The sequence below is a fragment of the Aquarana catesbeiana genome, linkage group LG06 (genome assembly GCF_042186555.1).
Source record: "Aquarana catesbeiana isolate 2022-GZ linkage group LG06, ASM4218655v1, whole genome shotgun sequence".
In the NCBI taxonomy this organism is placed as follows: domain Eukaryota; kingdom Metazoa; phylum Chordata; class Amphibia; order Anura; family Ranidae; genus Aquarana; species Aquarana catesbeiana.
The window spans coordinates 13,019,225-13,091,313 of record NC_133329.1 but is presented as its reverse complement, the minus strand read 5'-3'; the positions used below and the strand labels follow the sequence as shown (position 1 = coordinate 13,091,313).

The following is a 72,089-nucleotide window of genomic DNA, read 5'->3' as shown; positions in this document are numbered from 1 at the left end:
ACGCCACGCCAACTTAAGGCAGGAATGGTGGTTTGCGACAATGGCACCAACCTCCTCTCTGCCCTCCGACAGGGACAAATGACCCATGTGCCCTGTTTGGCTCACGTCCTTAACTTGGTGGTGCAGCGGTTCTTGGGCAGGTACCCGGGCTTACAGGATGTCCTGAGGCAGGCCAGGAAAGTCTGTGTGCATTTCCGCCGGTCATATAATGCCAGTGCTCGGCTGACGGACCTCCAAAAGGAGTTTAACCTGCCCAAGAACCGCCTAATCTGTGACATGCCCACCAGGTGGAACTCAACGTTCGCCATGCTGCAGCGGCTGCACACGCAGCAGAGGGCCATCAATGAGTACCTGTGCGACTATGGCACCAGGACAGGGTCAGGGGAACTTGTTTTTTTTTCCCCACGCCAGAGGGCCATGATCAGGGATGCATGCACTGTCCTGTCACCATTCGAGGAGGCCACGAGGATGGTGAGCAGTGACAGTGCATGCATCTGTGACACTGTCCCCCTTGTCCACCTGTTGGAGCACACGCTGCATGGAATAATGGACAGGGCACTTGAGGCAGAACAGAGGCAGGAAGAGGAGGACTTCCTTAGCTCTCAAGGCCCCCTTTATCCAGACAGTGTTCCTGCGTGCCCGCCGATCACACAGGAAGAGGACGAGGAGGAGGAGGAGGAAGATTGTGTCAGTATGGAGGTGGAGCCTGGCACTCAGCATCAGCAGCAGTCTTTAAGGGATCAGTCCCAAGAAACACATGGACTTGTACGTGGCTGGGAGGAGGTGGCTGCAGACTAGGGATGAGCCGAACACCCCCCGGTTCGGTTCGCACCAGAACCCGCGAACGGACCGAAAGTTCGCACGAACGTTAGAACCCCATTGACGTCTATGGGACTCGAACGTTCGAAATCAAAAGTGCTCATTTTAAAGGCTAATTTGCATGGTATTGTCCTAAAAAGGGTTTGAGGACCCGGGTCCTACCCCAGGGGACATGTATCAATGCAAAAAAAACTTTTAAAAACGGCCGTTTTTTCGGGAGCAGTGATTTTAATGATGCTTAAAGTAAAAAAAAAAAAAGTGAAATATTCCTTTAAATATCGTACCTGGGGGGTGTCTATAGTATGCCTGTAAAGTGACGCGTGTTTCCCATATTTAGAACAGTCCCTGCACCAAATGTCATTTTTAAAGGAAAAAATCTCATTTAAAACTGCTTGCGGGTTTAATGTCATGTCGGGTCATGGCAATATGGATGAAAATCAGTGAGACAAACGGCATGGGTACCCCCCAGTCCATTACCAGGCCCTTTGGGTCTTGTATGGATATTAAGGGGAACCCCGCACCCAAATTAAAATAAGGAAAGGTGTGGGGCCACCAGGCCCTATATACTCTGAACAGCAGTATACAGGCGGTGCAAACAAGACAGGGACTGTAGGTTTGTTGTTAAGTAGAATCTGTTTGTAATTTTGAACATTTTTAACGTGTTTAGCTCCAGCCAAAAAATCTTTTCTAAGCTTTTTGGAAAACATAGGGAACCCCTGTGACATTTGTTTTGCTGTCTTTCCTCCTCTTCAGAAGATTTCACCTCACTTTTTTGTCCCAATGAAAAATGTTTTTTGAAAATTTGGGTTTTTTTGTGGAACAAGGATTGGAAAGCATCAGTGGAAAGGAGAAATTGTTTTCCCATATTAACTCTTACAGGAGAGAATTTCCCTTCCTAGGGGTAGATTTCATCTCACTTCCTGTTGTCTCCTTCCGTTTGCAAGTAGGAGTCGTTTGTAAGTTAGATGTTTGAAAGTAGGGTCCTGCCCTATATACTCAGCAGAAATTTGGGCCTTAGGTGTTGCTGTGGCCACAACACTGTAAGCGCTCACAGGGCCCTGCTGTGAAATATTAGATCAAGAATTGTAATTACATGCCCCTGTTGAACAGGAGCTGAAAAATTAGGCCTTAGGCACTGGTGCTGGTGCCACAACACTGCAACCCCTCACAGACACTCTAGTTGGAACGCAGGAACGAGCCCTGCTGCAAATTATTGCTTCAAAAACTGTAATTACACGCCCCTGTTAGACAGGGGCAGAAAAATTGGGCCTTAGGCACTGGTGCTGGTGCCACAACACTGCAACCCCTCACAGACACTCTAGTTGGAACGCAGGAACGAGCCCTGCTGCAAAGTATTGCATCAAAAATTGTAATTACACGCCCCTGTTAGACAGGGGCAGAAAAATTGGGCCTTAGGCACTGGTGCTGGTGCCACAACACTGCAACCCCTCACAGACACTCTAGTTGGAACGCAGGAACGAGCCCTGCTGCAAAGTATTGCATCAAAAATTGTAATTACACGCCCCTGTTAGACAGGGGCAGAAAAATTGGGCCCTAGGCACTGGTGCTGGTGCCACAACACTGCAACCCCTCACAGACACTCTAGTTGGAATGCAGGAACGAGCCCTGCTGCAAAGTATTACATCAAAAATTGTAATTACACGCCCCTGTTAAACAGGGGCTGAAAAATTGTGCCTTAGGCACTGGTGGTGGCGCCCAGAACCAAAAATGTTCTTACAAGCTATCAGCGTGATGATTGAGGAGGAAGAGGATAATTACTCAGGGATAGTCACTCAGCATCAGCATAGGCAGTCTTTGAAGGGATCTGAGATTTCCAAAAAAATTATTCGGTTACATCAGCATCAGGTGCTTGGTAGCTGGTGGTGATCCAAGACTCATTCATTTTTATGAAGGTCAGCCGATCGACCGAGTCGGTGGACAGACGCACCCTGTGATCGGTTACCACGCCTCCAGCAGCACTGAATGTGCGTTCCGAAAGAACGCTGGATGCAGGACAGGCCAGTAGCTCAATTGCATACTGTGCAAGCTCTGGCCAGTGATCCATCCTCAAGACCCAGTAACCCAGAGGATTTTCGGTGGGAAAGGTGTCCAAGTCTGATCTTGCCCCTAGGTATTCCTGCACCATGTAAAACAGACGCTGGCGATGGTTGCTGGAACCGATCATACCTTGGGGCTGCGGACCAAAAAATTGTCTGAACGCATCGGTCAGACGGCCACCTTCTCCACCGCTCCTTCTTTGACTGACCGAAGCCTCAGCAACACGTTGTCCAGAAACAGGAGTTTGTAACCTCCCAGTCTCTGGGAACGCGTTGCACAGACCTTTCTGCAAGGCCTCCCGAAGATGTTTCATCCTCTGCTCCCTCTGCGATGGCAAGATAAGGTCCGCAACCTTACCCTTGTAACGTGGATCAAGGAGGGTTGCCAGCCAGTATTGGTCCTTCTCCTTGATACCACGAATACGAGGATCCTTACGCAGGCTTTGCAGGATCAGGGAGGCCATGCAGCGTAGGTTTGCTGAGGCATTCGGTCCGGAGTCCTCTGGGTCACTAAGAACGACATGGTCCGCAGCCACCTCCTCCCAGCCACGTACAAGTCCATGTGTTTCTTGGGACTGATCCCTTAAAGACTGCTGCTGATGCTGAGTGCCAGGCTCCACCTCCATACTGACACAATCTTCCTCCTCCTCCTCTTCCTCCTCGTCCTCTTCCTGTGTGATCGGCGGGCACGCAGGAACACTGTCTGGATAAAGGGGGCCTTGAGAGCTAAGGAAGTCCTCCTCTTCCTGCCTCTGTTCTGCCTCAAGTGCCCTGTCCATTATTCCACGCAGCGTGTGCTCCAACAGGTGGACAAGGGGGACAGTGTCACTGATGCATGCACTGTCACTGCTCACCATCCTCGTGGCCTCCTCGAATGGTGACAGGACAGTGCATGCATCCCTGATCATGGCCCACTGGCGTGGGGAAAAAAAACCAAGCTCCCCTGACCCTGTCCTGGTGCCATAGTCGCACAGGTACTCATTGATGGCCCTCTGCTGCGTGTGCAGCCACTGCAGCATGGCCAACGTTGAGTTCCACCTGGTGGGCATGTCACAGATTAGGCGGTTCTTGGGCAGGTTAAACTCCTTTTGGAGGTCCGTCAGCCGAGCACTGGCATTATATGACCGGCGGAAATGCACACAGACTTTCCTGGCCTGCCTCAGGACATCCTGTAAGCCCGGGTACCTGCCCAAGAACCGCTGCACCACCAAGTTAAGGACGTGAGCCAAACAGGGCACATGGGTCATTTGTCCCTGTCGGAGGGCAGAGAGGAGGTTGGTGCCATTGTCGCAAACCACCATTCCTGCCTTAAGTTGGCGTGGCGTCAACCACCTCTGAACCTGCCCCTGCAGAGCTGACAGAACCTCTGCCCCAGTGTGGCTCCTGTCCCCCAAGCACACCAGCTCAAGCACCGCATGGCATCTTTTGGCCTGCGTACTTGCGTAGCCCCTTGAACGCCTACGGAGCACCGCTGGTTCCGAGGAAGAGGCCATGGAGGAAGAAGAAGAGGAGGGGGTGGAGGAGAGAGGTGTGTCACAATCAGCATTTTGGAGGCGTGGTGGCGGAACAACCTCCAACACTACTGCACCTTGTCCTGCATCCTTCCCAGCTGCCAGCAGAGTCACCCAATGCGCTGTGAAACTTAGGTAACGTCCCTGTCCATGCCTGCTGGACCATGAGTCAGCGGTAATATGCACCTTACCGCTGACCGCCCTGTCCAGCGAGGCATGGACATTGCCTTCCACATGCCGGTAGAGAGCCGGAATCGCCTTCCGTGAGAAAAAGTGGCGTTTGGGTACCTGCCACTGAGGAACCGCACATTCCACAAACTCACGGAAGGGGGCAGAGTCTACCAACTGAAAAGGCAGCAGTTGAAGTGCTAGCAATTTTGCCAAGCTAGCATTCAACCGCTGGGCATGTGGATGGCTGGGAGCAAACTTCTTTCGGCGGTGCAGCAGCTGGGGCAGGGAAATTTGCCTGGTACAATCTGACGTCGGTGTACCAAAAGCAGATTGCCCACAAGTACTTGGCTGTGACACACCTAATTCTACACCTTCATTCCTCTCACTGCAGGTCTCAGAGAGGACTGAAGGTCTAGTGGGGTTGGAAATCTCAGCTGATGAGGAGCAAGGAGAGATCCTCTTTGTTCTTTGGTGTGGGTCTTTTAGATACGCTTGCCAACGAACTGCATGGCAGGTCAACATATGTCTGGTCAAGCATGTGGTACCCAAGCGGGAGATGTTTTGGCCACGCGAGATACGCTTGAGACATATGTTGCAAATAGCAGCGGTGCGATCTGATGCACTCGTCTCAAAAAAGGCCCACACCAAAGAACTTTTTGAATAACGCGCAGAGACTGCAGCGCCCTGCACATGTGGAGCTTTGGGGTGTGATGCAGTCAATGTGCTGCCCTTAGGCTGGCCCCTGGAGGGCATCCTGCCTCGTTGGTGATGTGCTGCCGCCTCCTCCTCCTCCTCCTCCTCCTCCTCTCTCCTATCAGGCACCCACGTTGAGTCAGTGACCTCATCATCCCCTCCCTCCTCATCACTGGAGCAAACCTGGCAGTATGCTGCAGCAGGGGGAGCATGACTGCCAGATTGCTGTCCTTCTTGGGCACCCCCTCTGTCCGCGCTCATGTTATTGCCTTCATCGAGCTCAGTATCGTCATCAGAGCCTTCCAAACGCTGGGCATCCTCCTGGAGCATGTACCCAACACTGTGGTCAAACAGTTCGAGGGAATCCTCATGAGGACACGGTGGAGCTAGGGAAGGAGTCACTGATGACATTGAGCTGAGGGAAGAGGCCGCTGCTTTGCCAGACAAAGCACCCTGGGCATGGGTGAGAGAGGATGAGGAGGATGAGGACGGCTTGGTCATCCACTCGACCAAGTCTTCCGCATGTTGCGGCTCAACACGGCCAGCTGCCGAAAAAAAGGCCAAGCGTGTCCCATGGCCACGTACTGATGAGGATGCACCGTCTCCACGACCAGCACTAGACACAGAGCCTGCTTGCCCTCTCTTATTGGCTTGTGACTGTCTGCCTCTCCTTCTTGGCCTTCCAGACATACTAATGGCCTGTAGCTGCACTAAGCTGGGATAGAACACCTGTAATTTTCTTCAAGTAGCTTTATATACTGTAACCAGACAAGCCTGCCTGTCAGTAGGAAGATAACAGGAATGGATCTAGCTGAACACTGTGAGCAGGACGCACTGTACTAAATGTAAATAGTCTAGCTGCCTGACCGTGGTACTAATAGGATCAAATAGAACACCTGTAATTTTCTTCAGGTAGTTTTATATACTGTAACCAGACAAGCCTGCCTGTCAGTAGGAAGATAACAGGAACGGATCTAGCTGAACACTGTGAGCAGGACGCACTGTACTAAATGTAAATAGTCTAGCTGCCTGACCGTGGTACTAATAGGATCAAATAGAACACCTGTAATTTTCTTCAGGTAGCTTTATATACTGTAACCAGACAAGCCTGCCTGTCAGTAGGAAGATAACAGGAACGGATCTAGCTGAACACTGTGAGCAGGACGCACTGTACTAAATGTAAATAGTCTAGCTGCCTGACCGTGGTACTAATAGGATCAAATAGAACACCTGTAATTTTCTTCAGGTAGCTTTATATACTGTAACCAGACAAGCCTGCCTGTCAGTAGGAATTTAACAGGAACGGATCTAGCTGAACACTGTGAGCAGGACGCACTGCACTAAATGTAAATAGTCTAGAAGATAACAGGAACGGATCTAGCTGAACACTGTGAGCAGGACGCACTGCACTAAATGTAAATGGCAGGAACGGCTCTAGCTGAACACTGTGCGCAGGACGCACTGCACTAAATGTAAATAGCAGGAACGGATCTAGCTGAACACTGTGAGCAGGACGCACTGCACTAAATGTAAATAGCAGGAACGGATCTAGCTGAACACTGTGAGCAGGACGCACTGCACTAAATGTAAATAGCAGGAACGGATCTAGCTGAACACTGTGAGCAGGACGCACTGCACTAAATGTAAATAGCAGGAACGGATCTAGCTGAACACTGTGAGCAGGACGCACTGCACTAAATGTAAATTGCAGGAACAGATCTAGCTGAACACTGTGAGCAGGACGCACTGCACTAAATGTAAATAGTCTAGAAGATAACAGGAACGGATCTAGCTGAACACTGTGAGCAGGACGCACTGCACTAAATGTAAATAGTCTAGATAGAAGATAACAGGAACGGATCTAGCTAAACTGAATACAGTGTATATATATATATATGCAACACCTGGGATGCATATATATACACAATACACTGTAAGTGCAGCTAACTGACTGACTGTTCTGCCTAATCTATCTAACTCAAATCAAATGACACTGTCTCTCTCTCTCTCTATCTCTCAGCACACCGGAACACACACTACACAGGGCCGCTGTGCAGGCGGCCTTATATAGTGTGGGGTGTGTACTAAATCCCCTGAGCCATAATTGGCCAAAGCCACCCTGGCTTTGGCCAATTACAGCTCTCTCTACTAACGGCGCTGTGATTGGCCAAGCATGCGGGTCATAGTGCATGCTTGGCCAATCATCAGCCAGCAATGCACTGCGATGCCGCAGTGAATTATGGGCCGTGACGCGCCACACGAATTTAGCACGAACGGCCCATAACATTCGCAATTCGGCGAACGATCGAACAGCCGATGTTCGAGTCGAACATGGGTTCGACTCGAACACGAAGCTCATCCCTACTGCAGACGTTGTCGTCCTTAGTGACCCAGAGGACTCCGGACCGAATTCCTCAGCAAACCTACGCTGCATGGCCTCCCTTATCCTGCAAAGCCTGCGTAAGGATCCTCGTATTCGTGGTATCAAGGAGAAGGACCAATACTGGCTGGCAACCCTCCTTGATCCACGTTACAAGGGTAAGGTTGCGGACCTTATCTTGCCATCGCAGAGGGAGCAGAGGATGAAACATCTTCGGGAGGCCTTGCAGAAAGGTCTGTGCAACGCGTTCCCAGAGACTGGGAGGTTACAAACTCCTGTTTCTGGACAACGTGTTGCTGAGGCTTCGGTCAGTCAAAGAAGGAGCGGTGGAGAAGGTGGCCGTCTGACCGATGCGTTCAGACAATTTTTTGGTCCGCAGCCCCAAGGTATGATCGGTTCCAGCAACCATCGCCAGCGTCTGTTTTACATGGTGCAGGAATACCTAGGGGCAAGATCAGACTTGGACACCTTTCCCACCGAAAATCCTCTGGGTTACTGGGTCTTGAGGATGGATCACTGGCCAGAGCTTGCACAGTATGCAATTGAGCTACTGGCCTGTCCTGCATCCAGCGTTCTTTCGGAACGCACATTCAGTGCTGCTGGAGGCGTGGTAACCGATCACAGGGTGCGTCTGTCCACCGACTCGGTCGATCGACTGACCTTCATAAAAATGAATCAGTCTTGGATCACCACCAGCTACCAAGCACCTGATGCTGATGTAACCGAATAATTTTTTTTGAAATCTCAGATCCCTTCAAAGACTGCCTATGCTGATGCTGAGTGACTATCCCTGAGTAATTATCCTCTTCCTCCTCAATCATTACGCTGATAGCTTGTAAGAACATTTTTGGTTCTGGGCGCCACCACCAGTGCCTAAGGCACAATTTTTCAGCCCCTGTTTAACAGGGGCGTGTAATTACAATTTTTGATGTAATACTTTGCAGCAGGGCTCGTTCCTGCATTCCAACTAGAGTGTCTGTGAGGGGTTGCAGTGTTGTGGCACCAGCACCAGTGCCTAAGGCCCAATTTTTCTGCCCCTGTCTAACAGGGGCATGTAATTACAATTTTTGATGCAATACTTTGCAGCAGGGCTCGTTCCTGTGTTCCAACTAGAGTGTCTGTGAGGGGTTGCAGTGTTGTGGCACCAGCACTAGTGCCTAAGGCCTAATTTTTCAGCTCCTGTTCAACAGGGGCATGTAATTACAATTCTTGATCTAATATTTCACAGTAGGGCCCTGTGAGGGCTTACAGTGTTGTGGCCACAGCAACACCTAAGGCCCAAATTTCTGCTGAGTATATAGGGCAGGACCCTACTTTCAAACATCTAACTTACAAACGACTCCTACTTGCAAATGGAAGGAGACAACAGGAAGTGAGATGAAATCTACCCCTAGGAAGGGAAATTCTCTCCTGTAAGAGTTAATATGGGAAAAACATTTCTCCTTTCCACTGATGCTTTCCAATCCTTGTTCCACAAAAAAACCCAAATTTTCAAAAAACATTTTTCATTGGGACAAAAAGTGAGGTGAAATCTTCTGAAGAGGAGGAAAGACAGCAAAACAAATGTCACAGGGGTGATAACCCTTCCCTATGTTTTCCAAAAAGCTTAAAAAAGATTTTTTGGCTGGAGCTAAACACGTTAAAAATGTACCCGTTCAAAATTACAAAGAGATTCTACTTAACAACAAACCTACAGTCCCTGTCTTGTTTGCACCGCCTGTATACTGCTGTTCAGAGTATATAGGGCCTTTCCTTATTTTAATTTGGGTGCGGGGTTCCCCTTAATATCCATACAAGACCCAAAGGGCCTGGTAATGGACTGGGGGGTACCCATGCCGTTTGTCTCACTGATTTTCATCCATATTGCCAGGAGTCAGGACCCGACATTACATTAAACCCGCAAGCAGTTTTAAATGAGATTTTTTCCTTTAAAAATTACATTTGGTGCAGGGACTGTTCTAAACACGGGAAACACACGTCACTTTACAGGCATACTATAGACACCCCCCAGGTACGATATTTAAAGGAATATTTCACTTTTTTTTTTTTACTTTAAGCATCATTAAAATCACTGCTCCCGAAAAAACGGCCGTTTTTAAAAGTTTTTTTTGCATTGATACATGTCCCCTGGGGTAGGACCCGGGTCCCCAAACCCTTTTTAGGACAATACCATGCAAATTAGCCTTTAAAATGAGCACTTTCGATTTCGAACGTTCGAGTCCCATAGACGTCAATGGGGTTCTAACGTTCGTGCGAACTTTCGGTCCGTTCGCAGGTTCTGGTGCGAACCGAACCGGGGGGTGTTCGGCTCATCCCTAGTTGTGATAAATTTGGGTCACATACGTGTCAGCATCAAATATATAGTGGTGTTGACATTTACTTGAGTGCCAATATTTCCCAGCCAAGTGCATGGACCCTATTCCTGTACACACAGAGAAGGGTTCATGGAAGTTGAGGGAGGAAGTCGGACAAAGGTTCTTTTAGATTTATTTCTCTTCCCTCAAATTCCCATGAACATAGAAACAGGTTATTTCCCAAAGTGTCAAGTGGAACCTTCTCTAGACATTGGTGACATTCTGATGAGTAGGAGCCCAAAGAGGCTAACCACAAATAATGATAGAAGGTCACCTGTAGATGAATACTGGCAGTAAAAGGTCATTGGAGTTAAGTTTGGCTTCAGTTATTGCGTTGAATCTCTCTTTGAAAGAATGTTGCCAAACCACGTCTTCATCCAGAGGCTGCAAGTTTCCTGCAAATATATGGAAAATGATCACACATTCTAAATGTTTTTAGACTGACAAGGAAATACTCAACTAGGGTCATACAGGATCATATTTATCAATCTGTATAAAGTGTAACCTGTGTTACCCCTGAGCCAAAGATCACTTCCAAATGTTTGTGCTCTGACTCCCATATTTCAGTGAAGGTTTGTATCTAATGTGTGGCTCTACAACAAACACATTGGCTCTCACTGCTGTCAATCAAAGCCTGTGAGGAGAGAGCGGGGTGGCGCGGTGAGCCATGCTCTGTGTGTCTTATAGAAACACAGACCGGGTGGCTCAGGAGCGAGCATGCACAAGTGCCCCCATTGCAAGCCGCTTGCTAAGGGGGCACTGAGCAGGGGGGAGGAGCCTGGAACACCGGATGGGGACCCCAGTAGAGGAGGCTGCTTTGTGCAAAACCATTGCACAGAGCAGGTAAGTATTACATGTTTGTTATTAAAAATATGAATCAGCTGTTAATTTAATGCTAAATGCCGGTTAGGAACCAAAATGGTAAACCGACACATAAGATAAATAGACGGCGCTCAGAAACAATAAGAGTATACCTTGCAGTATACAATGGTGGTGGTAACCTCTATTAATAAACTAATCACCTAAGTGTAGCACACTCATTTAACAGTGAACCAAATAGCATAAAGCCTGTGAAAATAAAATATAAGTATATATGTGACTATATAAATATACAAAAACATATGTGCAAATGTTTCAATCCATGCTACAAAAATCAACACTCCATATAAAGTCCAAAAACTATAAGACAGCCTCCAAACAAGAGGCAAGTGATAAATAAATTGGTGACGAATAAAAAATCAGGTGTCCCACACAAATGATTTCTCAGTGATTGTTGTCCACTGATGAGTGACTCCGTGCGTCTTCCACCTCACCACCGTGCTAGTGAACCACACTCTCCAGACATACACTCACCGATATGGAATGCCAGCATTCTCATGCAAGGCAAAACACGCTTTCTTTACCACACTCCAGGGTAAATAATATATACGATGTTCACGGTGATGGTATTCAATGGATCCACATAAAAGAAAATAAATGCTCCAATAGTGTAAATCAGCAATCACAATTTATTAAAATCACTGCAATCCTCACACATAGCACTCACATTGTGTAAAAGTATAGAACAGCAGAAATCGTGCAATCAACAGCAAGCTTCAACTCTGTGGATAAAACCATATAACCAATGGCCACGGCGGACCCGAGGTGTGCAGCTGCTGGGTAATACTCTCACCCCTCCCTCGGAAAGCCTCCGTTCCTCCGTGCGCTCGTAATCCTATCTTCCTGTGTGGCCGACAGCGTACACGTCACAACTCACAGCCACTCCTCCGACATGTTTCGTCATAGGTAGACTTATTCATGGGATTGGCTGTGTTCGCTGCCACTCAACCCTTATATCTGCTCCTAAATACACGCCCATTAGGTCGCGTACTGCGCATGCGCACACCTCGCGTCCCCGTGCAATGGATTCAATGATATCTAGTGAAGCAGACATAAGTTGGAATCGGGCACATAAATAACCTCTATAATAAACTACACAGTATAACGGAATCTTAGCAATCTTCCCAAATGATATACTTATGTAGGTAAGCCGCAATTAAATGGATATGTTAAGATACTGTTTCAATCATAACCAGCAATTACAGCGATCTTCCACAAGGCTGAGCAGCTGCATAACTAAGGAAATGATTCATACAGCAAACTCATTACAGAGTACAGAAGCTGAGAGCAAATACTACACAGCATACAGCCCACTCATTTCCTGGTCATAATTAAAACAAATATAAGCTAGTATAAGCCTAATTCATCCTGTATACCACATTTAAAATATACTCGGGATACATAAAAATACTGAACTAAAGCTCATTAAATTATCTATAAAAAAATAGCTCCTCCAATTAAAATATAAACTATATGATCTAATGTTGAATTACAATAAAGTAAATACATGTAAAAATTAGAAAATTTTAAATAAATTCTAAAAAAAAAAAATATATATCTATATTATATTAATAATATATAAGGGTTCCAATCTATTAAATCTAAAACTGATCGAGAATTCCATAAAATTGTGTATGACCCCTCAGGTAAGTGATATGCAAAGGTCCGTAACCTACCCTCTGTAGGTGTTTACTACACGGTATTTAGAAGGGTAATACCAAGAACACACATATACCAAATATATGATATAGAATGTATATATGAAAGAAGCAAATTCCCCTCTCTTCCCTCCTCTTTGGAACTAATACCTTTCCAAAATCTAATAGGGTATAACTACAGTGGTGCATTCTGCGACAAAAATTCCCACTACTCCCCAACTTCCCTCTAAGTTGGGTTGCAGTGCACTCATAAGTGGGGATCATTTCCTTAGTTATGCAGCGGCTAAGCCTTGTGGAAGATTGCTGTAATTGCTGGTTATGATTGAAACAGTATCTTAACATAAAAAAAAACTGTGTAGAAAACTCCTGCACTGTCAATGGGATCCTATACTAAGGGGACACTGCTGCAACACACAAGACTGCTCCAAAACAGACAAAACAATAGTAGACTAAGAGGGTGGTGGCTGCGCTGTGATAGAAAGGGGGGGGGGGGGGGCTAAACTAGATCAATAAATATCAAATGACCTGAAAATGTGAATAAATAATGTAAAAGCGTACTCACAAATGCAAATATATAAATAGAATGTACGCACAAACAAATATCACTAGATGATGTATAAAAAATTTCTGTGATCAAACCAAAATGAAAATAAAATTAAAATAAAGATAAACAAGGCTGGAAATGTATACCAGCAAAGAATGTGCAGGGGTATGTGAATCTGCTAAAAAAGGAGCATAAATCCGAAATCTATCATAATATCATGAAAAAGTTCTCCAATGAAATTACTAAAACCATGTGTATATAAATATAATAATCGACTGATGATATAGGTACACACGTGAATAATAATTGACAATGTGAATAAAGAGTAAGTATAAGTGTCCATAAAAATAGTCCCAGTGATTGGTGTTATTGACCCGGCGAAAAAATACAATAGAAAAAATAAAAATAAAATTCACAAGATGACGACAGTCCCACCACCAAATGTGACAATCCTGGATATAGATAAGATGATGATGAACCAGGGGGAAGGAAAAAACAGTGTGCTGACAGGTGGGGGCACCTTCGTGTTCCCAGGCCCCTTACCTTACAACTGTAAGGTATACAGCATATGCAGAGGAGGCCCCGCAAACGGGGAAGTCCAACGGTACAGCAAGTGGCGTTGACCGGTGATGCCGTATATCATATGTAGAAAACAAAGAACGAATGGTATATAGTATGATACCGTTTGATGTAAAGATACAGGTGGGGGAGAGGGGGGAGGGGGGGTTGCACTCACTTTTAGACAATGAGCGCACGCCTCAACCCACGAGCGCCAAGCTCGTATAATCCCAGGCTCTGGATCTTCTAAGGGACTCTCCCTGCTTCCAGTTTCACCACCCGTTGTGCAGAGTTGTTTAGTGCGGTATATAAAAAACAGAAACCGCACATAGCATAATCCCGTATGTCATGTAATTTATTGAAACACTCATAAAAGTTCATGCACTTACATTTAAAAACAGCTGGGGGGTAAAACATCCACAAGCGCCAAGCTCGTCACATCCAGCTAGTGTGTGGCAGCGTACCGTGCTCCTGACGCGTATCGTCTTCTCCTTCTTCACTTATACATTGCTGTTTGGCTTTGGGACATGAACATCCCTTTCCACACCTTAACATCTTAACATATCCATTTAATTGCGGCTTACCTACATAAGTATATCATTTGGGAAGATTGCTAAGATTCCGTTATACTGTGTAGTTTATTATAGAGGTTATTTATGTGCCCGATTCCAACTTATGTCTGCTTCACTAGATATCATTGAATCCATTGCACGGGGACGCGAGGTGTGCGCATGCGCAGTACGCGACCTAATGGGCGTGTATTTAGGAGCAGATATAAGGGTTGAGTGGCAGCGAACACAGCCAATCCCATGAATAAGTCTACCTATGACGAAACATGTCGGGGGCGTGGCTGTGAGTTGTGACGTGTACGCTGTCGGCCACACAGGAAGATAGGATTACGAGCGCACGGAGGAACGGAGGCTTTCCGAGGGAGGGGTGAGAGTATTACCCAGCAGCTGCACACCTCGGGTCCGCCGTGGCCATTGGTTATATGGTTTTATCCACAGAGTTGAAGCTTGCTGTTGATTGCACGATTTCTGCTGTTCTATACTTTTATACAATGTGAGTGCTATGTGTGAGGATTGCAGTGATTTTAATAAATTGTGATTGCTGATTTACACTATTGGAGCATTTATTTTCTTTTATGTGGATCCATTGAATACCATCACCGTGAACATCGTATATATTATTTACCCTGGAGTGTGGTAAAGAAAGCGTGTTTTGCCTTGCATGAGAATGCTGGCATTCCATATCGGTGAGTGTATGTCTGGAGAGTGTGGTTCACTAGCACGGTGGTGAGGTGGAAGACGCACGGAGTCACTCATCAGTGGACAACAATCACTGAGAAATCATTTGTGTGGGACACCTGATTTTTTATTCGTCACCAATTTATTTATCACTTGCAGCTTGTTTGGAGGCTGTCTTATAGTTTTTGGACTTTATATGGAGTGTTGATTTTTGTAGCATGGATTGAAACATTTGCACATATGTTTTTGTATATTTATATAGTCACATATATACTTATATTTTATTTTCACAGGCTTTATGCTATTTGGTTCACTGTTAAATGAGTGTGCTACACTTAGGTGATTAGTTTATTAATAGAGGTTACCACCACGATTGTATACTGCAAGGTATACTCTTATTGTTTCTGAGCGCCGTCTATTTATCCTACGTGTCGGTTTACCATTTTGGTTCCTAACCGGCATTTAGGATTAAATTAACAGCTGATTCATATTTTGATTTAAAGGGGGCAGCTCGACATTTTCTGTTGTTCACCAGTTTATTATTATAAACTTACTATTATTTTAGTATTGGTTTGCATTTATCAAGCATTCTTGAGGTTCAATTCGGGTGTCAGTAGCGCGGTGGAAGTGTTCTTGGTGCAGAGGGCGTTAGCATATAGGATACCTATTTTTACTGTTATTAAAAATAACCAAAAAAAAACCTCCCAAAAAAAACCCTTTTATATCACTTTAATTCTTAACAACGTGCTTCTAGAAGTGAAAAGTGAAAACATACATAAGGTGTGTGGGGAATAATAGGCCTGATCTTTATCCTGTCCCTACCCCTTATTCTGACACCAAACTAACCCAACTCAACCATACCATCACCATACCCCCCAAACCCAAACAATTGGCCTTAACCCATAACCTAACCCAGTGTTTCTCAACTCCAGTCCTCAAGGCGCCCCAACAGGTCATGTTTTCAGGCCTTCCATTATTTTGCACATATGATTTGATCACTTTCACTGCCTTAGTAATTACCACAGCCGTTTTATCTGAGGGAAATCCTGAAAACATGACCTGTTGGGGCGCCTTGAGGACTGGAGTTGAGAAACACTGACCTAACCCTTAAAATATGCCCTTGCATTAAACCAACCCCAACCCTATCTTCAACCACTTAGTTACCGGGCACTTAAACCCAGGGCCAGATTAAGAGCAACATGGGCCTGGCGCTAAGGATTTTGGTGGGCCTTTTTATGAAAATAAATAAAATGAAAACGCAAACAATTTTTTGTTGAATTAAATTAAAGAGGAGGGGGGGGGGGTGATAGAGAGATAGGGGGCTGAAAAAAGAGGGGATGAGAGGGAGGGGAAAAGAGAGAGAAAGGGGGTGAATGAGAGAGAGAGGAGGTGAGAAAAAGGGGAATAGAGAGAACAGGGTGAAAGAGAGAGAAGGTGATAGGAAAGATGGGGTTGAAGGGGGCGAGAGAGAGAGAATGGGGGATGAAGGGGGTAAGAGAGAGAACAGGGTGAAAGAGAGAGAAGGGGGGGTGAGTCTGTGGGGGCACAGCATAGTACATTACACGGGGGGGGGGATAGCACTGTACATTACAAGGTAGGCACAGTACATTACATAGTTGGCACTACACATTACATGGTGGATACAGCACATTACACTGTTGGCACTGCCCAATACAGCACATTACAAGGTGGGCACAGTACATTATATAGTGGGCACAGCACATTACATGGCAGGCACAGCACATTACACTGTTGGCACTGCCCAATACAGCACATTACAAGGTAGGCACAGTACATTATATGGTGGGCACAGCACATGACATGGTTGGTACTGCACAGCACATGCACACGGTGGGCACAGGACCTTATATGGTGGGCACAGGACCTTATATGGTGGGCACAGCACATGACATGGCGGGCACAGCTGAGCATGTTACATGGTGGGCACTGCACGTTACAAGTGGGCACTGCACAGCACATTATATGGTGGGCACAGCATATTATATGGTGGGTACTGCACATGGCATGGTGGGCACTGCACAGCACATGATATGGTGGGCACTGCATGGCACAGCACATTACATTGTGAGCACAGCACATTAATTGGTGGACACCGCACATGACATGGTGAGCCCTGCATAGCGCATTCCATTGTGGGTACTGCACGGCACAAGCCATGGTGGACAATGTACAGCACATTACATGGTAAGCACTGCATGGCGCAGCACATGACATGGTGGGCACTGCTGAACAGCCCAACACATTGCACAGTGGGCACAACACATGACAGGGTGGGCACAGCACATGACATGGTGGGCACTGCAATGCACAGCACATTACATGGTGGGCACAGCACATTACATGGGGGGCACTGCAATGCACAGCAAATGACATAGTTGGCACAGCACATTACATGGGGGGCATTGCAATGCACAGCACATGACATGGTGGGCACTGCAATGTACAGCACATTACATGGTGGGCACAGCACATTACATGGGGGCACTGCAATGCACATGACATGGTGGGCACAGCACATTACATGGTGGGCACTGCAATGTACAGCACATGACATGGTGGGCACAGCACATTACATGGGGGCACTGCAATGTACAGCACATGACATGGTGGGCACAGCACATTACATGGGGGCACTGCAATGTACAGCACATGACATGGTGGGCACAGCACATTACATGGGGGCACTGCAATGCACATGACATGGTGGGCACAGCACATTACATGGGGGCCACTACAATGCACATGACATGACATGCTGGGCACAGCACATTACATGGGGGCACTGCAATGCACATGACATGGTGGGCACTGGGCACATTACATGGGGGGAAGCAGCAGTCTTTCCCCTAGCACAATAAAACACCTCCCTAACAAATGTACTAACCTTATTTCAACAACAGTATGGGAGATGTCCTTCCTCCCGGGCTCCTGCTGGTTAGGAGAACATCAGCGCCCCTCCCCCAGACACTGAGGATCTGTGTGAGTGGAACAGATCCTGTGATAGGAGTCAGGCATCGGTAGAGACAGGACTCAGCTGCACTGACTCTTGTCTCCTCAATGTGTGCACAGAGGGCTCCTCTTCCTTCAGGAAGGCACACAGATATTCATAAGCCACTGCCATGGGCCTATATTGAGGGAGGGGCCTGGAGCTGCAGCTCCACCAGCCCCTATGTTAATCCGGCCCTGCTTAAACCCCCTTCCTGCCCAGACCAATTTTCAGCATTCGGCACTGTTGCACTTTGAGTGACAATTGCGCGGTCATGCTGCACTGTACCCAGATGACATTTTTTTTCACACAAATTGAGCTTTCTTTTGGTGGTATTTAATCACTACTGGGGTTTTTATTTTTTGCTAAACAAACAAAAAAAGGCAGATTGGCATTGATAGGTGGCACTAAGGGGCACTGATGAAGCGGCACTGGTGGGCACTGATGAGGCAGCACTGATAGGTGGCACTGGTGATCACTGATAAGTGGCACTGATGGGCACTGGTAGGTGACACTGATAGGCCAGCACTGATAGGTGGCACTGATAATGAGGCACTGATTGGCAGCACTGGTGGGCATTGATAGGTGGCACTGGTGGGCACTGGTAGGTGGCAGTGGTGGGCACTGCATAGCAGCAGTTGGTCTGGAGTATACGGGACCGATGTCCGGTTTACTCCAGACGGTAAGTTTTTTTTCCTCATTTCTCATGCTGAAAAAAAAGCAGATTACCGTCTTCTGTCTACATCACGTGATCGGCTGTCATTGACTGACAGCTGATTACATGGTAAGGGGCCGGGACTCGCTGATCACAGAGCGTGCGGCCCACAGGGGACACGCAGGCAGGTCATGCATGGGAGGACGTACATGGATGCCCTCCCGGCAATTTAGGCCCGTGCTGTAGCCGTCTTTCGACTATAGACCCTAAACCTTATGCCCCGTACACACGGTCGGATTTTCCGATGGAAAATGTCCGATCGGAGCGTGTTGTCGGAAATTCCGATCGTGTGTGGGCGCCATCGGACATTTTCCATCGGATTTTCCGACACACAAAGTTGGAGAGCAGGAGATAAAATATTCCGACAACAAAATCCGATCGCGTCAATTCCGACCGTGTGTGGCCTGTTCCGACGCACAAAGTGCCACGCATGCTCAGAAGAAATTCCGAGACGGGACAGCTCGTTCTGGTAAACTTAGCGTTCGCAATGGATACAGCACTTTTGTCACGCTGCAATGTTAAAAATGGTTTAATACAGCGCACTCTCTTCTTCTTTATAATGTGACAAGAATTAAGTAGTTTTGCTGCTCATATTCACACACACTTCTCACAAACTTATTTCGTTACTATTTATCGTGATTCCCTCAATATATTTTGATTTCTCACATCTGACAACATATTTTTGTTTATTTTTTATATTTTTTTTGGCTTTAATGTAGATTCTTTTTTTGTGTTTGTATTTTTTTGAAGGGGTTTTTTTTTTTTTTGGATTTTGATTTGTACTCCCTAAAATGTATGTGTGTGTTTTTTGTGACAAGTTCCCACAACACCATTGATATGTTGTTCTATTTAATCTGTAGGAGATTGTTTGGTGTTGTTGTCCCTTGTTAATTTCACATTTTATGTTAGAAATGTACCTGAATCGTCACCAACAAACTGTCCTTTTTGGATGAAAACACACACAGGAGAGTAGAATTTACCTAAAAAATTTTATTAAGGGCTCACAACTAAACAAAGAGGGAGGCAACGCTGGAGAAACTGCAGAAGTGGGCGAAGCCTTGGACCCCCAGGGCAGACATCAACTTTTTTTAATCAAAATTGGTGGCCTGAGGAGTCCTTATCTAAGGGAGGGCAGTCTGGTCCAGAAGTCCCAGAGATCCGGAAAGCAGCAGATGACATCTGTGTCCCCAGGCTGTGGTCATACGAGAGACTGCATCTTCTGTCAGACCAGACTGAACCCAGGGCAATCACTCTTTGGTCTTCCTTCCACGCCTCCTTCCACGCGGTGGCTCTGGTGGTGGAGTTGTGGCAGCAGGAGGAGGGGGAGGATGGTCCAACTCAATGACGTCGGTCTTGGGTGTTAGTTCCCCACTCACCCCCTTACGTAGGACTTTATAAATAAGGTCCTCACAGAGCCTGCGTTGACCCTCCTGCATGCCCTGCAATTTGGTGGCAGCCATGCAGGCAAAGGCCTCTTCAGGAGTTGATAAGGCTCTGAGGGATGCCGAAGCCTCCTGGATCAGCCTGTACGCTGAATCCTGCACGTGACTCGGAGTGGCCTTCCTGGCTCGTTTATATGGCAGGCGGAGGGGAGGGACCTGAGACTCAGTCAGGCTGCGACTGGTCCCAGGCTTCTCTTGGCTAACACTTAGCCCCGCCTCCTCCTGGCTGCCACTAATCCCCTCCTCCTCCTGACTGCCACATTCCACAACCTCCTCCTGGCTGAGGTCTTCCTGTGTATGAAAAAGGGACATAGTTTTAGTATTTTTTCAATCAATCACACACAATTTTCACCTCCTGACTGCTGCAAATTGAATGTTAACAAATATAACAGACTATCCTTCTGAGCCCAGCATTTTTCATTCTTGTCCCAATTTTGGGTGCCCACTACTGTCTATTGATATGTAAAACACTTTTTTTAATCAGCAATTAGTGATCAATAATAACATCTAGTAAACATAATTTATTTATTGCCCAGAAATCTGTAGAAGAATGCTATACCTGACTCCAGCTGGGCTCCTCCACTTCTTCCTGGCTGGAAGGCCCAGGTTGGACATCGGAAGCCTCAGCTGGTATGGAAGGAAGAGTAGAGAGGGATTCCCTGACTTCCCAGAAATCGCAGTCTCTCATAGTACCACAGCCTGGGGACATAAACGTCATCTGCTGCAGCTCCGGATCTCTGGGAATCTGTGACCTTCTTGCGCTCCCTAAGATAAGTGCTCCTCAGGCCACCAATTTTAGCTTTTAAATAAGGGATGGTTGCTGTGGGGACCACCGGCTTCACCAACTCCAGCAGTTTCTCCAGCGCTGCCTGCCTCTTCTGTTTGTGGTTATAGTGGGGGTGTCTCACTTGCCACAGACAGGGCAGATCTCTGTACTTGTCAATAAACAGGGGCAGGAAATTGTGGTCGTTGAACCCATCCATTTTCTCTGCAAGACACAACACAAGACAAACCCTAATGTCAGGCCAAACTCCCCTAATCTTGTTACAATATAGGCTTCCATTTCGAAGCAGTATAGGCCCAAGTTTAGATCCTACCTTCGTTAGCACGATCAGCGTCTCCGATGCTCCTTCCTCCGCTCACAGATCGTACGTAAGACGCGCGCGTTACGATTTATACACACTGCGCATGCGTATAACTCCGCCCGCCCCTGACGTTCTTTCTAGTCTATTCCCCGCCCCTTTTCGTTCGGCGCAGTGGAGGAAGAGCACATGGCGGATAGACAGCAGGATCGTGCTAATTGTAGCAACGAGGAGGAGGAGGAGGAGGAAAGGCCGGAGCCTGAATCGTCCCGATCCAGAAGGAGATTAAAGGACTCAAATATGTCCTTTGGGGAGATGTTGGAGATGGTGGACATCCTGAAGAAGGCCGACTATGATGGAAAGTATGGGCCTTACCCCAACCCCAATGTCAGAAAGGCCAAGATCATGGCGAAAGTGGTCAGGAGTCTGCACCGGAAATTCGGGGTACGACGATCGAAAGATCAGCTCAGGAAGCGGTGGTCAGACCTCAAATTACGAGAACATGAGCAGTACAGAAAGATCCGGAGAGTGCTGAAAAAAAGTAAGTAGTTGTGCTGTGTTCATATTCTTTATGTTTATTACGTTCGTGCTGCTCCATGTGCTTTTAGGAACTGTTGTACAGTTTAAAATGGCAACTTTCATGTTCATGGGCACATTATTCGTTCGGATCACACATTTTTATTTTGGACTATAAAATACCATTGTTTAGCCCATATGCATTTGGCCACCATTTTGACGCCCTATACTTGTCTTCAAAGAATTGGGTTGTGTAGATGGCTTTGTTACTAGAATGAAATGCAAACTAGATTGTGTGTAAGGAGAGGACACTCAGCAGCAGTTTTCACATCTGGACACTGGAGCACTAGTGTGGGACAAAAGAACACCATTTTTATTAGGGGGGCCACACAGGTGCTCCAGTGTATACTATAGGGGGGTCTCCATCTGTGAAGCTTGTACCAAACAGGTAAAGTATTGCAGGTTGACAAAGGGCACTAAAAAAGCTACATCTTGGAACTCGGCTAAGATAGACAATTGTACCCCACTTCCAAGCAATGTTTCATCTTTATAGTTCTGCCATCAAATATCTGTGTGCTAATTATACCATTTTTGTTTTACATAGGGGAGAAAAGACTCGGAGGACACCCCTCATCCGAGGAGACCAGAGCCCCCCCCCTCTGGAAGAAGGGGAAATCCCCCCAACACAAGATGAGCAGGAGGATGAAGACGTGGTGGAACTAGTCACCACAACAGGTGAGTGTCTGCAACCACAGGCTCAGATAAGAGATGGATGGCGGCATTTTTTTTAGACCTAATTTATTTTGGGTTTCCTTTCTTTTTAGGTGATCGTGAGGTTGTGGATGAAGATCCTTTCACATCCGAAAGTGCCCAGATCGTGATTGGGGAGATCATGGGGCGTAATTTACAATTGGAAAACATCAAGCAAAACATCAATGATGTTATTCCAAAATATAAAAACATCATTGATGTTTTGGGGCGAGTTTAAAACCCCTCCAAATCACTTTCTTCTTTTGTGTGCTACAATGTGCGAAATGTTTTTGTGATTTTTCCCAAAGCCAAATTTGGAGGATGCACACAGTGTGTCAACATGTGCTATCTGCCATCACGGGAGATCAATGGACGCGTTTTGGGGGTGCAACCCCTTCCTCAATAATAAAGTAGCGGTGAGGAAGGGCTTTCTCCCCCAAAACACATCCCTTGATCCCCCGTGATGGCAGATAGCACATGTTGACATTGTGAAATTTGTGTGCATCTTCCAAATTTGGCTTTTCCAGGGGTGATTTCCCCCCATCTGAACACAATATCAAACACAGTTCCTAAATACTCATGTCTGATATTGCCTTCCAGTTCTACCAAATGTGAACTTTGTAAGATCAAGATTTGTGTCTTTCTTGTGGGTTTTACACAGGCCTGTTTTCTATAAAATGCACATTTTGATTTTGGATAATGACACCACAAAAATTGTTATACAACAAACATGTTGGTTTGTTTGAAAAACCTTTGGTAAATGCACATGTGATTGTGCTGGTATTAAAAAGATTGTTAATCACGAATGTGTGGATTATTGTCTCAACGCTACAACACTTTTTGGGTGATGTAATTGTTGTTTGATGAGAAAATGGGGGTTATTTCCTAAGGGGAAATCCACTTTGCACTACAAGTGCTGTTTCAGTGCAGTTGCAAGTGCACTTGTAGTGAAAAGTGTCTTTGCATTTAGTAAATAACAGCCAACAGTGCTTTGTATAAGGTTACACAATCACGACATTTTCTGCACTCCACACATTTCTGTCAGGGTCAGCTAAAACAAACACAAGCAGTAAATGTCCACAAAGAAGAGCCTGGGGGGAGATGCCTGTCGAGAACTTGAGGTCCTGCAGGCTTCTCCCTGTCACCAAATACCGCAAGGTAGCGACCAGCCTCTGCTCCGGAGTGATGGCTTGCCTCATGCAGGTATCCTGCCTGCTGATATAGGGGGTCAGCGAAGCCAACAAACGGTGAAATACGGGGCCCGTCATCCTGAGAAAGTTCCTGAAATCATCAGGATTATTCTCACGGATCTCACGGAGCAAAGGCATATGAGAGAACTGGTCACGCTGAAGCAACCAATTCTTGGTCCATTAACTCCTCCCCACCCTGTTCATGGACTGGACTTGTGTCAAGGTCAGGACCCCAACACCAAGCCCCCACACAGCACGAACTCTACGAGGAGTACGCATACGAAACATGGCTAGAAAACGGTCGGCTGCTCAGAACGAAGTAACAGAACTCACTGAAGAACAGCAAGGCCTGTGAAGAGCGACCTGAAAAACAGCAACGAGCGGACAAGATTACATAGTTACATAGTAGTAAGACAAAGACAATTCCATAGCTCAACTCACCAACCAGTCTGCTGACCAACCAAATTAGCCTGTCTAACCGTATGTTAAAAGCAGGGGTTTAGTTAGCACACATTTGCAAACGCATGTGAAAGCTGCAAGGCCTCGTCAAGGCACCCTGTATACTTGCAGTCCTAACACTACTAAATTTATAAGTGTCTCCATAGTGGAAGCACATGCATTGAATGGATAGGTGTAGGCAGGTGAGCCTGGAGGCGGCCCAAGCCCCCTTAAAGGGACAGGAGCACACTGGACACCCAGCAAGAGCACAATGGCAGCAAAGGTGTCCAGTGTGTCCCTGACCCAAATTTACGTACAGTAACAAAACACTGGCCACCGCCCACACCCATAACTGGCCTTCACAGTAAGGAGCACATGGAGGGCATATACATGTAAGACAAAGACAATTCCATAGCTCAACTCACCAACCAGTCTGCTGACCAACCAAATTAGCCTGTCTAACCGTATGTTAAAAGCAGGGGTTTAGTTAGAACACATTTGCAAACGCATGTGAAAGCTGCAAGGCCTCGTCAAGGCACCCTGTATACTTGCAGTCCTAACACTACTAAATTTATAAGTGTCTCCACAGTGGAAGCACATGCATTGAATGGATAGGTGTAGGCAGGTGAGCCTGGAGGCCGCCCAAGCCCCCTTAAAGGGACAGGAGCACACTGGACACCCAGCAAGAGCACAATGGCAGCAAAGGTGTCCAGTGTGTCCCTGACCCAAATTTACGTACAGTAACAAAACACTGGCCACCGCCCACACCCATAACTGGCCTTCACAGTAAGGAGCACATGGAGGGCATATACATGTAAGACAAAGACAATTCCATAGCTCAACTCACCAACCAGTCTGCTGACCAACCAAATTAGCCTGTCTAACCGTATGTTAAAAGCAGGGGTTTAGTTAGCACACATTTGCAAACGCATGTGAAAGCTGCAAGGCCTCGTCAAGGCACCCTGTATACTTGCAGTCCTAACACTACTAAATTTATAAGTGTCTCCACAGTGGAAGCACATGCATTGAATGGATAGGTGTAGGCAGGTGAGCCTGGAGGCGGCCCAAGCCCCCTTAAAGGGACAGGAGCACACTGGACATAGTTACATAGTAGGTGAGGTTGAAAAAAGACACAAGTCCATCAAGTCCAACCTATGTGTGTGATTATGTGTCAGTATTGCATTGTATATCCCTGTATGTTGTGGTCATTCAGGTGCTTATCTAATAGTTTCTTGAAGCTATCAATGCCCCCCGCTGAGACCACCGCCTGTGGAAGGGAATTCCACATCCTTGCCGCTCTTACAGTAAAGAACCCTCTACGTAGTTTAAGATTAAACCTCTTTTCTTCTAATTTTAATGAGTGGCCACGAGTCTTGGTAAACTCTCTTCTGCGAAAAAGTTTTATCCCTATTGAGGGGTCACCAGTCCGGTATTTGTAAATTGAAATCATATCCCCTCTCAAGCGTCTCTTCTCCAGAGAGAATAAGTTCAGTGCTCGCAACCTTTCCTCATAACTAAGATCCTCCAGACCCTTTATTAGCTTTGTTGCCCTTCTTTGTACTCGCTCCATTTCCAGTACATCCTTCCTGAGGACTGGTGCCCAGAACTGGACCGCATACTCTAGGTGCGGCCGGACCATAGTCTTGTAGAGCGGGAGAATTATCGTTTTATCTCTGGAGTTGATCCCCCTTTTAATGCCAATATTCTGTTTGCTTTGTTAGCAGCAGCTTGGCATTGCCTGCCATTGCTGAGCCTATCATCCACTAGGACCCCCAGGTCCTTTTCCATCCTAGATTCCCCCAGAGGTTCTCCCCCCAGTGTATAGATTGCTTTCATATTTTTGCCACCCAAATGCATTATTTTACATTTTTCTACATTGAACCTCATTTGCCATGTAGTCGCCCACCCCATTAATTTGTTCAGGTCTTTTTGCAAGGTTTCCACGTCCTGCGGAGAAGTTATTGCCCTGCTTAGCTTAGTATCATCTGCAAATACAGAGATTGAACTGTTTATCCCATTCTCCAGATCGTTTATGAACAAATTAAATAGGATTGGTCCCAGCACAGAACCCTGGGGCACCCCACTACCCACCCCTGACCATTCTGAGTACTCCCCATTTATCACCACCCTCTGAACATGCCCTTGTAGCCAGTTTTCAATCCATGTACTCACCCTATGGTCCATGCCAACAGACCTTATTTTGTACAGTAAACGTTTATGGGGAACTGTGTCAAATGCTTTTGCAAAATCCAGATACACCACGTCTACGGGCCTTCCCTTATCTAGATGGCAACTCACCTCCTCATAGAAGGTTAATAGATTGGTTTGGCAAGAACGATTCTTCATGAATCCATGCTGATTACTGCTAATGATATCGTTCGTATTACTAAAATCCTGTATATAGTCCCTTATCATCCCCTCCAAGAGTTTACATACTATCGATGTTAGGCTAACTGGTCTGTAATTCCCAGGGATGTATTTTGGGCCCTTTTTAAATATAGGTGCTACATTGGCTTTTCTCCAATCAGCTGGTACCATTCCAGTCAGTAGACTATCTGTAAAAATTAGGAACAACGGTCTGGCAATCACTTGACTGAGTTCCCTAAGTACCCTCGGATGCAAGCCATCTGGTCCCGGTGATTTATTAATGTTAAGTTTCTCAAGTCTAATTTTAATTCCGTCCTCTGTTAACCATGGAGGTGCTTCCTGTGTTGTGTCATGAGGATAAACACTGCAGTTTTGGTTACTGAAGCCCCCCGATTCACTCGTGAAGACTGAGGAGAAGAATAAATTCAATACCTTTGCCATCTCCCCATCCTTTGTAACCAGATGTCCTTCCTCATTCTTTATGGGGCCAATATGGTCTGTCCTCCCTTTTTTACTGTTTACATACTTAAAGAATTTCTTGGGATTTTTTTTGCTCTCCTCCGCTATGTGTCTTTCATGTTCTATCTTAGCTGTCCTAATTGCACCTTTACATATCCTGTTGCATTCTTTATAAAGTCTGAATGCTGAGGATGATCCCTCAACCTTGTATTTTTTGAAGGCCTTCTCCTTTGCTTTTATATGCATTTTTACATTGGAGTTAAGCCATCCAGGACTTTTGTTCGCTCTTTTAAATTTATTACCCAATGGGATACATTGGCTAATGCCCTTATTTAATATGCTCTTAAAGCAAACCCATCTCTCCTCCGTATTCTTTGTTTCTAATATTTTATCCCAGTTTATGCCTTTTAGCAAGGTTTGTAGTTTAGGGAAGTTGGCTCTTTTGAAATTCAGTGTCTTTGTATTCCCTTCATGTCTCCTATTTGTGTGATTTATACTGAAACTAATTGACCTGTGATCACTGTTACCTAAATTGCCCCGTATTTCCACATCTGTGATCAGGTCTGTATTGTTGGTAATCAGTAGATCTAGTAATGTTTTATTTCTAGTTGGTGCGTCTACCATCTGACCCATAAAATTGTCCTGCAAGACATTAAGGAACTGGCGAGCCTTAAATGAATGTGCGGTTCCCTCCGCCCAGTCTATGTCTGGATAATTAAAATCCCCCATTATGATAACACTTCCCATCCTTGCTGCTAATCCAATTTGTGATAGGAGATCCGTCTCCACTTCCTCCCTCAGGTTTGGGGGCCTATAGCATACTCCCAGTATTATTTTCCCCTTAGCTTTATCCCTTTGGAGCTCTACCCATAAGGATTCCACCTCCTCTCTAGCTCCCTCAGTGATGTCATCTCTCACATTCACTTGTACAATATTCTTGATATATAGGCATACCCCTCCCCCTTTTTTACCCTCTCTATCCTTGCGGTATAGGGTATACCCTTGAATGTTTGCCAGCCAATCATGAGAGCTGTTGAACCAGGTCTCTGAAATTCCCACAAAATCCAAATCCTCCTCGTACAACAGTATCTCTAGTTCACCCATCTTGTCCGCCATGCTCCTGGCATTGGTGAACATGCCACATAGTTTAGACCGGTCGCATATTGTCCTCGTATTGGGTGTTTCGAGATTGCAACTAGGACTTGCTACTATACTCACCTTGTGTTTTTGTGCTTTGGTTAACCTACCACTAATGCCCCCAATACTACCCTCTGGAATATCTTCCGCGCTGGCTATCTCACAGAAAGATCACACAGAAAACTCCGATACGAACTGACTGCACGCACTGAAGAGCAAATACAAACCCACAAGCACAAACTGAACGTCAGAAAACGATCTGAAACCACGAGTCTGAAAAAGCGCGAATCGTCTCTCACCAAACTTTTACTAACACGAGATTAGCAAAAGGAGCCCAAAGGGTGCCGCGCTTGGTTCTGAACCGGCCTTTTCTAGTCTCGTCGTACGTGGTGTACGTGACCACGTGGTTGTCGATCGGAAATTCCGACAACTTTGTGCGACCGTGTGTAGGCAAAACAAGTTTGAGCCAACATCCGTCGGAAAAAATCCTAGGATTTTGTTGTCGGAATGTCCGAACAAAGTCCGACCGTGTGTACGGGGCATATTAGGGCGTACACACGGTCGGACTTTGTTCGGACATTCCGACAACAAAATCCTAGGATTTTTTCCGACGGATGTTGGCTCAAACTTGTCTTGCATACACACGGTCGCACAAAGTTGTCGGAAAATTCGATCGTTCTAAACGCGGTGACGTAAAACACGTACGTCGGGACTATAAACGGGGCAGTGGCCAATAGCTTTCATCTCTTTATTTATTCTGAGCATGCATGGCACTTTCTCCGTCGGATTTGTGTACACACGATCGGAATTTCCAACAACGGATTTTGTTGTCGGAAAATTTTATCTCCTGCTCTCCAACTTTGTGTGTCGGAAAATCCGATGAAAAATGTCCGATGGAGCCCACACACGGTCGGAATTTCCGACAACACGCTCCGATCGGACATTTTCCATCGGAAAATCTGACCGTGTGTACGGGGCATTACTGTGAAGAAACTTTTCTGTATATACATCTCCATATACGGAAAGGTTTCTTCACAGTAAGAGCTGTGAAAATGTGGAATAGACTCCCTCCAGAGGTGGTTCTGGACAGCTCAGTAGATTGCTTTAAGAAAGGTCTGGATTCTTTTCTAGGTGTACATAATATAACTGGGTACTGACATTTATAGGTAAAGTTGATCCACCCACATATGAACCACCCACACATGAACCACCCACACATGAACCAACCACACATGAACCACCCACACATGAACCACCCACACATGAAATGTGCACCAAGCCTGGGAGCCAGTGTCTTAACCACTTCCGGACTGCTCACCATTGTTATCCGTCGGTACTTTGAAGAGGAATATCATTGTTATGGTAGCAGCTAGGTGCCATAACCCCGGTATCCTCTTCTTCAGCGGGCGGTCCTCTTCAAGATAAAAGTGGTCTCTGCAGCGGATTCACCGCAAGATCACTTTTATCGGTGCTGGGAGAGGGCCCCCCCCTCCCGCTGCGTTCCGGTGCCCTCCGCTGCTTACGACAGCCGTCGGCAGCGGCGGAGGCGAACAGATGTTGTCCCTTGTGTAACATGGAGATGAGTGAGGAGAAGATGGCCCCCACCCGTCTCCATATCATTGCAGGGCGGAAGCGACGTCAAAACGTCACTTCCACCCATAGCTCTTAAAGGGTCATTTTTTTTTTTTTGTATTTTTTTTAAATGACATTTTTTTTTTAATAGCATTTTAGTGTAAATATGAGATGTGAAGTCTTTTTGACCCCAGAGCTCATATTTAAGAGGTCCTGTCATGCTTTTTTTCTATTACAAGGGATGTTTACATTCCTTGTAATAGGAAAAAAAGTGATACAATTTCTTTTTTAAAAGAACAGTGTAAAAATAAAAAATAAAAGGTAAAATAAATAAGAAAAAAAGAAACTAAGTTTTAAATGCGCACCGTCCCGCCGAGCTCGCAGGCAGTAGTGCCCGCATATGAAAATGGTGTTCAAACCACACATGTGAGATATCGCCGCGATCGGTAGAGCGAGAGCAATAATTATAGTCCTAACTGAAAACATGCAACCTGTGGAATTTTTAAAACGTCGCCTATGGAGGTTTGTAAGGGTAAAAGTTTGCCTTCCACGAGCGGGCGCAATATTGAAGCGTGTTGGGTATCAATTTACTCGGCGCAACATTATCTTTCACAATATAAAAAAATTGGGCTAACTTTACTGATGTCTTATTTTTTAATTTAAAAAAGTGTATTTTTTCCAAAAGAAAAGTGCGCTTGTAAGACCGCTGCGCAAATACGGTGTGACAGAAAGTATTGCAACGACCGCCATTTTATTCTCTAGGGTGTTAGGAAAAAAAATGTATAATGTTTGGAGGTTCTAAGTAATTTTCTAGCAAAAAAAAAATGTTTTTAACTTGTAAACAACAAATCTCAGAAAGAGGCTCGGTCCTTAAGTGGTTAAAGAAACCCAAGATGGCCACCAGAGTCCCATGGGGTAGCATGGGTAGCTTCCCTGGTGTCTCAGGAAACCATAAAGCAGTGATGGCGAACCTTGGAACCCCAGATGTTTTGGAACAACATTTCCCATGATGCTCATGCACTCTGCAGTGTAGCCGAGCATCATGGGAAATGTAGTTCCGAAACATCTGGGGTGCCAAGGTTCGCCATCACTGCCATAAAGAAACCATTGTCACCTTGATTTCCTCTCTCTCTGCCTCTTCGGTGAAAAAAGTAAAGCGCACCTGCCTACATGTCTGATCTAAAAAAACAAATTTTCTTACAATTATTTTGCTTGCACCCAGATAAGACAGATGAGAACATGATCTGATCAGACGGAGAGGAACCAGACCTGGATCACGGGGATGGGTGCTGCTGGACCACATAAAACAGATAAGAACTGGACTTGAGTCAGACAGACGGGATGTAACCTGAAAAAACTGATGGGGACCAGACCTGGTCGGTTTAGTTTTTAATGTCATTTTATATTCTGTACCATTCACCATTGTATAGTCATTTGCATTACAAGGAAATAAGACAGAAGAATACGTTGCACTTGAGTTTAACAAGGGTCATAAAGAAAAAAAAAACCAACAATTCTAGATAAGACTTAATGATGGTTATAAACAAGTCCAACAGTTCAGAAAAAAAAAAAAAACAGAAACAAACAAACTAAAGAAGCTCAGAGTGCAGAAGAACCTTCCTGAGAGTGGAGGCTCCACCATGAGCAGCCATGGATATCCAAGACCTGACAGCGATCATTAGGAGATTTAGGTTCACAGACTCAGAGAAAGCGAAGCACGGTTATAAAAGAATCCTCCTCCAGCTTTTTGGATTTTTGGGCCATGGGAAATCATCCTTTATCAACACCTGTAGGTACGTCTTGGATGGCGGGGACTATGTGAATCATGCCGGGGCAGACAGTTCGGACGCAGGACGGACCACGTCACGAATATCCTACAAGCTCACAGAGGACATCATTCTAGTGGATAATCGGGGATGTGGCACTATGAACAGCCATGAGACCGGTGAGATCTTCGCTCAGCTCGGTGAGTTAAATAAATCTCACTAATAAACTACTATTAATACTATGATGGGTACTTCATGGAATTAAGTCCACAGCCTCAACAAATCAGTTATTACTTTTTGATACCCCAGAACCACCAGATTACTGAGATGATATTGACTATGAACAAAAAGGAATTTCTGTAACTTTATGGGTTCCAGAGCTGAAGGAGCAAGAGAAGGAAAAGTGTGCAATGTGTGACTGAAGTTAGAGCTTGTTCTTCCATATACACTATATTACCAAAAGTATTGGGACGCCTGCCTTTACATGCACATGAACTTTAATGGCATCCCAGTCTTATGCCCCATACACACGGTCGGATTTTCTGACAGAAAATGTGTGATAGGACCTTGTTGTCGGAAATTCCGATCATGTGTGGGCTCCATCACACATTTTCCATCGGAATTTCCGACACACAAAGTTTGAAAGCTTGCTATAAAATTTTCCGACAACATTATCCATTGTCGGAGATTCCGATTGTGTGTACACAAATCCGACGGACAAAGTGCCACGCATGCTCAGAATAAATTAAGAGACTAAAGCTATTGGCCACTGCCCCGTTTATAGTCCCGACGTACGTGTTTTACGTCACTGCATTCAGAACGATCGGATTTTCCGACAACTTTGTGTGACCGTGTGTATGCAAGACAAGTTTGAGCCAACATCCGTCGGAAAAAATCCATGGATTTTGTTGTCGGAATGTCCGACCGTGTGTACAGAGCATTAGTCCGTAGGGTTCAATATTGAGTTGGCCCTCCCTTTGCAGCTATAACAGCTTCAACTCTTCTGGGAAGGTCGTCCACAAGGTTTAGGAGTGTGTCTATGGGAATGTTTGACCATTCTTCCAGAAGAGCATTTGTGAGGTCAGACACTGATGTTGGACAAGAAGGCCTGGCTCACAATCTCCGCTCTAATTCATCCCAAAGGTGTTCTATCTGGTTTAGGTCCAGCCTGTTCAAGTTCCTCCACCACAAACTCGCTCATCCATGTCTTTATGGACCTTGCTTTGTGCACTGGTCCAAATCATTTGGTGGAGGGGGGATTATGGTGTGGGGGGAGGGGAGATTATGGTGTGGGGGTTGTTTTTCAGGGGTTGGGCTTGGCCCCTTAGTTCCAGTGAGGGGAACACTTAAGGCGTCAGCATACCAAGACATTTTGGACAATTTCATGCTCCCAACTTTGTGGGAACAGTTTGGGGATGACCCCCTTCTTGTTCCAACATGACTGCTCACCAGTGCACAAAGCAAGGTCCATAAAGACATGGATGAGCGAGTTTGGGGTGGAGGAACTTAACTGACTTGCACAGAGTCCTGACCACAGGCTGGGTTCACATATGTACGAATTTTTGCCTGAATTCACACCTGAACCAAACCCCAACAAAAATGCACAGGACCCTTTTGGAAACCGCACTACGGCCGCTCTGGACATGTGTGAACCGGTGCCATTGAGAGCCAGTCACACTCACATGTCATGTGAATTGGATGCTGTAAAAAACACATCCAATTCACTTATATGTGAACCCTGCCTTAACCCAACAGAACACCTTTGGGATGAATTAGAACAGAGACTGTGAGCCAGGCCTTCTCGTCCAACATCAGTGCCTGACCTCACAAATGCGCTTCTGGAAGAATGGTCAAATATTCCCATAGACACACTCCTAAACCTTGTGGACAGCCTTCCCAGAAGAGTTGAAGCTGTTATAGCTGCAAAGGGCGGAGCCAACTCATTATTGAACCCTCCGGACTAAGACTGGGATGTCATTAAAGTTCATGTGCGTGTAAAGGCAGGCGTCCCAATACTTTTAGTAATATTTTTTATTTATGTCTGAAAACGGTGTTAAAGGGGTTGTAAACCCTTGTGGTTTTCACCTCAATGCATTCTATGCACTGAGGTGAAAAACCTCTTGTAGTGCACCAGCCCCCTAGAGCCCCCCTTTTACTTACCCGAACCCGATTGTTCCTGCGCCAGGGAAGAGCACACCAGCTCCAGCTGCTGTTTCTGGTCCTGATTGGATAGATTGATAGCAGCGTGGCCATTGGCACAGGAGCCGGGGAGCGGAGCCGAGTCCTGCTGTCTCAATAGACGCAGTAGCAGGATACGGGAGCGCGCCCACAACGATGCCCCAGGGAGAGTGGCTCTCCGAGGGGGCACTCAAGAAGAGGAGGAGTGCCGCTGGGGGACCCCAGAAGAGGAGGATCGGGGCCACTCTGTGAAAAACCTACTGCACAGAGGAGGTAAGTATAACGTGTTTGCTTTTAAAAATAAATTTAAAAAAAAGGGGGCTTTAGATATCCTTTAACCCCCCAAAATATGGTCAGCTTCGATTTATTAATGTTTGTTCAGCTTTAATTACTTAACCAAGTCCATCTAAAACTGCTCCTGCCCACCCCACCCCACCCAGGACTGACAATGCTTCTGTCCAAGGGTGGCTCCACTGCTCCTCCACCTAGAATGGAGACATCCTAGGATCGTATGTGTATTACCGGCCAGGTTACCAGGGAAAGATGTTTGTTTTTGGGTTTGAGTTCATACACACGTAACAGTGGTGGCTGGGGTTTTATTTTATTTTATTTTTTTGGGGGGGGGACAGCACCTCCCTGAAGCTTACCCCATCTAGGTTGCAGGTGGGCAGCGTTGCAGGCTCCTATGGGTGGCGGGCAGCAGGTGGGTTGTGGGCTCCTGCAGGCGAAGGGCAAGCGAGGATCCTGTGTCCTCTCCCCTCCTTCTTCATCATGGCAGCTTCCGCGGCATGGCTCCTCCCTCCTAGGTATCCAATAGGATCGCTTGTCCTTTCAGAAAATCGGGTGACGGATCTGCAGACCCGCTTCCTGATTGGCCTTGAGGAGGATCAGTGTGGCAATAGCGAATATTCAAGCGCTATGGTCACACAACTGGGTGGGCTCAGAGCGCAGTGCTCTGCCCTCCGAGCCCACCCTCTTTTGAAGCCCCCTCCCCCAATGGAATCCATGCGTCCAGCACCCTACATGTAGGTCAGGGGACCGGACTCATGGATGGGGGGCGCCTGTGCGCCCCTAATGGATGGGTCGCCGCTGACAGGTATGTTGATTCTCATTGGCTAGTTGTATGTCCGGATGTGGGATGCTCATCTCTTCAGCAAGGTCTGCTGTGGTAAGAGCAATATAGAGAATTTAAAGAGGAGCTCCACCCAAAAGGGTAAGCTTCCACTGTCTGCCTCCCACCCCCCTCCGCTGCCACATTTGACACTTTTTGGGGGAGCGGGTACCTGGTATTGACCCCTCCCCCTCCTCCTCCCCTTCCCCCTTTTTCAGCCATTCACAAAGCACAGCGCCCCTCACGCATGTGCAGTGGGAGACCCTTCGTCAAGATGGTGGCGCACAAACCCCATAGCCAACTAACAATTGGCTTGGGTGAGGAAACCACTGGATCCCTGGACAGGTAAGTGTCTTAATATTTAAAGTCAGCAGCTACAGTATTTGAAGCTGCTGACTTTAATTTTTTTCTGAAGTTACCCGGAGCTCCTCTTTAAGAAGAATCTTTTGGAAAACAAAACATTCTTTACATTGATTTGCTGCACCCAATGAAGAAAAAAAAAGATAACAATTCTATGGGGATGGGGGGTGGTTTCCAGCTGGGAAAGTGACATCATTTTTTATAGTTTAGTAGAAGGGCAGAGACACAAACTACCGCAGGGAAATCTCATCATTGTGGGAGGGGCAGAGACACAAACTACTGCAGGAAATCTCACCATTGTGGGAGGGGCAGAGACACAAACTACTGCAGGGAAATCTCATCATTGTGGGAGGGGCAGAGACACAAACTACTGCAGGGAAATCTCATCATTGTGGGAGGGGCAGAGACACAAACTACTGCAGGGAAATCTCATCATTGTGGGAGGGGCAGAGACACAAACTACTGCAGGAAATCTCATCATTGTGGGAGGGACAGAGACACAAACTACTGCAGGAAATCTCATCATTGTGGGAGGGGCAGAGACACAAACTACAGCAGGAAATCTCACCATTGTGGGAGGGGCAGAGACACAAACTACTGCAGGAAATCTCACCATCGTGGGAGGGGCAGAGACACAAACTACTGCAGGGAAATCTCATCATTGTGGGAGGAGCAGAGACACAAACTACTGCAGGAAATCTCATCATTGTGGGGAGGGCAGAGACACAAACTACTGCAGGGAAATCTCATCATTGTGGGAGGGGCAGAGACACAAACTACTGCAGGGAAATCTCATCATTGTGGGGAGGGCAGAGACACAAACTACTGCAGTGAAATCTCATCATTGTGGGAGGAGCAGAGACACAAACTACTGCAGGAAATCTCATCATTGTGGGAGGGGCAGAGACACAAACTACTGCAGGAAATCTCATCATTGTGGGAGGGGCAGAGACACAAACTACTGCAGGGAAATCTCATCATTGTGGGAGGGGCAGAGACACAAACTACTGCAGGAAATCTCACCATTGTGGGAGGGGCAGAGACACAAACTACTGCAGTGAAATCTCATCATTGTGGGAGGAGCAGAGACACAAACTACTGCAGGAAATCTCATCATTGTGGGAGGGGCAGAGACACAAACTACTGCAGGAAATCTCATCATTGTGGGGAGGGCAGAGACACAAACTACTGCAGGAAATCTCATCATTGTGGGAGGGGCAGAGACACAAACTACTGCAGGAAATCTCACCATTGTGGGAGGGGCAGAGACACAAACTACTGCAGGAAATCTCATCATTGTGGGAGGGGCAGAGACACAAACTACTGCAGGAAATCTCATCATTGTGGGGAGGGCAGAGACACAAACTACTGCAGGAAATCTCATCATTGTGGGAGGGGCAGAGACACAAACTACTGCAGGAAATCTCACCATTGTGGGAGGGGCAGAGACACAAACTACTGCAGGAAATCTCATCATTGTGGGGAGGGCAGAGACACAAACTACTGCAGGGAAATCTCACCATTGTGGGAGGGGCAGAGACACAAACTACTGCAGGAAATCTCATCATTGTGGGAGGGGCAGAGACACAAACTACTGCAGGAAATCTCACCATTGTGGGAGGGGCAGAGACACAAACTACTGCAGGAAATCTCACCATTGTGGGAGGGGCAGAGACACAAACTACTGCAGGGAAATCTCACCATTGTGGGAGGGGCAGAGACACAAACTACTGCAGGGAAATCTCACCTTTGTGGGAGGGGCAGACACACAAACTACTGCAGGAAATCTCACCATTGTGGGAGGGGCAGAGACACAAACTACTGCAGGAAATCTCACCATTGTGGGAGGGGCAGAGACACAAACTACTGCAGGGAAATCTCATCATTGTGGCAGGGGCAGAGACACAAACTACTGCAGGAAATCTCATCATTGTGGGAGGGGCAGAGACACAAACTACTGCAGGAAATCTCACCATTGTGGGAGGGGCAGAGACACAAACTACTGCAGGAAATCTCATCATTGTGGGAGGGGCAGAGACACAAACTACTGCAGGGAAATCTCATCATTGTGGGAGGGACAGAGACACGAACTACTGCAGGGAAATCTCATCATTGTGGGAGGGGCAGAGACACAAACTACTGCAGGAAATCTCACCATTGTGGGGAGGGCAGAGACACAAACTACTGCAGGGAAATCTCATCATTGTGGGAGGTGCAGAGACACAAATTACTGGAGGGAATCTCGCCATTGTGGGAGGGGCAGAGACACAAATTACTGCAGTGAAATCTCATCATTGTGGGAGGGGCAGAGACACAAACTACTGCAGGGAAATCTCATCATTGTGGGAGGGGCAGAGACACAAACTATTGCAAGAAATCTCACCATTGTGGGAGGGGCAGAGACACAAATTACTGGAGGGAATCTCACCATTGTGGGAGGGGCAGAGACACAAACTACTGCAGGGAAATCTCACCATTGTGGGAGGGGCAGAGACACAAACTATTGCAGGAAATCTCACCATTGTGGGAGGGGCAGAGACACAAACTACTGCAGGGAATCTCACCATGGTGGGAGGGGCAGAGACACAAACTACTGCAGGGAATCTCACCATTGTGGGAGGGGCAGAGACACAAACTACTGCAGGAAATCTCACCATTGTGGGAGGGGCAGAGACACAAACTACTTCAGGGAAATCTCACCATTGTGGGAGGGGCAGAGACACAAACTACTGCAGGAAATCTCATCATTGTGGGAGGGGCAGAGACACAAACTACTGCAGGAAATCTCACCATTGTGGGAGGGGCAGAGACACAAACTACTGCAGGGAATCTCACCATGGTGGGAGGGGCAGAGACACAAACTACTGCAGGGAATCTCACCATTGTGGGAGGGGCAGAGACACAAACTACTGCAGGAAATCTTACCATTGTGGGAGGGGCAGAGACACAAACTACTTCAGGGAAATCTCACCATTGTGGGAGGGGCAGAGACACAAACTACTGCAGGAAATCTCATCATTGTGGGAGGGGCAGAGACACAAACTACTGCAGGAAATCTCATTATTGTGGGAGGAGCAGAGACACAAACTACTGCAGGGAAATCTCATTATTGTGGCAGGGGCTGAAGCTCATACATTTGCAAGGAAATCTCATTATTATCAGTTTCCCTTTTCCAATCTCTCTCTCCTTTCCAGCCAACTTGCTCCCCTTGGATCAGGAAGTTGAATGGAGCAAGGGCTTCCGGCTTGTAGACAGAATTGTGGATGCCGAAACTGAAATCCAGAAATCAGACTTCATCTTCCCCATTTTCCTCTACAGGTAAAGACCTCTTCACAATCCTTGTACAATATGTTATTACATTACATTTATTACATTACCTTACCCAATAGCAATCAGAACCTGTCATTCATATGCATTAGGAGCATACTTACTAACAATTCAGTCTTGGACTCCAGGACACATTTGACTCCGCCAACAGTTCGCCATAGTCCCCCCCATGACAGGTTCATTGACTGTCCCCAACAGGCAGGCAGGCTCTGAGGGCTGAGTCTCTACCGCCTCCCCCTGGCTTCTGGAACCTTCCTGAAGTTTCTAGAACTTAGAGGGCAGAAGGACAGGAATCAAGGTATTAATATTTAGGGGATTTTTACTAATCCCTGGGGAGGACGGTACAGAAGGTAGGGAGATGGCCCTTAAATAGTCAGGAGCCTGGCCATGTGGGGAGAAAGTCAAGGATCCAGAGGCTGTAAGAGGACTCCAGGCAGAAGAAGCCAGTGAGACAGTGAACTGGGAGAGAGAAGAAGGAGAAAGAGGAACCCTCACCCTCTTCAGTCTCAGCCAGGCTTGATTGAGACACCCTGGAAGCAAGTGAGACCTGTTCTGCAGAAAGCCTGTGCAGAAGGTGCCACATATGCTGCAGGACTTACAAGTGACTGAGTGAGTAACCTCTACTTATCCACCTCCCCCAACCCCCAAAGCCTATAGGGGAGAAGCAGCCAAATGCAATACCCAGCTAGTCTTCTGAAGGGACAGTCTACAGCTAACCTTGACCCTGAGTGGGGAAATCCTGAGTTTGGAGTCAGGTGCCTTTTCATTGTGGAGTCCTACTGCTGTGATCAGCACTGGAGTTGCTTTTTGCCATGACCAGTGTAGTCTAAATGTCCCCTTCATTCTTATCGCTGTTACCCACTTATACTCCAAACCATACCTTACCCACTTCAAATAATGAGACCACACTTATATTTTATGGAGTAAAATGGCCATAACAGCCTATTTTATTAAAACAAACCAACTAAATAACTCCAAACCACTATATATATACTGTATATATAAATATAATAAACAATAACATAATCTGTTAACCCCAGTCTGATGATCTCTGATGGTGACCCACCTTTTAACCACGTATAACCACACACCACAACAATGCACTGTGGGACCTTTTCCAAACTGATAGGCCTCCAGCTGTGACCGCTCGGAGACAACCCCTTCCCACAGTGCAACCATTCCAGTATTCCATCCACCGTTCAGGAATGCCCCGGAGGGGCACATACAAACGATGAGCCCCCCACCCCTTTTTGATCCCTCCGTTTACTGCCACCGTCAAAGACCACCAGAAGAACACCGCCACAGCCCGAAAGGGTGACAACCTTACCCTTGAGGGCACCTCCACACCCTCAGGGCCCGTTCTATCCCTTCTTGTAAACCCATAGCCATAAGTCAATCCCCACTTCAGAGAGACGAACTCCATCACTCCTCAAGTAGAGCCCCACATTTTTTCCAAGCTCTCTGTGCCTAATCACCCATACCCCCATTCTGTGCCACGAACCTACCCACTACTTTGTTGATATGAGTCTTACTAATGCTCACCACAGATCTAGCCCAATGTCAGACCACAGCAAAAAGGGGTACCCGGGAATTTAGTGCGCAAGTGCGTGAAATCGGATTTAATATCCGCGATCAGGTCCCTGACTGTCCGGATCCCCAAATCATTCCTCATGTATCACCAACACGTCAGGTGGTCTATCCAGCCTTACGTACCTCTCCACCTCCACCATCACTCTACCCCACCTCATCCCGGGTATCCCCAACCATCTCCGATAAGCCTCCCTCCTGGAAAATACCCAATTGCCTGCCATCCGGTCTTACGTCTCCTCTCCTGGCCCCCCAACACACCTAGGAGTGCCCTATGATCCAGACAAGGCGTACTGAACCTCCATCTGAAACGACAAACCAATAACATAAAGGCAGCAACACACCTGTCAACTTAACACAACCATATCACAACATGCGAATCCCACATGCACCCTCCTTTTCCTGTAAACATCCAAGATATTTTTTTTTTTTTTTTATATATCTATTCCACGGCCAAATGAGGCCTAATATAAGACCGAAATCTCCTCAAATCCCATCTTCCAATTCTGCGCACAGCCGCCTCATCCAACCCACATCTGGCAGCTTCTGTAGCCGCCCCTATGCGGAAGGAGTGTGAAGCGTACCCTGCCCCGTCCAACCCAGCTGCTTTACGACATTTCCTAAAAATTGATATGAACTGAAACTTTGACAAGTAGTACCCATCCTCATGCCTCAGGAATGGCCCTGCCCCATCTGTTCTAATCTTCGGAAATTCACGCACTGCCTCAACAGGGCACACCCTAGACCCAGGTAATGCGAACAGCAACACATCCACACCCTTACCCTGGTGATCAGTTTTTGACCTTCGCAGCCGCAAACACACTCTATCCACCTCCACCTGCACATCTTGCTCCCAACAGACCCACTGCCAAACACTTCGCTGGGCTGACCAACTCCCCTGTCCGAAAAACCCCAAAAATGCTAGCGAGAACACCGCTGTAAACAGCAACGCTTCATACCGCGATTTACATATTGAACCCAACATCGCACATACGGACCCCAGGTTCGCAAAAGTGACAGGCCGTCTCACATCCTTCCACATATGCTGTGTTTGATAACCCTTTATGGCCTGCTTCACCCAAAATCTTTTTTCCAGTCCTCTCCTCCCATTAATTTGAAATGAAACGATAAGCCCGCCATTTTTTTTATCGATGGAAGAGACCGAAAAAACATTTTTCAATGTTCCTAGCTACAAAATACAATACCAGTAACCGTCCGTCAGACCCCATTTTCCCAGCCCCTGCCTCCTGTACCAACCCTGACCATTCTTTCCATACCTTCGCGTAGGCTGACCAAGTGGACTCACTTAGACTGCCGAATCCATCCCGCGGTGACTCCAAGGGCAGCTCCTAAATCCAGTCCGGGCAAGGAACTCCTTCCTTTTGTGCATCCGGAGCCAGCTCCCTGAACTTGTCCCATTGAAATCGAGACAAGGTGTCAGCTAGCGAATTGTCGACACCCGGGATGTGCACCGTATAAATAAAATATTTAATCTCAAACACCTCAACACCAGTTTCCGCAAAAGCCGTATAACTGGTTGTGGTGACGCAGACATGCGATTGACCACCTGCACTACTCCCATGTTGTCACAATTTATTCTCAACTTTAGAATCTGGCATGCCTCCCCCCACAGTTCCAAAGCCAGCACCACTGGAAAAGTTCCAGTCGCACTAAATTCTTAAGGAACTCCGCCCTCTCCCAAGACTGCAGCCAGGGTTCCACGCTCCACTGCCCTTGGAAAAATGCACCATAGCCCGTGGAGCCTGCAGCATCTGTAACCAGCTCTACATCGAAATTACTCACCGGGCCAGACATCCACACCGCCCTGCCATTGTATGAGGCTAAAAAGTCATACTACACCTTTAAATCCTCCCTGTATTCCCCGGTCAGGCAAATAAAGTGAGTCGGGGCCTTTACCCCCGCGGTGGCTGCCGACAGCCGTCGGCAAAACCTGCCCCATGGGGATGATCCTGCAGGCAAAATTCAACTTACCCAGCAACGACTGCAGAGTCCTCAGCTGAACTTTCCGCAGTCCGTGGATTTCCCGAATTTCCTTCTGCAAGTCCTCCAACTTACCTCTGGGCAAGCGGCACTCCATCGCCATTGAGTCTATTACTATCCCCAAAAGCTAAGTTCAGCCGTTGGGCCTTCCGTTCTTTCTGCGGCCAATGGTATACCAAACCTGCCTGCGATGTGCTGCAACGTGGAAAGTAGAATCGCACACACAGAGGAAGCAGGGGGGCCTATACACAAATAGTCATCCAAATAATGTATGACTGAACCTAAGCCGGAAACCTCCCTAATCACCCACTCCAAAAACGAGCTGAAAGCCGCGAACATGGCTTTTGGAAAAGATAAGTGGTGTATCAAGCGGAACTTGTTCGGTTCCTTCTTGGGCACCACCCCCAATGGTGACACCACCAAATCCTGCCAGGGTTTGTTGGCAAAGGGCCCCCCCATGCGCCCCATGGCCACTTCTCTTCCCAATTTGTCCTCCACCACCCCCGGATGCTGTAAAGCAGATGTCAGATTCCTTGCCTTTGGCAGAACCATCGCCAATGAACACAGGATCTTAAAACCGTCCTGAAACCCCGAAGCCAATAACTTTGCCGCTTCCCTGTCTGGATACTTACTTAGAAAAGGAAGCATTCTTTCCACCCTCACCGGTGTCGTCCCTCTTTTGAGCAGAGTCGCCGGCATGCTTCCCTCTCTTAAAACACCTGGACAATATATGGGCTCCCCCTCACCCAGAGCACTCGTGCTTGAACTTGTATACTGCTCCAAATTTACAGGAGCCCTCATTGCACTGCCAGCATACTCCCCACTTCTTTCCGGCCGGCAGTCCTGAGGAATGTGTACCCCCGGCCTTCCCCTGAAAAAACTGAGGCGGGGCCCTCGCTGAAGACATAAGCCTCATCCAGAGGCTAATATCTTTATGATCCCAATGCAGAGACGGGCGGACTGCTCTGCGCTGTCTGAACTGCTCGTCGTATCTGAGCCAAGCAGTACCACCGTACACCCTATGTGCCTCTCCTATAGCGTCCATGTAACAGAACAAAGCCGAGCAATGCTCGGGGTTCTTCTCACCAATAACGCTCACCATAATGGCAAACGCTTGCAGCCAGTTAACAAATGTACACGGTATAAGCCTGTACCTCCTTCTTTCCTCGTTCTCCTTCTTGGAACCATCAGGTTTCACCCTGTCCAAGTTAATTATTTCCAATGGCAGTAGCGAAAATTCTCCACATACTCGCCCTTGTAAATCTTATCCCGGACTTCCTGTTTTAGATGAGCTCCCAGCAGGCCCTCGAAGTAGAGGTATACCTCGCACTTTGCCGCGTCCGCAGTCCTGACCATATTGGTCCTCTCTGCCTTCTCCGTATCCCCTTTTTCCCCTACGTTCTCGTTGACCACTCCTACCCCTGACTGCACGGGTATCGGAGCTGCCGGGGGCATCTCCACCCCAGATCCCCCAGTTCCTCCAACCACTGCCTCAAATCTACCTAACAACGCCCGCAGGCCCTCCAATAAATCCGTCAGCTGCGTACCGGACCCCGCACTGGCAGGCCTGTGCCCTGCCCCCTGCTGGCCCAGCGTGTCCCCCCCTGACTGTATCAAAGGAACTGCTGGCCTAACCGTACCCGCAGCTACCACCCCTAACACATCCTGCAATGCATCAGACAAAGACAAATTAACCACTGACTTACCGGGCTGACCAGGAGCTCCCCCAACAGCCGCCGCGTTGCTCTCCATCGCTGGTACTAGTGGTTCCTCCTTCCCTGATGCTTTCCCTTCTGAGCTCTCGTCCTGTTCCAGGATGGGTGGCATAGCAAGCCCCCCGGGAGATGAGATCCCTAAGGCCGTGGTGCTTGGCAGTTGTGGGGCCCGCTTCACCCCCGAAATTCCTCCTTCTCCAGACCGGCGTCACTGACCTGACCTGGCGATGCCCTGGCTGTCATGTGTTGTTCTTCCTCCGCTATCTTGTCCCACCGAGCGCTGTCCCAGTAGGCTCCGCCCCCTCAACGACTTCCCGATTTCCCGCTCCACCACCTCCGTGTCTCTGCTCGACTCTCCGTCCCTCATCATCTCCCCTCTCTGATCGCTGTGTGCGGATGGGGATGCCGCCCTGCTTCCTGACCCACGATGTCCGTGCGGGGAACCGGCGCCATGTTGGCCCGTGGCCCAACCCACCGGATTAGGCAGGCGGCGTGTGAACCACCCAGGGCCTACTGAAAGCTGTGGCTGATGCTGTTTTGCCAGGGGAAGTGATCGCTCCTCTGTCGGGCTTCTGGGGAGGCGAATGGGTCTAGATGCAGGCCCTGGTGAAAAGCACGCTGGAGGCCGTGACCTCCGCGATGGGACACCTCACCTGACGGGGATCCGTCTGCCTCGTCCTCCATGAGCTCTGCGCCTGTCTCTGCAGCCACTCTGGTATTGCTTCAATCTCTGCCATCATGGAGGAGCAGTGAGAAAAACTGCCTCCTCCTGTAAGTTCATCTTCACACTGACCCTTTGCACCGCCCCCTCTATAAATATAACCACTCCCCTTTGGCAAAAACTTCTTTCTTACCTTCCCCTTTCTTGCCACTCCCATTACTCCTTTCCACATTAACCCCATATGTGTCTCCCTTAGACACACTGTCATGCCCGGCCCTACACTATCCCTCCTTGCAGTCCTTTCGTTCCGGGCCTCACTGTCTGTCTGTAAAGATTCCCATGGGAACACAGTCTGGAGTTCTTTGCTGAGAAGTCAGAGTCAGACGCAGTTTGTCCTTAAAGTTCTACTTTTACTCAGTTCTGGACATCACATATCACCCTAACCCCATCCAAGTTGTTTCCCCTAATAAGCAAACAAATAAACAAATGTTTGTTGCCAGGCTGTGCAGACAAAGGAGGACCCAAAATCCAGCAGCCCCTAAGTGGGTAGCGCTACACTTATCTGCTCGCTACAATAATATTGCAAAGAGTGGCCCGAACCTCCTTTCTGGTGTCACACGCTGGGACAAGCAAAGCAAGGGTGGATCAACTCTATAAATAAAATGTCTCCTGCCCATAAGCATGATAACCTGGTAAAGGTACAGCCAAAAACTCCATGCCACTGGGGAATTTCTTCTAGCCTTCCTGCCCTCTAAGACACCAGCCTGGTGCATTATCCCACAAATTTTATTGAAATTCAACATAAATTGTATTAAGAAGCAAACTAATAGAAATCGCTCATCAAGCTAATAATCAGTAGCACAAGCTCTGAAGAAGAAGGGGTTGCCTTTGAAATGTGTCATCCATTCTAAGACTCCAGTGAGGTCTCCAATGAGGTCCCCTGTATTCTATACTGAATTAAGGACCAATGGGCTACAGATGAGTAGCTTGATGAGTGATTCCTATTCGTATGCTTATGAGTACATTTTCTGTTGATGTTAAATAAAATTTGTGGGCTAATGCACTAGGCCGATGTGCCCTCATTCATTTGTTTTTTTGTAGTGGATCAACTCTATGTCTGGGATGTAGCACCGTCTACAAGAAAGTGTGCTACTAGAAGTGTAGTGCATGTAAAAGCATTTGTCTGGCCAGGGATACACCTGGGCCATTGAATCTGAATCAGGGCTGGATGACTCATCCTGGCAACTCTCTGGTGCCTCCCCCTGGTATCTGGAACATTGGAGAATGTTCTGGAACTGGTGAGCGAGGGTGAGAAAGAGCTACCTTGAATATCTAGAGGTCTTTAGCCAATCCCCAGGTTGGGGGTCTGGCAGAAGCCTTTAAATAGACATGGACCATGCCAGCAAGGAAGAATAGGGTGGAAGATGGAGAAGCAGTGCTGAGGAGAGGCTGTTGGTGGCCTTTGAGGCACCCCTTACCGGGAGGGGGGGTTACCAAGGCCTGGGTGCAGGGACAGACAAGGGCAGAGACTGTCATCTGTAGCAGGTCTCTCTTGAAGACAGCACTATGCCAAGTCTTCTTCCAACCTTGCCCTGGGGAATCTCCATGTGTATGTGTTAGTCAGACAGGGCTGGGGCAGAGAGCCAGTTGGGAGGAATGGGGAGGAAATCAGCCAGGTGAGCTAGCATTCTGCAAGCAAGTGGATCTTGGATCAGTGACCACAGGAAGGCAGAAGGACATGTGTTTGCTGTTTACTCCATTGTGCTACTGTGTCAAAGAGGCTGAGAGTTCCTGCCTGTAATGGGCCTTTGCTGAACTAGTTAGTTGTTAGTTCCTTCAGGAGTAAATCAACAGGAGCTGTACATAAAAGAACCAAGAGTGTGCAGGAGGAAGTGAGAGGAAGAATATGTAAATAGAGAGGAAGTTGTCCCTGAAGTTCAAGTTGTTGTCACACTGGGCATCCCATAATACCCTACCTCTTCCAAGTTATCATCCCCTAATAAAAACAACAAAACAAGCCAAGGACTGTTTTCTGGGTTGGAGTGAGTGCTACATATAGACAAAACCTTATTTTTGGGGGTTTTGGATAGGGTAGGGAAGGGTTGAAACTTGTTAAGTTATTTTTTTTGTCTGAATCATTAAGGAAATCTCCTTTCACTTCCCGTCCTTTAACATCTCCCAAAGTGAGGGGAATTATCTTCTTATGCCATGTATACACAAGCAAACTTTTCGGCCAGACTGGTCCGACGGTCTGTCCGACGGACTTTCGGCGGACTTGCAACGGACTCTCCGAACAAACGGACTTGCCTACACATGATCACACCAAAGTCCGATGGATTCGTACGTGATGACGTACTATTGGACTAAAATAAGGAAGTTGATATCCAATAGCTGCCCTAGCGTCGGTTTTCGCCTGTCGGACTAGGATACAGACAAGCGGACTTTTCGATAGGAACTGAGTCCGGCGGAGTTCCGACGTAAAGATTTGAAACATGTTCCAAATCTAAAGTCCGTCAGATTTTTGACCAAAAAAGTCAGCTGCAGGTTCGATGAAGCCCGCACACGGTCGAATTGTCCACCGGACTCAAAGTCCACTCGTGTGTTCACGGCATTAGATGTCCCTGGAATAGATGTCCCCATTGGAAGATTTTCCCTCACCTCTTGTTTCGGGGGCAACTCTAGAAAGTGGGATTTCCCAAAACGTTTGGTCTTGGTGACATTGTTCACTAGTGCTAATAGAGTCATCCTAGTAGGGACACAGACAGTAATAGACAGAGGATCTAACCCTTCCCCACTCTATCCAAAACTAGTGGACAAAAACCTTTTCTCCAGAGATACACTTTAATGACAGACAATATAGGTGATGATGATGGACATTGAAGATTGCAGCTTTAATCATTCTTTTTTACTTCTTATTTATCCTTCTTTGTACTCAGCGTAAAGATGGGGATTTATGATACAGATATTGAAGATTTAAAGCAATTGTTGGACACAGCCAAGATGCTAACAGGTACTCCTTTAATTTCCTGACACATAACAGAATTATCACAGTTGTAGATTATTATCTGATTGGTTAGAACAGGGGTCTCCTGACTTTCTAAACAAAGGGCCAATATACTGTCCTTCGAGCTCTAAGGGGGCCAGACTGTGGCCACTGGGCATAGACAATGCTGTATCATTTGTTTCAATGGGAGGAACAGTGCCCCATTGTTGGTATGAATGGGAGGGATAGTGCCCCATCAAGAAGGAATAGTCCCCTATTGATGGTATTTGTGGGAGGATTGGTGCCCCATTATTGGTGTCAGTTGGTGGAATAGTACCCCGAGGGCCAGATAAAGGCAGGCAAAGGGCCACTCCTGCACCGCAGTTTAGAGACTGCTGGGTTAGAACTTGGGAGGCTTGGGTACAAATTTTCCAACTAGCCAATTTATATTTTTCTCTGATGAGCATGATTTCCTGATCATACTTCATATACAGTCTGTGGACGCATGCGATACATAATTGGGCTATTTGACATTGGTCAAATATGGTCAATGATGTAAGCGCTGTCCCTTCCCCTTACCTTATATAGCTGATGGCATCTAGGGGAGCTGTCATTTTGCTAGTCTTACCGTCGGGATCAGTTGTCAGGTAATTAGGCTTTTTTTTTGTGAGTCGGCGGGTAGGGGGTTACTGCCATGTGCCTTCATTCGAAAGCAGGCATACCGTACAGGAAACTTGTCTTTCAGTTACCCATCGGGCTTCACCAACTTCACTACAAAACTCTTTAGCCATGTCTATGTGATGGGAACAGTGCCCGGGGTAAGAAGCACGCTAAGAAAGCAATGTCCAGTAGACACTTCCATATGCCACCCTTTGACAGATTGATGTATCTAATGGGTACATGAATCTGGCACAAGCAATTTGGGTGTGGAGGCCTGGCGGAATTCCAAAGGATGTCCACAGCACTCTATATGAGAATTGATGTGAGAACAGTGACATGATAGTGAAATTGTACATGTGAAGAAATAAGTAATGGGAATTGTTATGCTTTTCTACACAGGAATTTTCCCTTTCATAGTCCTGACACATAAGACACACGGAGGAATGTCGAGAATCGAAAGGAAATTTCAGGACTTGGGTGCGGAAAGGGTTTTCGCCCTTGAAAACTACACCCCTGAGGATCACTTCAAAACCAGGGGGAGGCACGAGGACGTGCTAAAGTTTTTCCATGAAATCATCAAAGAGGCTCAGTTCAAGGTGGAGCAAGTTTGGGATCCGGTACAAGGGTTTAAAGAACGCAAGCAGTTTGTTCTAAAATTTATCTATGACCGGGAGATGAAGAGCCATCGGAGCGAGCGAGAACAGAAGACACACGCTGAACAGACCTTCCTAGTCAAGCGGCTGGAAAGTCTAAAATTCCAAGCAGAAGCTCAAAGACAAGAGGACAAAAGGTACTTCGATGAGGAGATGAAGAGGATGCAGGAGACATTTGAAGCTCATAGGAGGAGCGATGTTCTGAGATTTGAGGCGGAGATGAAGGAGTATCAGAGGCAACTTAAGAAAGCTCGAAAGGATGGTTGTAAATTACAATAAACGTTTTCAGGCTGATGACATAGCACACACAATGAATGACTAGTAAAGAGGAAGTAAAGGTAAAAATTATTAAAACACTGCTAGAAAGCAGAGTTTGTATGTCAGAAGAGACATGCAGTCTTCTGCTTCTTGCTTCTAGCAGTTTATATTTTTTGTGTATACTGCACGGTGCATACGCGAGGCATAGTGCGCTGTAGCTCCTTTATGGCATCTGTAAGATGCGGAGAATGGATCCGGATGCCAGAGCCAATGTAACTCCTGTGTTGGTGTGTAGGGGTTACATCATCGGAAGCCACTCAATGGCCGAGGAGGACAAGGGTGGACTCGGAAGTAACAGCAAAATAAATTTATATAAAATGTATAGATATAATTTTAGATTATATTAAGCGATTCAATTACATTATTAAAATATCAGCATTATTAGCAATACAATTATCCACTGGTCAGGAGTGGAGAAGGCCACATTTGTAAAGTAGATAATAAATAAATAAATAAATAAATAAATGTGGCGCTAACTCAAAACAGTCATAAATAACAAAAATGTATAAATGATTCGATTCACATATGTAGGTCAAACCGTGAAAAAAAAAAAAAACAGCCCAAAATTCATAGATGTACAAAAAAAGTGCAAGCGCAAATATATATCTTCCAATCTCAGATTCGAAAAATATATTTAAATATATATGGATAAGTTGATAGAAGTGCAGCAATCGAGTGTAGGAAAGATAGAAAATCTAATAACTTGTAATTTCACCATCCGCAATCCATCCGAAGTGTGCCCCAGCCTCTCACCTCAAATAAAGACCCCAACAGGTCTAATGACGCTTCTGGTAAATGTTATCCTTAATGGTACTCTCCACTCCACTCTTCTCCTAGAGCAGTGGTCTCCAAATTGCGGCCCGGGGGCCGGATGCGGCCCTTTGCTTGCTTTTAGGTGGCCCTTTGTGTGCTATTTTATTCACTAACAGCAATGAAGGGCACACTTCCTACCAGTGACATCAACGATGGACTACAGTTCCCAAGGACACCAACAATGGGGTCCAATAACACCAAGGATAGGGCACAATTCCTCACAATAACACCAACGATGGGGGCCAAATGACACCAATGATGGGCCACAATTCCTCCCAATAACATCAACAATGGGGCACAATTCCTCCCACTGACACCAATGATGGAGGATTGTTTATTCCCACTGATGCTGGGACATTTTGTACTCCCAATGGCCACAGTCCACCCCCCCCCCCCACTAAAGTCTGGAGGACAATAAATTGGCCCTTTGTTTAGAAAGTTTGGAGACCCCTGTCCTAGAGCACCAGACCAGGTAGAGGTAAACTTATCCATATATTTAAATATATTTTTGCATATGCACCTTTTTGAATCTGAGAATGGAAGAGATATATTTGCACTTTTTTTTGTACATCTATGAATTTTAGACTTTTTTTTTTTTTTGTTTTACTGTTTGGACTACATATATGGATTGAATTATTTATACATTTTTGTTATTTATCACTGTTTTGAGTTAGAACCACATTTATTTATTTATTATCAGTTTTTTTGTGGGGGAAACTTTTTTAATGTTGCCTGCTACTCTTTGATTTTTGAGAATTACACTTGGTTTGCGCTTTCGTTTTTATTCCTGTTTTTCACATTTGTAAAGTAAGTGTTCCATAAAGGGTAGGTATGCTGCGCATATTTGATAATTACATTATGGACTCACCCACTTTACTTCTGCCTCAATAAATCGCTGTACTGCATGCACCGTTGCTGCTCTTTATGACTAAATAGATTTGTTTATGTTGATCAGAAACTCAACAAAGCAAAATGGCCACATAAGGAGGGCGAAACAGATTTTTTTTTCTTTGCTAATATTGTAAATACATATATGTAAATTGGAGTCAACGGGAAAGGTGGTTTTTGGTGACTTGTAAGGGCACTAAGGGGTTTCTAATAGCTCCTGAGAATTATGGGGTTCAGCCTTTCCTACGCTACTCTAAAACATTTATTTTTAGCTATTTGCACTATAAATGTAACCCTGCTGCTAATCCTTGAGATCATGCAAACTCTTTTTTTCTAAGTCATGAGATCATCTTGAAAAAGTCATGTGATCCGGCAATGGGACCCTGCTTATTTCCTGTCCTAAATAACACAAAAGGAGGTAAGTGGTAATCTCTCCATAGACAGCTTGTCCGCAATGGAGGATTTCCCTTCTATTTCTGTTCTGGTTACAACTGTGAGATGTTGGATTTCCTATCAGTTTCCGTATCAGTGACTGTGGCCACCAAGATAAATGAACATGCGTGACTTTCCCTAGTGGGGACAGACTGGGGTTCCAACCATTTCACACACAATTTGGCGGCCAGAGCAGCTGCTGACCAGACCTGCACCTAATATTAAAATGGTGGAAATACCTTGAATATTGTAACCGCAATTCAGTCCACCTACACTGTTTCCAATTTTAGGCCATTTTTGGACCCTAGAAATGAGTTGGTTTCTTCTTTTCGTCAACTACTGTAAATGACCATGTGCTGACTAAAATTGTATCTGGACTGTTAAGTCATTTATGACAGCCTAACCCATACATACAGCAGCATGAAGGGTGAGCCCTAACACCCACATCCTGAATATATTGTAGGTCTTGCTGTGTTTTGGGGGTGTGCCAAGTCGGTGCCGACAGGACAATTACCAACAGCTCACAGTCAACTACCAATGATCAGAAGCTGGTAGAACAGGTTCCCAATGATGTTATCAATGTGCAGCCAATCACATCGGGAACCCCTCCTACTGGACTTGCCCATCACTTCAGTCACAAAGAGTCTGACGGAGGGTGCAGTACTAGAACAGATAGTAGAAAAAAAGTGCCACCAGAGAGGAAAAATGGCATTTAGATTTTTTTTTTTTTAGGTGACTGACAGGGTCACTTTAACTGCTTACCACCTATGTAAGGCATATGCAGCGTCAAAGAGGGTGGAGTTGCTAAACTACAAGTTCCATGAGGCATTTCAAGGCTGAGAGCTACAAGCGTGACTCCCACAAGCAGAGGCATGATGGTACTTGTAGTTTCGCAACAGCTGGAGGGCCGCCAGTTTGAGACTCCTGGTTTAGGAGTAATGGGTACTGAAGCAACAACGAGCTGGGACTGGAGAAATGACAGATCAAATGCACATATTTACCAGTACACCACAGATTGTTGACTACGTCCAAGTTTGTATGGAAGAATGATCACGTGCAACGTTTCAGAGCTGCGCAGGACCTCTTCGTCAGGCATGTGATAAATGTGTTAAAGAAATGTCCATGGACCACCACCAAAATCTTCTAACAACGTGAGTGATGAGAATCCTTTATGAACTGGGTGAGATAACGTCTTCCACCACTACCAGGCAAACAATCTACTCACCAGAAGAAATTGACACCCATTACAGATAGTCAGACCAAGTACGGATACCAATAGGAGTGTGCCTTCTGAAGGGAGACTGGTCCACGGCCCGATAAACTCCAACAATTGATCATATATTAAGGGATAACAAGAGGAAAGGGCTCCTCATTGTGTAATATAAAAAAAAATTCCTTTAATCCATACGAGGCATCGGCATAAAACATGGTAAAAACAATTTGCCCAATTCAAAAAGCATGCAGGTACGCCGTTTGTGTCTCCCTTCAGAAGGCACACTCCTATTGATATCTGCGCTTGGTCTGACTACCTGTAATGGGTGTCAATTTTGGTGGTGGTCCACGGACATTTAATTTTCTTTGGAAATTATATGGACATTTACCATTACTGCTTTGGCACGTATTTTTTATGAATTCACTTATTATTTCAGCACTATTATTGTTTATGTATGTTTATATGATTATTTAGAGCGCGGTATGAAATTTATTTGGTTTCTTTAACACATCATTGGACCTTTGGTCTCACTACCAGCTGCTCCTTAAAAGATTTCAGCACAATTTATATTCATTCACGTTAGTTGGTTTCAGGGTGCATGGCTTATAGGTAGTTCCTATTTTTTTTCATGTGATAAATGTGTACATCAGTGCAACAGTATTTAAAGTGCTTTCTGCCAATCAAAGAACAAAGTTCTCTCCACCAATCAAAGAACAAAGTTTTCTCCACCAATCAAAGAACAAAGGTTTCTCCACCAATCAAAGAACAAAGTTCTCTCCACCAATCAAAGAACAAAGTTCTCTCCACCAATCAAAGAACAAAGTTCTCTACACCAATCAAAGAACAAAGTTCTCTCCACCAATCAAAGAACAAAGTTCTCTACACCAATCAAAGAACAAAGGTTTCTCCACCAATCAAAGAACAAAGTTTTCTCCACCAATCAAAGAACAAAGTTATCTCTACCAATCAAAGAACAAACTTCTCTCCACCAATCAAAGAACAAAGTTCTCTCCACCAAAGAACAAAGTTCTCTCCACCAATCAAAGAACAAAGTTCTCTCCACCAATCAAAGAACAAAGTTCTCTCCACCAATCAAAGAACAAAGTTCTCTCCACCAATCAAAGAACAAAGTTCTCTCCACCAATCAAAGAACAAAGGTTTCTCCACCAATCAAAGAACAAAGGTTTCTCCACCAATCAAAGAACAAAGTTCTCTCCACCAATCAAAGAACAAAGTTATCTCTACCAATCAAAGAACAAACTTCTCTCCACCAATCAAAGAACAAACTTCTCTCCACCAATCAAAGAACAAAGTTCTCTCCACCAATCAAAGAACAAACTTCTCTCCACCAATCAAAGAACAAAGTTCTCTCCACCAATCAAAGAACAAACTTCTCTCCACCAATCAAAGAACAAAGTTCTCTCCACCAATCAAAGAACAAAGTTTTCTCCACCAATCAAAGAACAAAGTTCTCTCCACCAATCAAAGAACAAACTTCTTTGATTAGTAGAGAGCCCTTTAAATACTGTTGCACTGATGTACTGTTGTACTGACGTTTATCACAAGCCTGATGAAGGGGTCCTGCACAGCTCTGAAACGTTGCACTGTGTCTTCTGCAATGTGATCGTTCTTCAATAAAGATTTGGACATATTTGATGATCCATGGTGCACTGGTGAATATAATCACTGTGACAGCCAATCACAGTCGTCATGTAATCAGGCAGACTTACCCACCCCTGGGCATAATAGCCAAGTTAAAAGGATCCTGGGGCTGGGTGGGCAAGGGTTAGGCTGTATTCAAGTCTTCTTGTATGTATATATTTTTATATGTAGAATGTGATGTCTGTTGTTTCTGTCTTCGTTACCGACCTGTCATGCCTACTGTGACTGATGTGTGTCTGCGCTATGTAGATTGCAAGCTCTGTTGTACAATAAACTTTTCCAGGTGTACAAAAACAAAATATTATCTACAGTGGAGTAACACAAACCGACCAATAAGATTTCACCGGTCACTGGGCAGTAGCAGGAATGAAAAATGCCATTGGTTGGTGTTGCAGTATTGAATGTTTCTTTATATGCCTTGGCGTGTTCTTGTTTTATTTAATGAATTTAATTGCAAAAGTCTTCATTAGGATGTAAATAGTTGATGTGAAAGGTATTTTTCTATTTTTCTGATTTTATGAAAATAAAGATAATGTCTGGAATTATTTGTAGAGGGTATGGCAATAAACGTTATGGGTCCTCATCTCCGAATGTATCCGAACTCTGTTCCCTCCCGAGCCTTCCACGAAGATGGTTCACAAAAAGCAGACATGTGTCTCTGATCAGAAGAGTCAAAAGGATATCTAAACCACTCAAAAAAATGTCATATATTGCAGATTACCAGTTCTTAGATCTGATGGCTGCATTTTGTTTTTCTTCATTTAAGGGTGTTTTATCTTTATTTTCACCTGTTGATCTTGCCAGTAACACACTTCCTGTCCTAGGGTGACAACATTCATTTAACCACTTGAGCCCCGGAAGGATTTACCCCCTTCCTGGCCAGAGCATTATTTGCAATTTTGCACTGCGTCGCTTTAGCTGACAATTGCGCGGTCGTGTGATGCTGTACCAAAACAAAATTGACGTCCTTTTTTCCCACAAATAGAGCTTTCTTTTGGTGGTATTTGATCACCTCTGCAGTTTTTATTTTTTGCGCTATAAACAAAAAAAGACCGACAATTTTGAAAAAAAAGCAATATTTTTAACTTTTTGCTATAAAAAATATAAACTAATAAAAACTAATTTCTTCCTCAGTTTAGGCCGATATGTATTCTTCTACATATTTTTGGTAAAAAAAAAAATCGCAATAAGCGTATATTGATTGGTTTGCGCAAAAGTTATAGCGTCTACAAAATAGGAGATAGATTTATGGCATTTTTATTATAATTTTTTTTTGTACTAGTAATGGCGGTGATCTGCGATTTTTATCATGACTGAGACATTATGGTGGACACATCGGATACTTTTGACATTATTTTCGGACCATTGTCATTTATACAGTGATCAATGCTACAAATAGCCACTGATTACTGTATAAATGACACTGGCAGGGAAGGGATTAAACACTAGGGGGGCGATCAAGGGGCTAAGTGTGTCCTAGCATCACTTTCTTGATTTTGTACACATTTTATTTTATCACGTTTATTTAGTAGCGCAGAGGTCCTACCACTTAATATTTTTGTGTCCTAGGGAGGTGTTCTAACTGCGGGGGGATGGGCTCACTACAACATGACAGAGATCACTGCTCCCGATGACAGGGAGCAGTAGATCCCTATCATGTTGCTAGGCAGAACAGGGAAATACAGCCATCTGCCTGCCTGTGGCATTCTGCCGACGTATATGTGTGTGCGGCGGTCGGCAAGTGGTTAAAACACTGTTTCTTTAAATCACGAGTGTTTGTCACTCTAGGGCAGGACTACAGAACATCTCCTCTTCTCCTTATCTCCATAACATTCGAAGGTGTTCTGTAAAACCTCAGGTATGAACTAGGCATGGCTGATCACACTTCTTATGCCGCGTACACACGGCCGGACTTGCCAATGGGCTAAATTCCGTCGACATTTCCGACGGAAAGATTTAGAACGTGTTCTATATCTGAGTCCGTCGGAAATGCCGACAGAAAAAGTCCGGACTTTTTCTGTCGGGAAGTCCGGCCGTGTGTACGCGGCGTTGAGATATCACTGCAGAAGACACAGAACGGCACTGGATTTTGAAAGGACCAACAGGTACATTCACTTTTCAAAGTGAAACACTGTCAATGGTATGCTTAATGGACCAGTAGGGAGATTTCTCCTTTTATTTTTGCAGTGGTCTGTTATTAGCCTGGTACAGCCATCCTACTGTTTTTCAGGCTTATTGATACACTAAGGCAAGCCATAGATTGTGTAATTGAAGAATTGAAAGAAAATTGCTTGATTCCCTATCGACACAGTCAGGGTTTATGGGGGAATCCCTCCCACTGCGCTATTGTGTTCTGCTGGTGGGGAGCCTTCTCTGTTGGCAGAATACAATGATCAGTGTCGCTGGCTATAACTGACGGCACTGATCATGCAAGAAAATAGTGACAGGCTGGGTGTGCATAAGTCAATCGATAGATCAGCTTGTGTACAACCCGGGTGCCCATACATGGATCAAAATTTGTCTGGTCCTTGCTGAACTAGTTGAATTTCAGTCCATTCTTAACACTGGATCTGGGGTCTAACATGGCACCGGTTCATCGATGATGTGTTTTTTTTTCTGTGGACCACTATTAGTGTGAATTTGAAGTGGAAGTAAAGGCTAACTCTAAGTATTCTTAAAAACCTACATTTCCTACATCCTCCTCCCCTCCTCCCACCTATCCTGCATACCCTGTATAAAAAAATATCTGTGTACTTTCCTTTTTTGATTCGGTCCAATCACATGATACAGAAGCTCCAGCTCCCCATGTAAGGGAGCATCCGACAACAGCTGAGAATTCCGGGAGAGGTGATGTCACCCATTGGCTCCCATGACCCAGCTGTTCCCTCCTCTCCCCTGCAGCAGCTGCTCTCTGGCACAGGTAAACTGGAACTGCAGAATCACATGACTGGAGAAGCCCAGATAAAAAAAGTGTAAGTGCACACATCTTTTTATACAAGGTATGCAAGATAGGTAGGAGGAGGGGGAGTAAATGTTTTTAGGAATAGTTAGGCTACATTCTCACTGGCAAGTAAAAAAGGCGCAAAGCAAGTATACCTCACATAACTGTTCCTAAATAGTCCAATGGCAGGGATGGTGTATATAGATATATATACAGGAGGAAGTCAATCAGGGCTGCCACCAAAAAAAGACCAGAAGCAAGGTCCAAAAGGCTGAAGAAAATAAATAAGGAAAAGGGGCGCCTCTGAGTATATATCAATAATCATTTATTTACAACAAACAATATCCACTCACATGGAAGACTGTAGTACTGCGTTCCGGTGCGTCTCTGAGTAGAGCAGAAGCTGTAGGACCACAAGTCTCAGCAAGTCCGTGCAGTGCTGGTCTTACATCAGGTCCTGGCAAGGATAGATGATGGTGACTGGACACGGCAGGGGCTCCCTCAGGTCTCCAGATGGCGCTTCCGGATATATAATGGGTTAAAAAAGCATAGACCAACGGTCTGTGGGTTCCAAGGAGGGGGTGAGGGGAAGCCAAAGCCGATCGCCGGGCGCGCTGCAGTCCGAGGCTCATACGTCTCCGTGAGAGAGATGGTAGCGGCCGTACAGGGAGCCAGAACGAGGCCTGGATAGCAAGCACAGCGCGGCGCCGGGTCGTGACGTCACGGCTATGCGGCGCGTTTCCGAGTCTGCGCGCTATTGGTGACAGGAATAGCGGCACTCCTTTCTCAAGCATGAGGGGCGGATGTTATGGCAGTCAATTTTTAGTCTTTGGGAGGGGGCGGGGCTGAGGATGATAAGCAATGTCAGAATACACTGCAACTAAAAAGCACTACTAAATATATTAGACATGGGAGTGGAGCACAAGTTTAAAAGTGAATATATGAAATTATAAAATTATTACATAGAGTACCTATATGCATATATAAGACACACGTATGAACATGGATATACATGGATATACATAAAAATGAAAATAAAAATAATAATGATGACCAGTACACATCCACGGGCAAAAATAAAACATGATGCATAAAATCCGGTATAAACCATGAATAAGAGCATATATACTTTAAAATAATAATGATAATAATGACAGGCAAATATAAGATAAAAAATATATATATATGATAAAAACACATATATATAAGATACACAAGATATGCAAGAGATTACAAAATTGGTGATTATACGAACATGAATATCAGCATATGATATTAGTACGGTCCACAAGGGAAATAAAGGGAAAAGGAGCAAGGGGTGGAGATGAAAAGGGGGGGGGGGGGTTAGTGGGAACGGGGGGGGGGGGGTGGAGGGGGGGGGGGGAGGTTGGGGGTAGGGAGGAGGAGGCAGGTAAGGGGACGGGGGATGGAATATACTTACTCATAGACCCGCCACCCCCACAATAAAGATATGTTAGTGTGTATACAACCTGTGGTGAGAATGATAAGAATACAAGCAATGAGTATAAACATACTGTATATAAGCAAATATAAGCAATATATGACTATAATATGGTGGCAATCTCGATGCCCTCATTCAAGCCCCCAGGCGAGAGGACATCGAGATTGTAAATCCAGAACGTTTCCCTTGCACAGAGCTTTTTGAAACGTTCGGCAGGAGTATATGACTTGGGGATTTGTTCTATTACCCATACAGTGAGACCCGTGGTAGATTTGTGGTGAAACCCAGCAAAATGTCGTGGGACACTATGCATGTCCTTACCACCCTCTATCAGTCTCCGGTGTTGACCGAAACGCTGCCTGAGGGGGCAGATAGTTCGACCGACATAGATCAGTCCACAAGGGCACATAAGGCCGTAGACTACAAAATCTGAAGAACAATTGTAGAATTGATCTATCTGGTATGTTTTACCTTTGGAAATGAATGACTTTTGTCCATGTTTAACGAAGGCACAAGTTTTACATAGGACTTTTTTGCATTGATACATGCCAACCAAAGGTATGAGAGTAGTGGCATGGTGATTGGTCGCAGTGGTTTTGAATTTGCTTGGGGCAATTTTGCTTTTCAAATTTGGTGCTTTCCGGTAAGTAATTCGTGGTACTGTAGGGAGGAGAGTTTTGAGAAGGGGGTCCTGTAGTAGAATCCCCCAATGTTTTTTCATGATGTTTTCCATTTTTTTATATTCAAAGTGAAAAGTCGTGATAAATCTGGTGGAGTGATCTGTTGGGCAAGTATTTGTTTTGACTGGTTTACCTTTGGAATAGGATGCACATGCTTCATCAACTAGTTCTTTAGGATATTGTTTTTCAGCGAATTTGTTTTTTAATGAAATGCTGGAGGCTGCGTAATCACTATCAAGGGTACAGTTCTGTCTGAGACGGCAGAATTGTCCCTTTGGTATATTTTTCGTCCACTTGGGATAGTGGCAGCTGTGAAAATGTAAAAAAAGAGTTACCGGCAGTAGGTTTAATGTAATTTTTAGCAATAATTCTGTCATCTATATGGCCCAATTCCAAATCAAGGTATGCTAGGTGGGTAGAATCGAAGGTATGGGTGAAGGCAAGTCCATAGGGATTGTGGTTACAGTGGTCCACAAATGATGTAATCTGGTCTGGGGATTATTATTATCATTATTATTTTAAAGTATATATGCTCTTATTCATGGTTTATACCGGATTTTATGCATCATGTTTTATTTTTGCCCGTGGATGTGTACTGGTCATCATTATTATTTTTATTTTCATTTTTATGTATATCCATGTATATCCATGTTCATATGTGTGTCTTATATATGCATATAGGTACTCTATGTAATAATTTTATAATTTCATATATTCACTTTTAAACTTGTGCTCCACTCCCATGTCTAATATATTTAGTAGTGCTTTTTAGTTGCAGTGTATTCTGACATTGCTTATCATCCTCAGCCCCGCCCCCTCCCCCTCCCAAAGACTATAAAATGACTGCCATAACATCCGCCCCTCATGCTTGAGAAAGGAGTGCCGCTATTCCTGTCACCAATAGCGCGCAGACTCGGAAACGCGCCGCATAGCCGTGACGTCACGACCCGGCGCCGCGCTGTGCTTGCTATCCAGGCCTCGTTCTGGCTCCCTGTACGGCCGCTACCATCTCTCTCACGGAGACGTACGAGCCTCGGACTGCAGCGCGCCCGGCGATCGGCTTTGGCGTCCCCTCACCCCCTCCTTGGAACCCACAGACCGTTGGTCTATGCTTTTTTAACCCATTATATATCCGGAAGCGCCATCTGGAGACCTGAGGGAGCCCCTGCCGTGTCCAGTCACCATCATCTATCCTTGCCAGGACCTGATGTAAGACCAGCACTGCACGGACTTGCTGAGACTTGTGGTCCTACAGCTTCTGCTCTACTCAGAGACGCACCGGAACGCAGTACTACAGTCTTCCATGTGAGTGGATATTGTTTGTTGTAAATAAATGATTATTGATATATACTCAGAGGCGCCCCTTTTCCTTGTTTATTTACATTCTCACTGGCGATTAAGGGCAGTGCGAATTGTAGTGGCAGGAATATTCTGATCTGGCCAATCAGCGGGAAGGGGGTGCAGGGGGTGGTGGCTGGGAGGTTTGTTTGCCGCCCCCCCAAAAAAATTGAGCACCAGCCACCACTGCTTGAAAACATTATATCACCCTGCCTCAGGTCGCCTTTCAAGATGCGTTGATAGGTGAATGCCAGTCTGGAGGAGTGAGCATTCTTAGGCAGGCTGTATTTAGTCTCCATAATTGAAAGAACTGAAATCCAATGAATGAAAGGGATGGGGCCTGGGACAGTCATGCTGGGTAGGAAAGAGCTTTGTGCTGCAGGACATCCTCAAGCCAGGACATGAGGCGGGGCTCTATCGGACTTGCTGCAGCATCTAATGCATATGGTGAGAAGCTCACAGTGTGCAGTGAAATCAGAGGAAGCCATTTCAGTTCAGGAGAGGAGCCGGTACAACTATGCAAGACGGAAGGGTAGGCCGGAGGTCAGCTCAGACATGTGCTACAAAGATTCTGATGTTTGCTCTGTGAGATTGGGGGAACACTCACACTTACATGACGGGATGTGCATGTATTGGGGTGCATTACTATTCTGAATGGCACCATAATGCACAAATTCAGAAAAAAACACGCTCATATATAGATACATATATTATATACATAATAAGGAGGAGGGGCCGATGGAGATGGCAAAATAACGTACCTCACCACGGCAGGGTTGAGAGGGAAGTACACCTTTGTACTCCACAAAGGGTAAGGTTGCTCTGTGAGATTGGGGGACACACTTACACTTTTGTGTTATGCCCTTTACAAACGATCGGACATTCTGACAACGAAATCCTGGATTTATTTCCGACGGATGTTGGCTCAAACTTGTCTTGCATACACACGGTCACACAAAGTTATCGGAAATTCCGAACGTCAAGAACGCGGTGACGTACAACACATACGACGAGCCGAGAAAAATGAAGTTCAATAGCTAGTGCGGCTCTTCTGCTTGATTCCGAGCATGCATGGAACTTTTGTGCGTCGGAATTGTGTACACACGATGGGAATTTCCGACAACAGATTTTGCTGTCGGAAAATTCGAGAACCAGATCTCAAACATTTGTTGTCGGAAATTCTGACAAAAAATGTCCGATGGAGCCTACACACGGTCGGAATTTCCGACAACAAGCTCCCATCAAACAGATTAAAACGTGGTGTGGCGCTCATCCATCAAGGACACAGTAAATAAAGTACGTCGGCATAAACGATTATAAAACTAAAAGTGACGGTGCTATACAATAATGCAATAACATAAATAGTACACAGTATCAACAAAGTGACAGTGCTCACGGTATCATGCTAAAATTAATAAATAGCTATGGCTGTGATAAAGCATACAGGTAAATTAAACAACCCACATGTGACCAAAAACATGTGCAAACTAATAGTGAATCAAAAACCAGCCCCAATAATTAGGTGTAATAAAAGAAAGAAAAGTGAACTGAATCTTAGGCTGGGCTGGTAAAGTCATGCAAAGTAAATGCACACTAGGCGTATAAAAGTAATGTGCACGCCAGATGACAAGCATCAAATAAACAAAGTGTCTCGTGCAAAACAAAATATAAAAATCTTATGTGACAAATGAAAGAGTATAAAATGTCCAAAATCAAGTGCACATATAACAATCTTCTTAAAAGGGGTGAGGTGACTGGAACAGGTATATAGTGATGTTTCTTCTCCATACAACACACCACACACTTGTAAGTAATGGCCCCTTACCTTCAGGTAATGGGGCAACAGCATAAATCAATAGTAGGAATAACAGCCCTTCCTCCTGGTGCAGGGGCTAGATGCTTCAAAGAGATACCAACATCAGACCAGTTAGTAGGGGCGACAACCTTTATTCTATGACCGGCAGCCTCATACAGGAACTCAGTCCCTCCACGGGTATAGGGGGGTCCCCAGCGGGAGAAGAACAAAAAAGGAAGGTCCCAAAAAGAGTAGTATTGTTGGCAACAAGCTGGGTTTATTAGCATAAAAAGTACTCACATAAAAACAGGTGAAACGGTTCCTTAAAACAGACGAGCGGCGAGCTTGTATCATCAATCAGCACAGAGTGCCTATCCTGTCCCTACGCGTGACGTCACAGATCACGTGACTTAATCAGGGCCCACATACATTTCTTGTGGCAGGACGACCCTTAAGTGCAAAATCACGTACCTGTGCATGATTCCTTCTTTCGGGTCTGGGCCTTGCATGCACGTCACCGGAGACCCGTGCCCGACGATCATTCGTAGAGAGACAGAGTGGTCTGCTAGTAAGAAAGACAGAGATCTTGTGTTACTGCTAAGCACGAACATGGATCTCTGTCTTCTTACTGTTAAAGCACCCCCCCACAGTTAAAAAGCGCTCCCAGGGAACACATTTAACCCTTTGATCACCCCTGATGGTAACCCCTTCCCTGCCAGTGTCATTAGTACAGTGACAGTGCATATTTTAGCACTGATCACTGTATTGGTGTCACTGGCTCCCAAGAAAGTGTCAAAAGTGTCAGTTAAAAAAATAAAAAGTCCATAAATCTATCCCCTATTTTGTAGACGCTATAACTTTTGCGCAAACCAATCAATATACACTTTTTTTTTACCAAAAACATGTAGCAGAATACATATTGGCTTAAACTGATGAAGAAATGTGATTTTTTTTTGTTGGATATGTTTTATAGCAGAAAATACAAAATATTGTATTTTTTCAAAATTGATGGTATTTTTTTGTTTATAGAGCAAACAATAAAAACCGGCAGAGGTGATCAAATACCACCAAAAGAAAGCTCTATTTGTGGGGGAAAACACCCACTTTCCTGTCATCTTGCTTGATTGATGTCGGCTCTCTGCTTGCTGCTCACTCCCGAGACTTCACAGAGTGTAGCTGCTCCCCCCTCCCTCCTCCCCCTCCCTTCTCTCTCTCTCCTCCCTCCTCTCTCCCCTTCCTCTCTTACCTCCCTCCTCTCTCTCCTCCTTCCTCCCTCTTTCCTCTCCTCGCTTCTCCCCCTCCCTTTTCTCTCTCCTCCCTCCTCTCTCTCCTCCCTCCTCTCTCGTCCCTCCTCCCTCCTCCCCCCTCCCTTCTCTTTCTCCTCTGTTCTCTCTCTCCTCCCTCTTCTCTCTCCTTCTTCCTCCCCCTCCTCTCTCTCCTCCCCCTCCCTCCTCTCTCCCCCCTCCCTTCTCTCTCTCCTCCCTCCTTTCCCTCCTCCCTTCTCCCCCTCCCTTTTCTCTCTCCTCCCTTCTCTCTCTCCTCCCTCCTCCCTTCTCTATCTCCTCCCTCCTCTCTCACCTCCCTCCTCCCCCTCCCTTCTCTCTCTCCTCCCTCCTCCCCCTCCCTTCTCTCTCTCCTCCCTCCTCCCCCCTCTCTTCTCTTTCTCCTCTGTTCTCTCTCTCCTCCCTCCTCTCTCTCCCCCCTCCTCCCCCCTCTCTTCCCCTCTCCCCCTCCCTTTCCTCCCTCCTCCCCTCCCTTCTCTCTCCTCCTCCCTCCTCTCTCTCCTCCCTCCTCCCCCTCCTTTCCTGCTCTCCTCCCTCCTCCCTCCTCCCTTCTCTTTCTCCTCTGTCCTCTCTCTCCTCCCTTCTCTTTCCTCCTCCCTTCTCTTACTCCTCCGTCCTCCCTCCTTACTCTCCTCCCTCCTCCCTTCTTTCTCTCTCCTTCCTTCTCTCTCTCCTCCCCCTCCCTCCTCCTCAATTCTCTCTCTCCTCCCCCTCCCCCCTCTCCCCCCCTTCTCTCCCCCCCACCCCCCTTCTCTCTCCTCCCCCTCCCTTCTCCACTGCAGCATGTTTCAATGGTCAGAAGAGTTGGAAGAGATAAGAGCACTTCAGTGACTGTAAGGTAGGAGAAGTAACTGATAGTTCTGTATATGTAAATGTCCTCTACATATTTCTATCTACCAGAGTGAAAACAATATATTTGTAAAGCAGAATACATATGGATGTGACAGCACACAGGCATTCCATGCATTATTGGTATAGTAAAATGAAATAAAATCAGAGCTAACATTGTGAATGAATCATTTTATTGACTATCAGGATTTTTATATGAGACAATAAAACCTTCCATTCACATCTACTTGTATTTTCATACTGAAGCCCAGAGATCCTTAGACATGGACAGAGCTTTACTCCCCCATAATTGGTGTATTACCTAGTACTCCTATAGTAATAATGTTCTCTTCATTGTAAATAGAGTATTACAGGATCACATGCAGTGCATAGCCATCAAATGCCATACAGAGCCATCACATGCCGTACAGTGCCATCACATGCCGTACAGTGCCATCACATGCCATACAGAGCCATCAAATGCCGTACAGAGTCATCACATGCTGTACAATGCCATCACATGCCATACAGAGCCATCACATGCTGTACAGAGCCTTCACATGCTGTACAGTGTCATCACATACCGTGCCATCAAATGCCGTACAGAGCCATCACATGCCGTACAGAGCCATCAAATGCCGTACAGAGCCATCACATGCCGTACAATGCCATCACATGCCATACAGAGCCATCACATGCCGTACAGAGCCATCACATGCTGTACAGAGCCATCACATGCCGTACAGAGCCATCACATGCTGTACAGTGCCATCAAATGCCATACAGTGCCATCACATGCCGTACAGTGCCATCACATGCCGTACAGTGCCATCACATGCTGTACAGTGCCATCAAATGCCGTACAGTGCCATCACATGCCGTACAGTGCCATCACATGCTGTACAGTGCCATCACATGCCGTACAGTGCCATCACATGCTGTACAGTGCCATCACATGCCGTACAGTGCCATCACATGCTGTACAGTGCCATCACATGCCGTACAGTGCCATCACATGCCATACAGAGCCATCAAATGCCGTACAGAGTCATCACATGCTGTACAGAGCCTTCACATGCTGTACAGTGTCATCACATACCGTGCCATCAAATGCCGTACAGAGCCATCACATGCCGTACAGAGCCATCAAATGCTGTACAGAGCCATCACATGCCGTACAATGCCATCACATGCCATACAGAGCCATCACATGCCATACAGAGCCATCACATGCTGTACAGAGCCATCACATGCCATACAGAGCCATCACATGCCGTACAGAGCCATCACATGCCGTACAGAGCCATCACATGCCGTACAGTGCCATCACATGCCGTACAGTGCCATCAAATGCCGTACAGTGCCATCACATGCCGTACAGTGCCATCACATGCCGTACAGAGCCCTCACATGCCGTACAGTGTCATCACATACCGTACAGTGCCATCACATACCGTACAGTGCCATCACATGCCATACAGAGCCATCACATGCCGTACAGAGCCATCACATGCCATACAGAGCCATCACATGCTGTACAGTGCCATCAAATGCCGTACAGTGCCATCACATGCCGTACAGAGCCCTCACATGCCGTACAGTGTCATCACATACCGTACAGTGTCATCACATGCTGTACAGTGCCATCACATGCCGTACAGTGCCATCACATGCTGTACAGTGCCATCACATGCCATACAGAGCCATCACATACCGTACAGTGCCATCACATGCCATACAGTGCCATCACATGCCGTACAGTGCCATCACATGCCGTACAGTGCCATCACATGCTGTACAGTGCCATCACATGCCGTACAGTGTCATCACATGCCGTACAGAGCCATCACATACCGTACAGTGCCATCGCATGCCATACAGTGTCATCACATACCGTACAGTGCCATCGCATGCCGTACAGTGCCATCACATGCCATACAGAGCCATCACATGCCATACAGAGCCATCACATGCCGTACAGTGCCATCACATGCCGTACAGTGCCATCACATGCCGTACAGTGCCATCACATGCCGTACAGTGCCATCACATGCCATACAGAGCCATCACATGCCGTACAGTGCCATCACATGCCGTACAGTGTCATCACATGCCGTACAGTGCCATCACATGCCGTACAGTGCCATCACATGCCATACAGAGCCATCACATGCCGTACAGAGCCATCACATGCCGTACAGTGCCATCACATGCCGTACAGTGCCATCACATGCCGTACAGTGCCATCACATGCTGTACAGTGCCATCACATGCCGTACAGTGCCATCACATGCTGTACAGTGCCATCACATGCCGTACAGTGCCATCACATGCCATACAGAGCCATCAAATGCCGTACAGAGTCATCACATGCTGTACAGAGCCTTCACATGCTGTACAGTGTCATCACATACCGTGCCATCAAATGCCGTACAGAGCCATCACATGCCGTACAGAGCCATCAAATGCTGTACAGAGCCATCAAATGCCGTACAATGCCATCACATGCCATACAGAGCCATCACATGCCATACAGAGCCATCACATGCTGTACAGTGCCATCACATGCCGTACAGTGCCATCACATGCTGTACAGTGCCATCACATGCCGTACAGTGCCATCACATGCCGTACAGAGCCATCACATGCGTACAGTGTCATCACATGCTGTACAGTGCCATCACATGCCGTACAGAGTCATCACATGCTGTACAGTGCCATTCATTGCCGTACGGGGATGGGGATGATGGGACTGTATAGGAGTACAGTGACAGAGGGATGGTTTGCATGTACAATAAAGGAGACTCTGGGGACATATAGGGGGTCACTTTAGATGTGGGGGAGTTGTCAGTCTCCTATGTACTGTACACAGGTATATTCTCTACACATAGTACTGTGTACATTTCAGAGAACAGACACAGAGCACAGGTCACTATGCTCCTCACCATGTCTCCTATTCTGACACAGTGCTATGTGTAGAGAGATTACCTGTGTTCATTGCTGAACATGAAAAATGACTCTCTCCCCTCCCCCCATCGGTTGGAGGAGACACTGATACAGACTTTGAATGAGTGAGGGGAAGGAGAGGGGGGGATTCGGAGGACACAGGAAGGAACATCAAAGCCCAGGAGAGAGGTGAAGTGTCTCAGAAAAGAGCTTGCAGATAACAGCCAGGGAAAGTTGAGGACTTCACTGTTTGTATCACACTATCTCTGTGTCACAGACCTAGCCGGGACAGAGGCTGTTGGAGAGGACTGTATGCAAGCCTGTTGCCTTTTGATTATGGGCCCTAGCATTTGGGGGAATGGTGCTCTCTGTGAGCTGTATGCCTGGGGACCCTGGGGTTGGTGTTACGTTGGATTCAGCTCCATGTCCCCCCAAAACACACAGACTCTGGAACCCGTTATATGCCATATTAGAATGATAAGACTGAATTATACTGTTGGGACACATCCTGTGAGGAGATGCTAATTTTATCAACTCCACTCACCTGTCTGATGTCAGCTATAATGGGTTTAATGTAAATAAGTTTAGTCTAGGTTCTAAGGGTATTCAACTCATTGTTGTTTGTTCTAATTAACCCTGTGTTGATGTTTATGGTAATGTGTGTAAATTGAATGAGCTGATCACATTGTCCTCTATACAATGTAGGAGACGGGACGACTCCTATTGGAGCTCATGTTAATTAGGTTAGCTTTGAGTCATCCTGGTGTATAAATGTGTGGGAGATCTCAAATAAAGGGTAGTTCTGATGTACTCCAAGACTGGTGTTGTCTAGTTCTTGGGGGTTCCTATAGCCAGATCCATTGGACTTGTGTTCCAGAACTTAGGAAGCGGTATACTGACGGAAACACTCAAGCGGAGTGTGGGACGTTACGTGACACTCTGCTTCCGGGTTTTAGTTGGGGACATACTGCCATGGAAACAGAGGCACGTGAAGAACGTGCTCGTTCTAGATAGCAGTTTGGGTGTGCACCTCTTCACCAAACACACCCACATGTCCTCCAGAGGGAGGGAGTGAAGGAGAGGCTGGATTGTCGAGATGTTTCCATCCCCTGGAAACTTTTGAACTGAGAAAGAGCCATTAGAGGCTGATTCTGGATTCTTCAAATGATTATTCTGCAAAAACTAAAGGACTGGGGAAAGAAAGAAATGCAATGCAGGTATGAGGGTAGCATGCACTGCCTAGTTTTGCATTCCCATACTTCTCCTTTAATACAGTTAGGCCCCTGGTACTTAAAACTTCCTGATGAAGCCAAACCAGGGTGAAAAATGCAGAAGCAAGTACCTAAGGCAATTTGGCTCAAGAATAATAAATTTGAATTGCATTACTTATAATATACTTTTTCATTTTATTTATGTTATAAAAAAATCATTTTTTATGGCTTGTTTGTCTATGGATTGTAATTTTAGCTGTAAATGTTTGGTTTATGCATGGCACCATACAAGTCCTGCTTCAGTTTTAAACAAGTACTTTACATTCATGGGATGCGGTACCTTTTTACCTTCCCTCTACCCATCTTTACCCACGGTTCATATTATTATACCTAGGGTTGCACTGATACCTATACTAAGCATTTACACTGGTATTGGTACTTATGCAAATGTTCTGATACCTGAAACTGTTACTTTCAGGCTCGGTTCTTTCAGCTGTCAGCGGGATTCCCCTGCTGACAGCTTAAATGTATAAATAAAAAAGCCGGCAATCATTGGTTGTTCGGGAGTGGGGCTGCTGATGATTCATTCAGCTGTCAACGGGGTTCCCTTGTTGACAGCTGAAGTCCTGGCAATTGGAGCTGTCAAAAAACAAAAAAGCAGCCTGGTAATGTTTATCAACAACATTGCATGCCTCATATAAAGTCCCACCTTCCTTCTTTCTTATTCAATTATCGGGGATGGAGGCGCTTGGCTCTACATACCTTGCGCCTCATATAAAGTCCCACCTTGCTGCTCTGTTTTTATTTTTGTCAACATTGCTCATCCCCTGAAACAGAAAGATAAAAAGAAACAATTTTTCTTTTTGTATCTTTCTGTTTATTCAACTACAGATCAAAGGGATGAACTTTGATCTGCAGATGAAGTCAGTTTAAAGCAACCTGTCAATAAAAATATATATATTTTTTGTTTTTTATTAAATGTTCCTGTTTAACCCCTTATTAACCCTTATTTACTCAAATCAGCCTTAATTAACTCCGTATTCTTCTTCTCCATTTAATTATTATTTTCCTGCTGATATTTTTTTTTCACTTCTATTTTACAAACTGTAAAAAAACTTTTGTTTGTTTTTGTTTGCTTTGTTTGTTAGTATTTTTACACCTTTAACATATATTTTCATGTTTCACATAAAAAAGTGCAAAATTAAAAAAAAATACATTTATTTAATTTGTAAATAACTTTTCAATGCTTTGTACCATTGCTGACAGCTGACATGCAAACAAAACAGTTGCGGTAGGTATCGGTAATTGGTATTGGCAAGTACTAAAATAAGCATCGGTACTCACCGTAAAAACAATGGTATCGGTGCATCCCTAATTATATGATGTTGTCTTTGCAGAATGTGTTTTAATTTCCAAAATATTTCCCTGATGGTGAAAACAGTAAAGAACTGAAGAGTATCGGGTCCCTTCAGAGAATGGATACTATACAAACTGTAACACAATTCTCTTTATTGTTGTCATTTCATCCCTTCTGCTTCTCACCCTCCATATCCTGTCAGACAAATGTATCATTTATATAGACATCAGGTATTGCAGCAGAGGAAATGTTAATTTGGATGTGTTTGATCCTAAAACCTTATTGAATTGTCCATAAAAGATAAAAACTTTCTCTAAAATACCACCAGTCCTGACATGTGTCATCGAAAAAGAGAGAATTATGCCGCGTACACACGAGCAGACTTTTCGATGGATTAGGTCCGGCGGACCGGACTCCGGCGGACAATTCGACCGTGTGTGGGCTCCAGCTGACTTTTTGTTCCCAAAAGTCCGACGGACCTAAAAATAAAACATGTTTCAAATCTTTCCGACAGACTCGAGTCCGGTCGAAAAGTCCATTCGTCTGTATGCTAGTCCGACGGACAAAAACCAACGCTAGGGCAGCTATTGGCTACTGGCTATGAACTTCCTTGTTTTAGTCCAGTGTACGTCATCACATACGAATCTGTCGGACTTTGGTTGATCGTGTGTAGGAAAGTCCGTTAGTTCGGAAAATCTATCAGAAATTCAGTTGAAAAGTCCACCAGACCTAGTCCGTCAAAAAGTCCGCCCATGTGTACGCGGCATTAGGGACACGTTAGAAATAAAATGATAAGGAATTAGAAGAGATGGAGGTGGAATTTTTACCACACCGGGATATACATTAGGCATGGGTTGAATCTTGGCCGGTTCAGCAGGAACTGGCCGAGATTCGAACCGTGTAGGAACAGGTTGAATGTACCAAGTTGATTGATCAATCAACTTAGGTACAACCAGCCTTCCAGATTTTACCTGCGATTATCATTAGTGGGTACTATAGCCGCTAGCAATAATCACTGTCTTCTCCAGGCGGGGACATGACAAAACATGATTATGGAAAATTGTTATGAAATACTTACCGTAATTTTCCTTTCCTGGCCTATCCTCATGTCAGCACATCATGAGATAACTCCTCCTCTGAAGCCCACAGGACCACCTTTTCCTAGCTAAATAAAAGACAGCCCTCTCTCCCCCACTGAACTGTTTGAAAACCTAGCCTGCAACAGGCCACTAGGGAGGGAGTCCTATGTTGACACGAGGATAGGCCAGGAAAGGAAAATTACGGTAAGTATTTAATAACAATTTTCCGTATTCCTGGGCCTACCTCATGTCAGCACACAATGGGATATAAATGGCTGAATACATGGGCGGGAGAGAACACATGAAAAGTAACATTGTCATCCAAAGAAAAGCTTCCAAAGATAATTTATATGTCTCGTCCCAAACTTTGCAGAACTTGCTGACTGCATGCCTAGCTTGTAAAATCGAATGAAGGGCTAGCCATCTCTCATATATCCTTCACTGAAATCCTGGCATAACTGCCCCAAAGACTGCCACCTCTCCGGTCGAAGGAGCTTGTCCCTGTTCCAGAGCAGAAAGGCCCACTTCCTTCATGCCAATCTAATCATGCTGGTAAACCAACAGAAGATGACTCAAGAACCTGACAGCAAAATGAAAAGATTGTCCACCTTCCTCACGTCTTTGACCTTTGCATGTACACGGTTAGCAACTTGTGTAAGGACCTGAAGTCTTCCTGCTGTGTACTCAGTGACTCCATGTGAATGCTTGGGAGGGACTGCCCTCAGGTTTCCTTGGAAACTGGATACCACTTGGAGATGGACGTAGTATCACCAGTTCTGGTAAAAAGACACAAAAGGGATCTTTGCAGGAAATTGCTGCAATATCCAACATCCTTCTGTCTGAAGCAATTGCCATCAGAGGAACTAGTTTTACCATTAGGAAACACAATGGAAATGAAGCCATTAGAGTAAAGGATGCCTGTACTAGTGCTTTCAGAATCAAGCCCAAGTCCCATGAAGGGAACAAGGATTTACTTGGTGGTCGTATATGGATTACAGCCAGTATGAAGCACTTGTTCAATGGCATCTGCAGCTTGAAAAAGAGGATAAAGGTGTAGACCTGTGCTTTAATGGAGTTGTGTGCCAGACCTACCTTAAACACCGATTGTAAAAATGTTCAGGATATTGGCTAGAGCTGGGGACACAGGAGAGAAAACTTTTGAGCAAACAGAACAAACTTCCTTCCTTTCCTCTTATATGTAGCATTCATGGTCTTGTGGTCTTCACCAAGGTCTGAATTACCCCGGATGAGAATCCCTGCACCTCTAGTCTGGCCAGTTCAATAGCCAGGCTATT

General features: G+C 45.8%; 1 protein-coding gene across 1 annotated transcript; it reads left to right on the top strand.

Moving 5' to 3' along the window:
* Positions 1-31,138: 31,138 nt before the first annotated feature.
* Positions 31,139-50,584, top strand: LOC141148158 (uncharacterized). The gene is made up of 4 exons (XM_073635339.1): positions 31,139-31,512; positions 38,156-38,279; positions 47,189-47,262; positions 48,295-50,584. The coding sequence occupies exons 1-4, from the start codon at positions 31,197-31,199 to the stop codon at positions 48,825-48,827; spliced, it is 1,047 nt and encodes a 348-aa protein (XP_073491440.1). The 5' UTR covers positions 31,139-31,196; the 3' UTR covers positions 48,828-50,584.
* Positions 50,585-72,089: the final 21,505 nt, after the last annotated feature.

Excerpts from the sequence above, each read along its gene's own strand:
- LOC141148158 (XM_073635339.1), top strand. The coding sequence starts at position 31,197 with ATGGATATCCAAGACCTGACAGCGATCATTAGGAGATTTAGGTTCACA. Across the intron at positions 31,513-38,155 it reads TGAGATCTTCGCTCAGCTCG|CCAACTTGCTCCCCTTGGAT; the intron begins GTGAGTTAAATA and ends TCTCCTTTCCAG. Across the intron at positions 47,263-48,294 it reads CACAGCCAAGATGCTAACAG|GAATTTTCCCTTTCATAGTC; the intron begins GTACTCCTTTAA and ends TTTTCTACACAG.